This window comes from Oncorhynchus mykiss, chromosome 1 (assembly GCF_057628025.1).
Source record: "Oncorhynchus mykiss isolate SJ-2025 chromosome 1, ASM5762802v1, whole genome shotgun sequence".
Classification (NCBI taxonomy): domain Eukaryota; kingdom Metazoa; phylum Chordata; class Actinopteri; order Salmoniformes; family Salmonidae; genus Oncorhynchus; species Oncorhynchus mykiss.
The window spans coordinates 13202583-13271741 of NC_143022.1; the positions used below are offsets into that span (position 1 = coordinate 13202583).

A 69159-nucleotide genomic window follows, 5' to 3' on the forward strand; every position below is an offset into this window, starting at 1 on the left:
ATTTGGACAGTTGAACAGAAATGCAATGGTTCATTGGATCAGTCTAAAACTTTACACATACACTGCTGCCACCTAGTGGCCCAAAACCTAAATTGCGTCTGGAATAATACATTATGGCTTTTCTCTTGCAATTCAAAGAAGATGGTACAAAAAAAATACAAAAAACGCATGTTTTTGTCTTTGTATTATCTTTTACCAGATCTAATGTGTTATATTCTCCTACATTCATTTTACATTTCCACAAACGTAAAAGTGTTTCCTTTCAAATGGTATCAAGAATATGCATATCCTTGCTTCAGGTCCTGAGGTACAGGCAGTTAGATTTGGGTATGTAATTTTAGTCGAAAATGGAAAAACAGGGGCGGATCCTTATTAAGATGTATTTCCAAGGCAGCGTGTTTGTCCTTCCATTGAACACAGCCACAGAGGAATTGTTTTTATTCAGGCCATGTATTATTCTTTTTAAATAAAGAATATACAATTATTCCTGGTGTTTCCCCAGATGTTACCCATTTCAATACACTTTCAGTTCAGTTAGTATGTAGCCTATTTGCTTAGAGTTATAATAACATAGTTATAGTTTATTATCAAAATATCGGTGTCATATCTTATGACTGCGACTAGATTTTGATAACTTTTGTCCTCGTCAAAAACATAGCAACCTGTGTGGGTGTGTATGTAACATGCTGCTCCCCACGGGACATAATGACAACCACTGGAACTTGGTCAGTATTGACTATAGCAGCGGTATAATGACAGAATCGTTCCCTGACTTTATCTCTGACTCTTAGGCAGATGTTTCATCTGAAGAAACTGTAGTTGAACATTATCCTATCGCAGTTCCCCTTTAAGTGTTGGGAGGAAAGACATGACAGACATGATTTAACAGCACCATTGGCCAGCAGAGGTCATTCTGAGGTTATGAATCGCAACACATGCACTATTTTGCCATTCAATAGTATGCCATAAATAAGGTAGAATCACTGCCGTATTGCAGTAACACACAGAATAATCTGAAAATGGTGTCTATTTTATATGCCTCTTCTGACTCCTCAGCAATATTCAATTCTTAAAGAGCGCTGACATTTAAAACCACGACTCCTCTCTGATATAATCTGTCCCAGTTTCACCAAACCACAGTCTGGAGTGGGCTGGAACTTTCTACAGTATAATGGCTAAAACATTTCCAGTTCACCATTAATTGCTGAGATCTTTTTCCCCCCGATTTCCAGGACTGAATTATCAGCAATTTGCCTGTCACAAAAGATCCGTCCAGCAAAAAGGAGGGTGAGCGTATGTGGAAAGTTACACAGACTAACAACATCACAGAGGTAATAGAAAGTGACATGAATGATGATTTTTTTTACGAAAGTTCCTGAACAAAATCTGTTATGGGCTGAAAGTGTAGTTTCAAAAACAAATTTCTATTCAGATTCCCACATCATTTGCAAATAGTAACACCCCAAAATAGTACCGTTTTTTTATTCAACTAGACAAGTTTGTTATTTACAATGACGGCCTACCCCGGACAGCGCTGGGCCAATTGTGCGCCACCCTATGAGACTCACAATCACGGCCGGATGTGATAAAGCCTGGATACGAAACTGGGACTGTAGTGACGCCTCTTGCTCTGAGACGCAGTGCTTCAGACCGCTGCGCCACTCGGGAGCTCATTTTAAGTTATTCACGTTGAGTCACAACCCAATGATTTATTGATGGTTACAGAAAACCACACTTAACAGTCGTCTACTTTATAATCACAATGATAGCTTTGGTTTTGCTTGGACAATTAAAACTTCATAATAAAGTTTAGAAAACACTTGACGAGTATTAAGTGGTGTCCTGCTAACTATTGTAAAACAAGATGCTGTAGTCTACGTGGTAAAGAAGAGCTTACCTTGTACAGTACTTGGCAGAGGAGTGAACTGGGAAATTAGTTGGTGGGGACCGTCTGTTATCTTTTATCCTCTCTCGTCACTATGCCTCTTCTCGTCAGACTGTCTGATATGATTTAAATAGAGATTCCAGTCTCATCCAGAACCACACATCATCACATTGTTCTACTCTTCGTCATCAGGTCCATCATTCTCATCAATATTTCCTCCCTTGCTTGCAACGCCCTGTGCTCTCTCTCTCTCTCTGTCATACCCTCTCTCACACATTTTTGGGAAGTGTGGTGGAGGGGAAAGCCCCACCCTTTGTGTAAAAGGGCTGGGTTTGTATTTGTGTGAGTGTGGGCTTGGGATTATTTGCATGAATGTGTGTTCCTTGGAGCGTGTTTGTGTGTCTTGTTGTGTGTGTGTCTTGTGTCTTGTTTGTGTGGAATTGTTGCATGCAATATGAATGTATATACTGTATAATTCAGGACTGTTAAGAATGTAGGGAAGGGGGATGTGTGTGTGTATGGGACTTTATTGTTGTGTGTCTGCGCGAGCATAAGTTAGCATTTGTGTTAGACACTGACATTGAGCTTTCGATATGGGTTGGAGGGGCTGCCCAATTTACCGATGACCAAAAGCCTGATCATGTTCCCCACATAAGAGGGGCCGGCCCAGGGATTCTTCTCATGCATAGCTCAGAGTGTACAGAAATACTAGCCTAGAGATCAATCCAAACAGATAACCACTGTAACTGGAATGACTTCAGAACAAAAATGTTATAGTCCTTGAGTGGCCCAGCCAAAGCCCAGACTTGAATCCCACTGAAAATCTGTGGAAAGACTTGAAGTTTGCTGTTCACCAACACTCCCCATCTAACCTAACAGAGCTTGAGGAAATCTGTAAGGAAGAGTGGCATAAAAATCCAGATGTGCACGCTGATACAGACATACCCAAGACAAAGCAAAGCTTTACTCGCCGCCAAAGGTGTTTCCACAAAGTATTGACTCAGGGGTTTACTTTTTACTTATGTAAATGAGATGTTTCAGTATTTCATTCTCCATAAATTTGCAAAAATGTCTAAAAACATGCTTTCACTTTTTGTGTGTACTGTAGATGGTAAAAACAACAACATTCTGAAGGCACTGTAGAGAAAGGAGGGTTTATATTCACATATTATTCTCGTTAACATTTCGCTGACTGTTGCTGTAAAAGGGAAATCCATTTGTTTGACGACACAGACACAGAGCAAGGGCACGGATACCCCCACTTCCCCCTGAAACAAGATAGAAAGGGTGGAGTTAACATATATCTCAGAGGGTCCCAGCAGCCAAGACATTTAGCCTACTTTACGAGACCAGCATTGTCAAATTACAGATGTAAATGATTACAACTAAGGAACACTTAACTAACCCTTTGCAAATGCTTTGGGTGTTTTTTTCCGGTGCAGTTTAGGGTTGCAAAGGTACCGGTAATTTACTAAAGTTACCGGAATCTTAAGTAATTTAGGTAATTAACAGCTAATCTATGGCAATCTGTGGTAATTTTGGTGATGTATACTTCAATAATTTATCATATAAACTATAGAATAAATGTCTTATGTCTGTGTCCATATTGTCCACAAGTTTCTAGTGGATAAACCATGTGGTTCAAGAGAAAATAGCCTGATTAATTAAAAAAACAGCACCTCATCAACAATGGCATTATTTTCAATGAACTCTGCAACTCTTACCACTATTGTCTTTTTTACCAACTGCCACCAGTTTGGCCACAAAACATTTACAACAAAGACATAGAACCACGCATTTTCCCTGACAACCCAAAGTACTCGTTACATTTTGAATGCTTAGCAGAACAGGAACATTTTGACATTTACGCACTTATAAAGAGAATACACGGTCATCTCTACTGCCTATGGTCTGGCGGACTCATGAAACACAAATGCATCTTTTGAAAATAATATCTGAGTGTTGGAGTATGCCCCTGGCTATCCGTACAGTTTTAAAACAAGAAAATGGTGCTGTTTGCTTTGCTTAATATAAGGAATTTGAAGTGATTTATACATTTACTATTGATACTTAAGTATGTTTTAGCAATTACATTTACCCTTGATACTTAAGTATATTTAAGACCAAATACTTTTAGAATTTTACTCAAGTAGTATTTTACAGGGTGACTCTCACTTTTACTTGAGTAACTTTCTATTACGGTATCTATACTTCTACTCAAGTATGACAATTGGGTACTTTGTCCACCACTGGATACACCGAATGTATTTCAAAATAGAATTGAAGTACTCTGAAACACCCAAAGAGTGTTGTGAAAACACTTGGCGTTTCAGACCATGTAAAAGACAGCATCAAAACACTAAAATAATGTTCTGCCAGACTGTGTCTCTCATACAATCAAATCGTTTTTAATTGAAAATGGTTTATTAAATAAATATTGATTGATGATGATTTTCCCTCAATAATCTGATAAAACATTTTTTTAAAGACACTGAGAATTGAATACTTTTTATATATATATTTAACTTCCTTCCTCTTAGGCCAGAGGCACAATGTATGAATTTCTGGTTGGATCAGAATCGCTGTTAAAATCGTTGACCAGTACGGAGAATTAAGTAAAACCACAAGTCCAAATTTCCATCTCCATACAAGGCTAAAGGGACAATTTTGGCTAGCTTGCCACTGAAGGACAACAACACAACGACATGCAACAATTCAAGTTGTTTTTGTCAATGATTTATTACTCTCAATGTGATGTGATTGGAGTGAAGCCAAATCCAAACATGTTTTTTTTTTGGTGTGCCAGGTCCATTCACAGTTGAGCTCACTTATTTTAGCTCAACGCTGATTGATTATTATTTTATACTTTTTTTAATCAAGGGAGGCCAAATGCTAGCTGGCTACCCTTGCATTCAATGCTAAGGGGGCGGCAACAATGCTATATTATTTTTGACCAGAAATCAGCAGATACAGTGGGGAGAACAAGTATTTGATACACTGCCGATTTTGCAGGTTTTCCTACTTACAAAGCATGTAGAGGTCTGTAATTTTTATCATAGGTACACTTCAACTGTGAGAGACGGAATCTAAAACAAAAATCCAGAACATCACATTGTATGGTTTTTAAGTCATTCATTAGCATTTTATTGCATGAGTATTTGATACATCAGAAAATCTGAACTTAATATTTGGTACAGAAACCTTTGTTTTCAATTACAGAGATCATACGTTTACTGTAGTTCTTGAACAGGTTTGCACACACTGCAGCAGGGATTTTGGCCCACTCCTCCATACAGACCGTCTCCAGATCCTTCACGTTTCGGGGCTGTTGCTGGGCAATACGGACTTTCAGCTCCCTCCAAAGATTTTCTATTGGGTTCAGGTCTGGAGACTGGCTAGGCCACTCCAGGACCTTGAGATGCTTCCTACGGAGCCACTCCTTAGTTGCCCTGGCTGTGTGTTTCGGGTCGTTGTCATGCTGGAAGACCCAGCCACGACCCATCTTCAATGCTCTTACTGAGGAAAGGAGGTTGTTGGCCAAGATCTCGCGATGCATGGCCCCATCCATCCTCCCCTCAATACAGTGCAGTCGTCCTGTCCCCATTGCAGAAAAGCATCCCCAAAGAATGATGTTTCCACCACCATGCTTCACGGTTGGGATGGTATTCTTGGGGTTGTACTCATCCTTCTTCTTCCTCCAAACACGGCGAGTGGAGTTTAGACCAAAAAGCTCTATTTTTGTCTCATCAGACCACATGACCTTCTCCCATTCTTCCTCTGCATCATCCAGATGGTCATTGGCAAACTTCAGACGGGCCTAGGCATGCGCTGGCTTGAGAAGGGGGACCTTGCGTGCGCTGCAGGATTTTAATCCATGACGACGTAGTGTGTTACTAAGGGTTTTCTTTGAGACTGTGGTCCCAGCTCTCTTCAGGTCATTGACCAGGTCCTGCCGTGTAGTTCTGGGCTGATCCCTCACCTTCCTCATGATCATTGATGCCCCACGAGGTGAGATCTTGCAGACGCAGATCATTTATTGAAAAAAAACAACATGTTGCTCGGGTCAATATTGTCATAGTTGGGCTCAAGCTCACCACCTCTGTATGACATCATTACAGTCTGTGTCATAATTCCTTCCTCCCCAAAATGATCTACACTGTGGATTGCGACAATCTCTTCTCCATCCTCCAACACCAGCATGCCCAACCGTCTGTAACTCCCTGACATTCGCCGAATCACCACCCACCCTTCACCCACTGATGTATCGGCCCCCAATTTCCCCACAATATTTCCTCCAACACTCCTGCTTAGCTCCGTTAATGACGTTCCTCGCTACTGCACATAGCTTTTTATTGTCAACCTCTGAACTCTCTATTGAATATAGTCTCAGGTTTCTGTATGATAAATTTCTAGCACAAAACTCAGCACCACCGTCCTTGTTCCACCAGGGCACACTGATCCATGCCTTAGAAGGTATTTTCTGTGGGATAGTAAGCGCAGAAACTTGATTTATCATTGAACACATGGATTCATTCCATTCTTCAACGGAGCCATCGCTATTAACCTTTTCACTCCTTCTGCACATTTCTCAGCAAATTCCTCCCATTGAGCTTTTCCAAAGTCCTGGCATCTAGGTTTTTCATTCACTTCCACCAACAGTTTTCTGCCAAATAAGCTCAGAATCGGGAAATGGTTGCTCCCAATTGTACCGGTTCATTACATCCGAATCGCCTCTTCTTGCTGGATCCCCCGATGCCAGCGTCAGATCAATGCAGGACATATTTGCCTTTCCAATCTGAAATCTTGTTCGCCATCTATCGTTTATTCAAACTAATCCATAGTTATCAAAGAATTTTCAATAACTTCCCCGTTCTGATCCATCTTTGTACTACCCCTCAGCAGCGGGTTGTGAGCATTAAAATCCCCTACCCACATCACCGGAGCCTTGACCGCAGCCATGATCTCATCAAGCGCCCCAATCTCGAGCACAAGGCATGTTTTGTAAAAGTGAATTACTGTAATTTAACCCTGGACAATCCACACTCCAACCACTATATATTCCAACTCAGTTCTCAACATTAGTCTTCCATACTGTACCCCTAATTTCAGAAATATTGCATACCCACCCCCCACTACCCAATCAGCCCGTATGGCTACATACCCAGGCAAAACAAAATCTAAACACGGTTTCAACCACATTTCCTGCACACAGACTATCTCAAGCTTATCCTTAAATATATCCACAAACCTCTTACATTTTGCCCATTACAGATTCAACGTCTTGCATTCCACTGCAGCATATCATCTGGTTCCGACACATCCCCAACGCCGCAGTCCTCCTGAGACCCACCTCTCCTCACTGCCTCTACTGTAAGTAGGAGTGAAAACTCACTGCTGATTGATGCTTGATCCCTAAGAATGTCTCTGCTTGCTTAATCACTGCATCTTTCAGGCCAGATGACGTCTTCACCTGTTTTGCTACCCACAACACTTCCACCATAAGCCCAACAACGTATTTTTCTTCATTACGTACAAGTTCACTGGTATTACTGGTGCTGGCGGAGGGGCCATCCTTGGAACCTGCACTACCAGCGGCACTCTCACCCCAATTTGTCCAGCAGCGCCGCCCAATACTCGTTTCGCTGCCTCTGCCTACGATTCTCCCTCCTCCACTCGAATCTTCAGTACCTGCTCAGCTCGAATATGGTGCTCACAGCCTCGAAAATGCTGCCACGTGGTTTCCCCACAATTACAGTACACCGTCTCTCTTCCTGCACTCTCTGAGTACTCATGATCACTTCCACATTCCCCAGATCTTCTTGTCTGCCAGCACACCGCCGCCACATGCCCATGTCTTTGGCACTTATAGTACCGCAGTGGAGGCCACACATGTGAGTAGTCCGTGAAGTTCAGGAGTCCCAGGTTCACTCTCTGTGGCAAGGTTTCCTCACCGACTGTAACTAACACAGCCGTGCTCTCGCTTCTCTTTCCATTTTGAGTCCCCTTGAACCGGAATGTGTCTACGATTCGAGCCCCTTCCAGAATGTTCCTCAACTCATCCTCCGTTATTCCAGCGATACCCCATTAATGACTCCCTTGGTTTTTTGGTTCTGTCCTGGGACATAGCACTCCACTGCCTTTTCCCACAGTGTTTTCAGTTTCGAGGCTTTGGTCCATTGGACCGCAGATTTGCAAAAGATTAACAGGATTTTCGCATGGAGGATGTCTCCAACCTCCTAGTGCAAGGCGTCTGATACTTTAAGTGGGTTAATGCTACTGCGCATCTCTCTCTCCGTAAACTTCACAATAACCTTCAACTCCCCCCCACTTTGTTCAATTTTCATAACCTTTCCACTCAAGCCACCTGGGTCACTGTTACTGCCACTCTCCTTCTCCCTCTCTTTCCGTTTTAATAAACTCTTTCGATTAGCTACCTACCAACCAACCATCTCTCTTCCCATCTTTCCCCCCTCCTAGCATGATGTTGGTGTAACCGACCGACCACTTCTCGCAGGGATACAGCCCCTTACGATGACAGTATCATGCACTGCAAATCTAGTCGCACTAACAAATACTGCTACTATGTGCAAGCCCCAGCTAGCTCTCTCTGCCTCTCACCAAGGCCCATGGAAAACCACAGCAAATAAATTGATAACATAATGTTAGTTAGATTGAATGAATCAACGTGTATTAAGATTTTTAAAAATGCAATTGCGTTTAAAGTGTATGTGAAAGATCATGTATTGTGTGATGTGCTACAAAGTCAGCTTTATAATTCGGAAGTCCTCCTGTAGATAGCAAGCTAGCTAGCTAACTGCTAGCACTTGCTCTACCTAGTTAGCTAGCTATGCTTCAAAGGGGGCACAGTGGGGCTGCTGGTGCCTCATGTCTTGGCCCTACGGGTGAATGAATGGTTCTAGCTAGCTAATGGTAATACTGTCAAATTACTGTCAAACAAATCACTTTGTTTGGACTGTGTAGAGCAAGGCTCTCCAACCCTGTTTCCGGAGTGCTACATGTTGAAATGACTTAGTGAATTCGCTACCTGACTAACTATCCATTTTTTTTATAATACAGCTGTAATTGTTACTGTAGCCTGCACATCTTCATTTTTATATAATACAGCTGTCATTGTTACTGTAGCCTGCACATCTTCATTTTTTATAATACAGCTGTCATTGGTACTGTAGCCTGCACATCTTCATTTTTATATAATACAGCTGTCATTGTTACTGTAGCCTGCACATCTTCATTTTTATATAATACAGCTGTCATTGTTACTGTAGCCTGCACATCTTCATTTTTTATAATACAGCTGTCATTGTTACTGTAGCCTGCACATCTTCATTTTTTATAATACAGCTGTCATTGTTACTGTAGCCTGCACATCTTCATTTTTATATAATACAGCTGTCATTGTTACTGTAGCCTGCACATCTTCATTTTTATATAATACAGCTGTCATTGTTACTGTAGCCTGCACATCTTCATTTTTATATAATACAGCTGTCATTGTTACTGTAGCCTGCACATCTTCATTTTTTATAATACAGCTGTCATTGTTACTGTAGCCTGCACATCTTCATTTTTTATAATACAGCTGTCATTGTTACTGTAGCCTGCACATCTTCATTTTTATATAATACAGCTGTCATTTTTTACTGTAGCCTGCACATCTTCATTTTTTATAATACAGCTGTCATTGTTACTGTAGCCTGCACATCTTCATTTTTTATAATACAGCTGTCATTGTTACTGTAGCCTGCACATCTTCATTTTTATATAATACAGCTGTCATTGTTACTGTAGCCTGCACATCTTCATTTTTATATAATACAGCTGTCATTGTTACTGTAGCCTGCACATCTTCATTTTTATATAATACAGCTGTCATTGTTACTGTAGCCTGCACATCTTCATTTTTTATAATACAGCTGTCATTGTTACTGTAGCCTGCACATCTTCATTTTTTATAATACAGCTGTCATTGTTACTGTAGCCTGCACATCTTCATTTTTTCTTACCGCTGTCACAAATCCTGTTTTGCCCCAGAGCAGATTTTCTGGTTGTCATTTGACTATGATTCTTGAAGATCCTGAATGGTTTTGTGATACTGTCAACTCTGTGGTATTAAGCACATAACTATTTTATAACAAATGAATGTAACTTTTCTTAAGATGCCTATGCACGCTCTAGAATGACATATGACGTGGTTATGATGCCCATCATTCCATTGAATGTAATAATGCGACACAGAGTTTGGTAAATTATATAACGCCCTGTTATAACATCTGGTCGGTAGACCCTTACAGTATGCAGCATGTAATAACATTTGGCATAAGTTGTCATGCAGACTGTGTAATAACAGCTGTTATTAGCAGTTGACATTAGAACATATGACAAGAGGATGAATAGTCATCTATAACACCCATTATAACTAGTGTTATAACATCTTATGAGTTACTATTTCAAACTATGATGGCTTATGAAACATGTTATAATTAAGCAATAAGGCCTGATTAGGTGTGGTATATGGCGTTGCGTCGTGCCCAAGAACAGCCCTTAGCCGTGGTATATTGGCAATATACCACAAATCCCTGAGGTGCTTTATTGCTATTATAAACTGGTTACCAATGTAATTAGAGCAGTAGAAATAAATGTTGTCATACCCGTGGTTTAGGGTCTGATAACCATGGCTTTCAGCCAATCAGCATAGCTGTTATAATGGAAAGGACACTTACAGTAAAATGTTTCAGACTAACTTATCTTTTCTCATGTCCTTTGTTTGAGCATAATACTGTACATTTGACCTTTTGGAATGACCGATTAGGAGTACGTAAACACACCATATAGAACAAGGAATATACAGTAAGAGCAGGGACTTCCAATTACAGGAGCTATTTCTGCAGTAGACAAGATTCAAAACATCATCATGGTATTTAGGAGCTTTAGTGCGAGGAAACAGCATCAAAACAGAAGGGATCCAATTCTGCACTACACAGGACTCGATACACCATAACAGCGTTTTTCAACCTTTTCCGTGTTAGCGCTCCCAATCTCTGGCAAGGTTTTGCACAACTCTTGATTATGTGGTGTTACAACACTCCATGTCATGTTTCAGAACACCTCAGGATGAATGTTTCAGGACACATTAAATCTGTCCCTACACCCTCAACCATGTGTTTCAATACTCCAGAAAAGTTCATGTTTGGTCTCCTTTAAGGTGATGGCAGCTCAGTTGCCATTAGTTTTGAAGTGTTACAAAGCACTTCCTTTTAACAGTGTGCTCAGTTGATTTCTTTGGAATTCTCTTCCATGAATTGAAACGTTTGGATTAGCCAGTTTACAATGACTTCCTATTTACTGAAAATATTCTGACGATTCAAACTCTAACCCTATAACGGCTGTTTTTATAGCATAGTTCTCATGACTTACGGTTATGGGTAAAAATAGTGTTGCTATTTCCTGTACATACTCTAACTCTTTTTCAATCAGATCCCGTGTTTGACGTGAGCTATTGAGTGTGCGTCAGTGATGTGAATAGTGTGATCTCTGCCCACTATTATGTGAGCTAAACGTACTGGAAACGCTTAATCACCAGTCGCCATAGTGATGAACTTGGTGCTTTTCAGCAATTCATTCTCTTTTGTTCTCTGTTTGTTTTATTTTGTCAGGGAATTTATTTGCCTGGCTTCCCAAACTACTTGCTCCGGCCAAACTCTATGCCATGCCCACGGACGATCGTGTCTGCTCCGCAATGAGTCTGTATCTGAGTACCTAACCAACAATTTCTAGAAAGGAAAAACATTCTAGCCATTCTGATTGGTCCCAGAAACCGATGGGTTGGACTAGAGCCAGAACACACTTGGGTAAAGTGTTAAATACAAAGTATTTAAAATTTGTGCCCTTTCAGTTTTGATAACCCTTTCAGGGACTTAAATCCTAGTACTATGAACTTCTGTTCAAAGTACTCATAGTTCTTAAATCTGCAAACACAATTGTAATGGGATAAAGCAATTGTGTTGAAGAATATGCAATTTTGTACATGGTGATAAATGAATCCCTTATGCAATGTTTCATATTGATGCTGTTTTCATAACTGAAGAATAATATACCATCAGTATAACTTTCTGTCCTTTTCAGTTAGACCAACACCTCAAACCACTCATAGGGAATGCTATGTCCCCATCATTGTGGTTTTGTTTGTTATGGTGGTTTCTCAAATTACTGGCTCTATTTTTGGAAGGAACTTTGGAAGGAACATTTCCAAACGATAATTTGTTACTACAATATGAATGAAATTGAGTAGACATTGTTAATGTTGTAAATTACTATTGTAGCTGGAAACGGCAGATTTTCTATGGAATATCTACATAGGCATACAGAGACCCATTATCAGCAACCATCACTCCTGTGTTCCAATGGCACGTTGTGTTAGCTAATCCAAGTTTATAATTTTAAAAGAATAATTGATCATTAGAAAACCCTTTTGCAATCATGTTAGCACAGCTGAAACGGTTGTTCTGATTAAAGAAGCAATAAAACTGGCCTTAAGACTAGTTGAGCATCAGCATTTGTGGGTTCAATTACAGGCTCAAAATGGCCATAAACAAAGACCTTTCTTCTGAAACTCGTCAGTCTATTCTTGTTCTGAGAAATTAAGGCTATTCCATGCGAGAAATTGCCAAGAAACGGAAGATCTCCTACAACACTGTGTACTACTCCCTACACAGAATGGCACAAACTGTCTCTAACCAGAATAAAAAGAGGAGTGGGAGGCCCCGGTGCACACCTGAGCAAGAGGACATGTACATTAGAGTGTCTCGATTGATATACAGACGCCTCACAAGTCCTCAACTGGCACCTTCATTAAAAAGTACCTACAAAACACCAGTCAACATCAACAGTGAAGAGGCGACTCAGGGATGCTGACCTTCTAGGCAGAGTTCCAAAGAAAAAGCCACATCTCAGACTGGCCAATAAAACAAAAAGAGTAAGATGGGAAAAAGAACACAGACAATGGACAGAGGAACTCTGCCTAGAAGGCCAGCAGTGGGAGAGGCAGGAATACGATTGTCTTATGACAATAAAACAGTATGACCTCTATCAACTGGAACATTTCTGTCTACCTAATAAGCCATGATCACTTTCTTCCCCACTGTTTAGACGTAGCCTATCTTTGTATCGCTGAAAGCATGCATATGGTCACCGTAGCCTAATGGTTAGCTTTGGGCCAGTAACCGAAAGGTATGCTGCATCGAATCCCCGAGCTGACATGGTAAAAATCTGTCGTTGCCCCTGAGCAAGGCAGTTAATTCACTGTTCCCCGGGTGCTGAAGACGTGGATGTCAGTTAAGGGAGACCCGCGGCACCTCTATGATTCAGAGGGGTTGGGATAAATGTGGGAGACACAATTCAGTTGAAATCATTCAGTTGAACAGCTGACTAAGTTTCCCTATATGGCCATGATTTTAAGTATTTCTTTTGACTTTATCCTGTGATAAAGAATTGCAAATTTCTAGGATTAATAAAAGGTTGCTTAGCTTATACTGTAGCAGGCAATTTTTCCAACTGCTTGGGGGAAACATGGTTCACTCAACATAAGTGAGACATATTTAGCTAAGTCTGTGTAGTCATCAATACTGCTGACATCAGTTACTTTCACAATAATGAAAAAAAAGAGTTTGTCTTAATCTGTAAGGCTCTGGGACCCTCAAGATAACCATTATTTGTGTCTGTAGTTCAAAGGTCATACCACTGGCAGGAGCTGAGATCTTGTCTGAACCATTTCCCCACTTTTAATGATTCAAGTGAAAACGCAGTATGAAAACAAGCGACAGATAATATACGCCTTTGCTAAGGAAGAGGCTACACTTTATTGTGGTGTTTTTGCTTTTTCTATGATATTACGGAGCGTTTCGTGTTTGTGAGCATTTGTATTTATCACGGATCCCCATTAGCTGCTACAAAGGCAAAATTAAGGCAGTTATACCATTTTTAAAACATTACCATACATTCATTACAGAATTCACAAAACACTAAGTGGTGTGCCCTCAGGCCCATACTCCACTACCACATATCTACAACACAAAATCCATGTGTACGTACGTGTGTGTATAATGCGTATGTTATCATGTGTGTTTGCATGTGACTGTGCCTATGTTTGTGTTGCTTCACAGACTCCGCTGTTCCAGAAGGTGTATTTTTCTCTTTTTTTTTAAATCGGATTTTACTGCTTGCATCAGTTACCTGATGTGGAATATAGTTCCATGTAGTCAAGGCTCTATTGTGTACTGTTCTGGACTTAGGGACTGTGAAGAGACCTCTGGTGGCATGTCTTGTGGGGTATGCATGGGTGTCTGAGCTGAGTGATAGTAGTTTAAACAGTGCTTTCAATATGTCACCACCTCTCACAAATACAAGTAGTGATGAAGTCAATCTCTCCTCTAATTTGAGCCAGGAGAGATTGACATGCATATTATTAGTGTTTGCTCTCTGTGTACATCCAAGGGCCAACCATACTTCCCTGTTCTGAGCCAATTGCAATTTCCTGAAGTGTCTCTTTGTGACACCTGATCACATAACTGAACCATAGTCCAGGTGCGACAGAACTAGGGCCTGTAGGACCTGCCCTGGTGGAAAGTGCTGTTAAGAAGGTAGAGTAATGCACAGACTGTTTTGACCATGACAGTTTACAATCCAGGGTTACTCCAAGCAGTTTAGTCACATCAACTTGCTCAATTTCCAAATTATTTATTACAAGATTTAGTTTAGGTTTAGGGTTTAGTGAATGAACAAATGTACCTCTTCCACACTCACTTTACCGAATTCAAAATTACAATTCTTGTCTTTCATAATTTGGTCAGATATACTTAGATGTGTTGTGTCAGCGTTTGTTGCTATCATGTCATGCCTAAAAAATCTGTAAAAGTAGTTGGCAATATCAGTCTGTTTTGTAGTGAATGAGCCATCTGATTCAATGAATGAAGGAGCCTTTTTTAATTTCATTGAAGGTGCTCCAAAGCTTTTTACTATCATTCTTTATGTCATTTATCTTTGTTTCATAGTGTAGTTACTTCTTATTTGTATTCAGTTTAGTCACATGATCTCTCAATTTACAGTATGTTTGCCAATCAGTTGTGCAGTCAGACGTATTGCCATTTCTTTTGCCTCTTCCCTCTCAACCATACACTTTTTCAATTCCTCATCAGTCCACGGGGATTTAACAGATTTTACAGTCATTTTCTTAATAGGTGCATGCTTATTAGTAACTGGGATAAGCAATTTCTTAAATGTGTCAAGTACAACGTCTGTTTGCTCCTCAGTACACACCACGGACCAAAAAATATTCTTTGCATCAACAACATAGGAATCATTACAAAACGTATTGTATGACCTCTTATACACTATATTAGGCCCAGCCTTTTGGATCTTTGGTTTTCCTAGATATGGCTACTGTATTGAGATCACTACATTCAATGGATGTGGATACTGCCTTCAAGCCCATTTCTGCAGTTGCTGCAGACAGTTCCTCCCCAGGTTGAGGAAGACGTCGGAAGCTAGGTGAGCAATGGCATTGTTGCTGACCTCCAGCTCGGTCAGGCTCTGCCAAACCTCAAGCAGTACGGGTCAAAGGACTCCAGACTGTTGGCGTCCAGATGGAGCTGCTCCAGGCTGACCAGGGTGTTGAACGCCCGGGGAGGGAGGTTGACTTTGAAGGACAGCATGACGGAATTAGCTGCGGAGCCACGTGGAAGTGATCGTTCGATTGCACCGATCACTTCCCTGAGTGTTAGCTACCGGTGATTTAAGTTAGTTGAAATTTGGCTGTTTAAAGAAAACCAAACAATTGATTTGTTTCTCCTGGCCAATAGACTACTTTTAATACTGAACTTTCTCTTTAATTGTCTCCATTCACAATTTCAGAAGACTAGTCTAATTCCCCGTAACATTGTATTGGGTTTTCTCTTTTTTTTCCACTGAAACCCCCCTTTCTTATTTTGGGTCTGCTTGCGTGCATTTGTGTGAGGCTGCAAGCTTAGCCGTTTTTTTGTTGTTGTTTTGACTAGGCCATCAGTGATGAATAGTTCAGCCCTCCTGTTGTCAGCTCTTTTTTTGAGTCAGTGTTGCTTCAAGGCCACAAGTCACCAGTTTCTCTCTGATGATCCATTGTTATTTTCTGACAGTGTAGCTGATGGCACAGACTGACTGGTTTCCCAGAGGCCTCCACCCACTACGGTCTATCTCTGTGTATGATTCAGATAGAGTCCTATCAGTGAAGCTGACCCGACTTTTGACTCATCTCCCATCAGTCTCTCTTCCTGAAATACCAATTACATACGTAGCCAAGACAAAGGTTAGCATGATAATATATTATTTATTCAATGTAGGAAACAGTAACACATTCAAAAAGCAATACTTTATAATATTTGACTATGGAAAATAAAATGAATTGCACCACTGCCCCCATTTACCACTAGGGGAAGACAAAGTCAACATTTTGAGAAGAGGGCGGTTCCTCTGGGTGTGGAAACTTTATGGACCAAGGCCTTTGCCAGCAGATCGTTGGTTAAGACAACAGCACTCTCCGTCTTAGAGAAATGCTAGTACGCCTTAGTCATGCTAGTATGCCCGAGTCCTGACGACTTCAGCAGTACAATATGCGATGAGTGCATTAGTTATGTTACAACATTTCAACAGTTGGTGATGGTAATGGGGAGTTGTGTTTATGTCTGTGAGCGTATTGAGTCTTAAGGCTTTGGAGGGTTAGGGCGATGCAGCAGGACTCAGAAGAGTTTCTCTCCCTTAGACTGTCATACACAGTACTTCCAGAAACAATCTGTGGACACAGAGAAAAACACTGTTTCCGTCTCTCTTGCACTATTAGATGGAGGAATATAATTTTGTTTTAAAACTAAGTCCACTCCAGTAAATTAAATATGTTGTGACTTGAAAATGATTGCTATCCCCAACAATCATCAATAAGAAAAGTGCACTCACCCCTTTTCCTCGGTATGGACTTGTCCTCTGCTAATACATTGGATGAGAGCTCCCTCTCCAGCTCCAAGCCCTCCGTCAAAGCCTCTAGCTGTAAGTAGAGAACACTGGTTACAGGCGGTCAAAGGAACACTGTGTTTGTTTCTATGGAAAGTGCCTTTTGCTGATGAATCCTACAAAGATGACATCCAGAGATAATTCTCCAGAGAACGTACAAAGTACCTCAGTCAAAGATAACTATGTTCATCTATTCGTCTCATAAACCCTGCCTAAAAAGTATTTTATCTGCTAAGGAAAATAAATACTGGTATGACTGCACATCTAATATTTTACTGTACGTAACAAAAACGCATTAATGACTTACCTCCTCCAACTCTGCTAGTTTGTTGTCCAAATGTAAACCTGCAGAGAAGAAAATCGGATAACATCATGACAGAAGGCAAACCCAAGAAACACTTGGTCAATCCATGTGTAGTATTATACAACATCAACATTGAGACTGTTAGTGGTATTTGTGTGCTGCTATACTGTAAATGCCTTACCTAAAGCGTAATTTCTTTCAACAGGTTCTAAGCTTTTATGTAGTAGAAATGCTAGAATCTTGTTCTGGCCATCTGTGCCTTCCCTTGGCTGATAAACATGGTTTCCTGAATATGTGGGAAATGACAATACATCTGTGATTACTACAAAGAACTTGAAAATGAATCTAGAATTACACAATATTCACTTAAAACTCCACAAATGTAGCATTCAGAGTATTGTTAGAAGAACAATTGAAATGGCAAGCAATTGGCCGCATAATACCAGTAACATATTCATCCTCTTTGCATATAATTCTGAACTATTGAATAATGTTCTGCATGACAATGTATTTTCTGAGCTCGTCAATAATCAAATTATTCATATATGCACGATGAATGGCTTGTCAAATGTAAGAACTATTGAAACTACCTGTTGCACATCTTGTGTGCAATTTGCCCTAATTATTCACCAGGAGATCTTTCTCATGGCTACATTTTGACAAAAAGTATAAAGAACTAACAGTGCATGCAAGCGCCAGTGATGGAAAGGAGCCCATGGTTGCATCCTCCAACATCATCAGGTAGTCAATGCCTCAAATAAGCCAGCTAGTACGTGCAGCAAGCTAGAACATTCACCAAGCCAGCAGACTCACCAGGGTTGAAGATGCTTCTGCCCTCCACACTGACTACCCCTTGTAGGAGCAGGAAGGCTACCAGTCCCAGCCAGTACTTCACAGAGACTGTCTTGTCCATGACAATGAAGCAACTGTCCCAAAGAAGTGTTCAAGTATCAGCTGGTTCTCAACCTGCCCAAAGGATCTACTGCCTTTGGTCCATCCCAACCATACTTTTATCCTGTCTGACATGGAAGGAGGAGACGGGGGCTCAGCCCCCGGTGCTCTCAATCAATAGGTAGCCACCTTCGATTTCGTCAATGGACCACTGTCCTTTGCAAGAGGGATGTTGTAGTGGCTGACCAGCCTGGTCTCATAGACTAGACGTAAGATAGTAAATGTAAATCAGGGACACTCAAATTAATATATGTTATGTTTGGTATGGTTACATAAGACAGATGGTTACTTAAGGCAAAAAAGAAAGTATGATGGTTGGTCGGGGTGGATGGGTTGGTGTATAACGCGGCTGTCTATCAACCCAAAGGTTGTTCAAATATCATCACGGACAACTTCAGCATTTTAGCAACTTTTCAACTACTTACTACTTTTTAGCTACTTTGTAACTACTTAGCATATTAGCTAACCCTTCCCCTAACCCTAACCCTTTTAGCTAACCTTTCCCTAACCTTAACCCTTTTAGCTAACCCTAACCCTACCTTAACCCCTAGCCTAGCTAACATTAGCCAGCTAGCTAACGTTAGCCACCTAGCCACCTAGATAGAATTAATAACATATTATATGTTTAGCAAATTTGTAACAAAGTGTACATTTTGGAAATTTGTAACATAGTGTACGTTTCGCAAATTCATATTATATTGAACGTTTTGCTAATTCGTAACCTATAATCAGAATTGTCATTTGTAACATATCATACGAAATGGGTGATGGACATCCACAAATTAATACATACCATAAGAAACCTAACATATCATAATAAATGGAGCGTCTCTTCTGTACATACAGAATAATACGAAATACTATGAGACCAGTTTGGGCTGACAGATCTGGGGCCAGAGGCCCTTCATCAACGTGACAGATACAAAGCCAGCAGAGTGAGGAAGTTGTCAACCACCTATTATTTACGGGAGAGGACAGTCAGATGTTCTTGGCACTTTCAGTCCTTTACTTTTATATGAATGAGTTCCTTAAGAATGTAGAGGGAGAATTTTGGACAGGGGTAAGAGTCTGAGAAGTGAATTGATTCTGTCCCTATAAAGTGCACCATGCCCGGAGATGAGCTCTTCAGTCTTGGCTCCAGGTCTGAGCATCGGCAACAATGTGGAGCTGATTGAACATCCATCACCGAGGTCAAACCACGTGACCCTGGCCTGTCTGTTGCATCCGGAAATCATGACTCAATGCCTGCGTCAGTGAAATGGCTGCTGTATTTATGTACGGTAGTTTTAGTTAAATTAAGTGTCTGGCTTGTTTGCCTCATAAAGCTCCTTGGCTGCTATTTCATTGACGCCTTGTGTCTCCCGCTGAGGAGGTTATTGATGGCTAGTCATGTCTCTCATCCAGAAACCCATCACATATCCATCTACTTATGATACGGATTTTGGGAACTTGAGGACTTAGAGAACATGATTGAGTGAGTCACAGTGAATGAACCTTGTTACATCAAGGAGATATTGCATCTTGTGAAGTAGTTCAGTAATTTTTATTGAAAATGTAATCAATTTCTTGATGGATCTCCAAGCATGACTCACATTGCAGAGGATAACATTCCTAGACACTGTGTGTTCCTCTGTACGATGTTCTTCTGGAATCATTGAAATCAAATCAAATTCTATTTGTCAAATGCGCCGAATACAACTGGTGTAGTAGACCTTACCATGAAATGCTTACTTACAATCCCTTAACCAACAATACAGTTTTAAGAAAAATAAGAGTTATTTTATATTTACTAAATAAACTAAAGTAAAAAAATAAACAACACAATAAAATAACAATAACGAAGCTATGTATACAGGGGGTACCGGTATAGAGTCAACGTGTGGGGGTACAGGTTAGTCAGGGTAATTGAGGTAATAGGTACATGTAGGTAGGGGTAAAGCAACTATGCATAGATAATAAACAGCCGCATAATTAAAAAAAAAAGATTTTGGTCAATGCAAACAGTCTGGGTAGCCATTTGATTAGCTGTTCAGGAGTCTTATGGCTTGGGAGTAGAAGCTCATGGACCTAGACTTGGCGCTCTGCTTTCAGTGCAGTAGCAGAGAGAACAGTCTATGACTAGGGTGGCTGGAGTCTTTGGTCATTTTTAGGGCCTTCCTCTGACACTACCTGGTATAAAGGTCCTGGATGGTAGGAAGCTTGGCCCCAGTGATGTACTGAGCCGCACGCACTACCCTCTGTAGTGCCTTGTGGTCGGATGCTGGGCAGTTGCCATATCAGGTGGCGATGCAACCAGTCAGTATGCTCTCGATAGTGCAGCTGTAGAACTTTTTGAGGACCTGAGGACTCATGACAAGTATCTTTTCAGTCTCCTGAGGGGGAATAGGTATTGTCGTGCCCTCTTCACAACTGTCTTAGTGTGTTTGGAACATGATAGTTTGTTGGTGATGTGGACACCAAAAAACATGACGATCTCAACCAGCTCCACTACCACTCCGTCGATGAGAATGGGGGCGTGATCAACCCTCCTATTTCTGTAGTCCACGATCATCTTCTTTGTCCTAATCACGTTGAGGGAGAGATAGTTGTCTTGGCACCACACTGCCAGGTGTCTAACCTCTTCCCTATAAGCTGTCTCATTGTTGTCGGTGATCAGGCCTACCACAGTTGTGTCGTCGGCAAACTTAATGATGGTGTTGAAGTCGTGCTTCACCACGGAATAGTGGGTGAACAGGGAGTACAGGAGGGGACTAAGCACGCACCTCTGAGGGGTTCCCGTGTTGAGGAGCAGCATGGCAGATGTGTTGTTGCCTACCCTTACCATCTGGGGGCGTCCCGTGAAGAAGCCCAGGATCCAGTTGCAGAGGGAGGTGTTTAGTCCCAGGGTTCTTAGCTTAATGATGAGCTTTAAGGGTACTATGGTGTTGAATGCTGAGCTATAGTCAATTAACAGCCTTCTCACGTAGGTGTTCCTTTTATCCAGATGGGAAAGGGTTGTCTGCAGAGCAATAGAGATTGCATCATCTGTGGATCTGTTGGGGCAGTATGCGAATTGGAGTAAGTCTAGGATTTCTGGGATGATGGTGTTGATGTGAACCATGACCAGCCTTTCAAAGCACTTCATGGCTTCAGATGTGAGTGCTATGGGTCAGTAGTGATTTAGGTAGGTTACTTTGGTGTTCTTGGGCACAGGGACTATGTTGGTCTGCTTGAAACATTCAACAGATTACGTTCTATAATGGCGTCAAAGCAGATATTTCTGGCCTGACAGATTGTTCTTATGTTCTGAGAGTCAAATCTTATCTTCTGAGAGTCAGATCTTATGTTCTGAGAGTCAAATCTTATGTTCTGAGAGTCAAATCTTATGTTCTGAGAGTCAAATATTATGTTCTGAGAGTCAAATCTTATGTTCTGAGAGTCAAATCTTATGTGCTGAGAGTCAAATCTTATGTTCTGAGAGTCAAATCTTATGTTCTGAGAGTCAAATATTATGTTCTGAGAGTCAAATCTTATGTTCTGAGAGTCAAATCTTATGTGCTGAGAGTCAAATCTTATGTTCTGAGAGTCAAATCTTATGTTCTGAGAGTCAAATCTTATGTGCTGAGAGTCAAATCTTATGTTCTGAGAGTCAAATCTTATGTTCTGAGAGTCAAATCTTATGTTCTGAGAGTCAAATACACGTACTTGGAGTGTTATCTCTATTGTGAACGTCTATTTAGATTTATACAATGGGTGGGTCTAATCCTGGATGCTGATTGGTAAAAAACATATTCCAGCCGGTGTCTATTTAGAATTACATGGCTTATCTTTTCCTTTTATTTGGATGATTAGTCATTTAAAAATGCCATTTCATCACTTTCTTAAGAGAACAGAGAGATCAAGACTATCAAGCAGTGTTTCCAATCCGTCAGTCTGGTTCATACCATGAACTCCAGTAGCTCTGCATCTCCATGTATTGATTTGTAAGGTAGCTGTGAGTGTGCAGCAGGATCAGTAACATGATTCATCTAAGTTGGCTGTGAGTGTGCAGCAGGATCAGTAACATGATTCATCTAAGTTGGCTGTGAGTGTGCAGCAGGATCAAAAACATGATTAATCTAAGGTGGCTGTGAGTGTGCAGCAGGATCAGTAACATGATTAATCTAAGGTGGCTGTGAGTGTGCAGCAGGATCAATAACATGATTAATCTAAGATGGCTGTGAGTGTGCAGGAGGAGCAGTAACATGATTAATCTAAGATGGCTGTGTGTGTGCAGGAGGATGTATTAATCTAAGCTGGCTGTGTGTGTGCAGGAGGATGTATTAATCTAAGCTGGCTGTGAGTGTGCAGGAGGATGTATTAATCTAAGATGGCTGTGTGTGTGCAGGAGGATGTATTAATCTAAGATGGCTGTGTGTGTGCAGGAGGATGTATTAATCTAAGCTGGCTGTGTGTGTGTGCAGGACGAGGAGGAGAAGCAGTAACTAATTTGATAAATCAATATGTAAAGAGGTCAGGACCATTCAGTAGTGAAGACCCACTGACATCTGCAAAAAAATGTTTACATACACCTGTATGCAGAGGATACTGTTATGTATACTATTGCTCCCACGGTTGACCAAGCTCTTTCGGGGTCTTTATTGCTTTGCAGAAAGCCTTTGTTGAACTGAGATTTGTACTTAATGCAGGAAAAACCAAGTATATATATGTCATTTTCCAAAACACTTTAAATGTATCTGATGATTTTGGCACATGTACATTGGATGGTGCCCACATTGATCGTGTCCCTGCTTATAAATATCTGGGCATCTGGATTGATGGAAAGCTATCTTTCAAAAACCATATTTATGAGCTAGTTAAGAACTTAAGAATTTAAAATGTGCCTCCTTTACAGGAATAGGTCATACCTTTCATTAAATAGCAGAATACAAGCTATTCAGTCAACATTCATTCCGGTTATAGATTATGGATATATCGTCTATAAGAATGCAGCTGTTACTGTATTGAATGCAGCTGTTACTGTATTGAATGCAACTGTTACTGTATTGAATGCAACTGTTACTGTATTGAATGCAGCTGTTACTGTATTGAATGCAGCTCTTACTGTATTGAATGCAGCTGTTACTGTATTGAATGCAGCTGTTACTGTATTGAATGCAGCTGTTACTGTATTGAATGCAGCTGTTACTGTATTGAATGCAGCTGTTACTGTATTGAATGCAGCTGTTACTGTATTGAATGCAGCTGTTACTGCATTGAATGCAGCTGTTACTGCATTGAATGCAGCTGTTACTGCATTGAAGCCATTGGAAACAGTTTATCATAGCGCACTATGCTTTATTACGGGCGACAGGTTCAGTGCACATCACTACATTCTGTATCAGAAAGTAGGCTGACCCTCTTTAAAGTCTCATAGATTGATGCATTGTGGTGTTATTGTTTAGAAAGCCTTGCACAAACTTTCACCGTACTTTACTTCATAGTTAACCTGCAGATGTACGAGTTACCAGACCCGGTCTCAGGGATGGCTAACTCTGGAGATCTGTTCCATCTCCAATGATTTAGGTAAATCTGCTTTTAGTTTTTTTGCACCTTACTTGTGGAATAATCTCAAACTCTGAAATTTGATGATTTGGTGCAATGCAGTCAGACGTACGCCAAACAAAAATTGGATTCACATTTAAAAAATATAAATTCTTCACATTTTCAAACAGTCCATTTTTACTTTCCAACGGGGCTATACATTTGGGAGAGGTTTTTTTCTCTTCTGAGTAGCCTCGTTTCACTGCCATAAATAAAATTAAACCATCTAGTGTTCAGCGAAATAACAACACAATGTCAAATACAGGTAGCCTCGTCAAATAATTAACATCCAATCACATTAACCGTTACTCTCTCGCGGGAATTCCACGGTCCGTATGTAGAAACGTAGCTGCTGCTCATTCCGTTTGCTCGAAAATTGATAAATGGTTCAAAAAAGTAAGTCACGCGTCCATAGAGACATATACCTGCTACTACCAGCAGTACTACACCTGCACCTGTCGAAGACACAACTTGTTCTGCTTCCACGAGCACATCCAATGCTAGCATCAGTAATTCTACATTTGTTGTTAGCCCAGCTAGCTGACAGTTGTGAATCTGATGCAGTCGAAGAGCTACTGCCCCCTTAACCAGGAAAGCACCGAACAACAGACAGGGACGTTGGACCATCAAAGAGGCGCAAATGTGATGAGAATTACATTAATTCGGGGTTCACTTATATTGGGAGTAATGCCTTTCCTCAGTCACAGTGGATTATATGTGCAAAAATACAATCTCACAACTCGATGAAACCTTCAATCTTGCGCAGACACGTAGAAACAAAAAAAATGCCAATTTTAAAAATAAGCCACTGGAGTTTTTTTGAGCGAGAATTAAGATGACTTTCGAGTAGTAAGACATGTATAAAAGCAACAGATACCGTCAATAAAACGGGGCTAGAAGCGTCTTATATGGGGTTATGGTCAGTATATATGATTACTGGTAGGGCACTGGAACCAATATATACCTCAAAGTGTTGCAGAGCTAACAACAAAGCAAGAGCTTCTTGTTCAATAGTTGCATAATTTGTCTGACATTGGTTGAATTTACGAGAAAAATAACAAACGGGATGATCCACTCCACTCTTGTCCTGCTGCAGTAGAACAGCACCAGCACCTCTGGCGCTAGCATCTACATCTTAAACGGTTGTTCAAAATCCGGAGCAGCAACTACAGGGTTATTACATAATAGTGCTTTAGCAGATTCAAAAGCTACCTGATAATCAGGGGACCACTCAAACAATAATGCCGGACTGAGCAAATCGGTCAATGGAGCAACTACTGAAGAGAAGTTCTTACAGAAACTACGGTAGTAGCCAACCATCCCTTAAAAGCGGCGTAGCTCTCGGCTGGTGGTAGGTGCGGGGAATGTAGTTATAGCCAAGACCTTGGCATCAACAGGGCGCACCTGTCCATGGCCCACCTCTTTACCGAGATAGGTAAAAGTAGCCTTCCCAAACTCGCACTTTGCCAAGTTCAGGGTTAGAGAAGCAGCTGCCAACCGTTCACATACTACCCTTAGAGAGTCGACATGAGTTGACCACTCAGACGAATAAATCACTAGATCATCAAGGTATGCACTACAATTAGGAACGCCAGCTAATAGAGAGTTAACCAGTCGTTGGAAAGTGGCTGGTGCATTCCACATCCCAAAAGCCATGACTGAGTACTGTAGGAAGTTGTCTGGGGTTACAAAAGGCAGAAATTTCAGAAGCACGCGAGGTTAACGGAACCTGCCAGTAACATTTTAAGAGGTCCAACTTAGTTACATAAGTAGCAGCACCAACAGTGCCAATACAGTCGTCTAGTCTGGGTAACGGGAACGAATATGGCATTGTGACAGAATTTACCTTTCGATAATCCGTACATAACCTGGATGTACCATCAGGTTTAGGAACCAGAATGCAAGGAGAACTCCAAGGGCTTGAACTTGGCGTAGTCCCCTGATTGTCAGGTAGCTTTTGAATCTGCTAAAGCACTCTTATGTAATAACCCTGTACTTGCTGCTCCGGATTTTGAACAATTGTTTAAACCTGAGGTAGATGCTAGTGCCCGAGGTGCTGTTCTACTGCAGCAGGACAAGAGTGGAGTGGAGTGACAAATGTCAGACAAACTATGCAACTATTGAACAAGAGGCTCTTGCTTTGTTGTTAGCTCTGCAATACTTTGAGGTATATATTGGTTCCAGTACCCTACCTGTGATCGTGTATACTGATCAGAATCCCTTAGTGTTTCTCCACCGGATGTACAACCAGAACCAGCGCCTTATGCGTTGGGCGCTTATTGTTCAGAATTATAATTTGGAGATCCGCCACAAAAAGGGTTCTGAAAATGTGTTGGCAGATGCTTTGTCTCGTGTTTAGAAAAATTATTTTTGTATGTTTTGGAAGTACTGTAGTCTCAATCCCCCTAGGGTTGCTCTTTTAAGGGTGGGAGTGTTACGGATATTGATATCCTGTGAGTGTATCCTGTGTCTGTATTTATTTTCTCTCCTTCTCCCCTCACAGGTGGCAATCATCATTCCCCAATCAGTCGCTAATCAGAAGACCTGCTACTTTGCTCTTGCCCTATCACATCCTTGCCCTTGGTTTAAAAACCAAATCAGTTGTTTTCTCTGGAGCTTGATCTCTCTATCTCTCTCTCTCTCTCTCTCTCTCTCTCTCTCTCTCTCTATCTCTCTCTCTCTCTCTCTCTCTCTCTCTCTCTCTGTGTATTTTTGGTTAGTTAGTTAGCTGTATTGAAGTAGGCTAGTCTAGCTTAGGGGTGTTTTTGGATATTTGTTTCTTTCCTTGGTTCCATCTCAGCCCCTTTTCCTGCCCCCATTTAACGTGTGTTAAAAAATAAACCCTGAGTGTTTGACAGTAATTTAGTTGTCTGTGGTTTTCGTTCTCACTGTTACCTTTTCACTGTTATAATTTGAGTTATGTTGCGGGTCTCGATACCATCCCCCTGCCAGGCCAAAGGGATTCGTAACAGTGAGCTACCCAGTGGCTAGGACAGGCAAGCCCCATACTATTGTGGAGGACTTCATTCTTTCTGCTGCCGCGGATATGGCTGAGACAATGCTGGGGGAAAAGGCCAAAAAAACTATACAGACAAAGACTTCATCAAACAACACTGTTTTACGGCACATCAGTGACATGGCAGGAGATGTTTTGAAACAGTTACTGCTTTGGATACAAGACATTCAATTATATGCATTACATCTGGATGAGTCAACAGGTGTGGCAAGCCTGGCACAGCTCCTGGAATATGTCCGTTATGTTTATGGGTGGTCAATTAAGGAAGACATCCTCTTTGGCAAACCACTGGAAACCAGGACAACAGGAGAGGATATTTTTAAAGTACTGGACAGCTTTGTGACATCATATGGACTTTGGTGATCAAGATGTGTTGGATCTGTATTGCTGGCGCAAAAGCCATGAGAGGGAGACATAGTGGCGTGGTAACGAGCCTGCAAGCAGTTGCTTCCGATGCCACTTGGGTACACTGCAGCATCCACCGAGAGGCTCTTGCTGCCAAGGGAATGCCTGACAGCTTGAAAGACGTTTTGGACACTACAGTGAAAATGGTTAACTTTCTTAAAACAAGACCCCTGAACTCTCGTGTATTTTCTGCACTATGCAATGATATGGGCTGCGACTATGTAACGCTTTTACAACATACAAAAGTTATCAAGGGGGCAAATTATTGGCATTTAAATAAAAAAAAAATTACATTGAGAGACGAGCTTAAAGCTTTCTTTACTAACCATAATTTTCACTTGTCTGACCGCTTGCATGATGATGAGTTTCTCACAAAACTGGCCTGTCTGGGTGATGTTTTTTCTCACCTGCATGATCTGAATCTAGGATTACAGGGACTCTCCACAACTATATTCAATGTGCGGGACAAAATTGAGGCTATGATTAAGAAGTTGGAGCTCTTCTCTGTCTGCATTAACAAGGGCAACACACAGGTCTTTCCATCATTGTATGATTTTTTGTGTGCAAATGAACTCTAGCTTACGGACAATGTCAAATGTGATATAGCTAAGCACCTGAGTGAGTTGGGTGCGCAATTACGCAGGTACTTTCACGAAACGGATGACACAAACAACTGGATTTGTTATCCCTTTCATGTCCTGCCTCCAGTCCACTTACCAATATCTGAGCAAGAGAGCCTCATCGAAATTGTAACTAGGGGTTCTGTGAAAATTGAATTTAATCAGAAGTCACTGCCAGATTTCTGGATTGGGCTGCGCTCAGAGTATCCTGCCTTGGTAAAGCGCACTGTTAAGACACTGATGCCCTTTGCAACCACGTACCTATGTGAGAGTAGATTCTCAGCCCTCACTAGCATGAAAACTAAATACAGGCACAGACTGTGTGTGGAAAAAGACTGAGACTCTGTCCAAAACAACCCAACATTTCAGAGTAATGTGCACCCTTTCCATTAACCTGTGGTAAGTTAGTCACAATTTTTGATGAACACATTTTTTCATTCAACTAAGTAAGTCACTTACAAACAAATTCTTATTTACAATGACAGCCTAGGAACAGTGTGTTAACTGCCTTGTTCAGGGGCAAAATGACATATTTTTTTTTTACCTTGTCAGCTCAGGGACTCGATCCAGCAACCTTTCAATTACTGACCCAACGCTCTAACCACTAGGCTACCTTCCACCCCTATGAATTAAGGTTTTATATGTAAGATGGCTAAATAAGAGCAAAATGATTTATTATTATTATTTGTACCCTGGTCCTATAAGAGCTCTTTGTCACTTCCCTCGAGCCAGGTTGTAACGACAACTCACACTCATTATTATGTTTAATAAATATATTGTATAGTGTGTGTGTGGCAGGCTTACAATGATGACAAAAAACAACATTTGAGAGTGCGCTGACCCTGGTACGTAGCTGGAGGTTGAATGTTTAAAGGGGTACAGGACTATGAAAAGGTTTGGGAACCATTGATTTGGGCAATTCAGACGGCTGATTGAGGACCTTTTTACTTTAAATGTGTTTGTTTTCTATGATTGTGTTTTGCGTCTCCGTTTTGCTTTTCATAGTGTATTGATATGTATATTCTTTGTATTTAAAGAGCTCTTCTGTAAAAGAGACCTTGGTCTCAGCATGACTCTCTGTCAAAATAAAGGTTCATTAAATTAAATTAAAACAAGGAACACTCAAAGACCAAAGAGAACCATAATGCAATACCATAGCATAAAGCTATCTGGTAATAGCACCATTGATTGAACTTCCAATAAACTAAAACAATTGGCATCATCTGTCACAATCATTCTCACACACTAACTTGTGAGAATGCTTTGATAATTGTTATTCTTGTGTAATATGGTCCTGCATTTAACAGGGGAAGCAACTGTGACATCCATGCAGAAAGGAATTTTGTGACATGTGCTATCAGAAAACGGGCTTATGTGTCTGTGTTTTCCCCAGTGAAGATTTAAATCAAACAATTATTTTTGAAAACTGATTGAAATACAATTTGCTGGACTGGAGATGGTTCTCAAAATTGTCAATAACTATCTCATTCTTTACTAATGATTTATTGTTTGGTAAAAAAAACAACAAGTGATTACAACTATGTCGTGTGCAAATAAGGACACTGTTTTATGTTGATATTACACCTTCATTTTCTCTTTTGTTTTTACATAGATAAATAGCCTAATCTCCTCTATCCTCTTTAATTCGTCACATATTCAAAAGTGAATGATATGACCCGCCCTGCATCCCGTAGCTGGTCTTGAAGCAAACCAGCAGGCTAGCTAATGAAATCCACAGCTGCAAAGGAGAAGGAAGAAGAAGAGGGAGGGTCTGTGAGAGAGAGACCCACACGAATCGGACTGGCAAAGGGAGGTTTAGAGGTGGTTAGGTAGCTACTTGATACTAATCAAAGGGACACCCGTACTAGTATTGGAATCATCAATTGGGTTTATGACAAAAAACAATAAATCAGATTCCGGTACTGTACCCTTCGGGAAATCGTGGAAGCGTAATTCAACGTGAACGGCGTTGACACCTCGCTGACATCATGGCTGAATTTAGCATCGATCAGAACAAACTGCCTGGAGTAAAAGAAGGTAACGTTTGCTAGCTAGCTACTTAGCAGCACGATAGATAAACTGTAGCTAGAGCTAGCCTCGATGGTTTACACCTGTCTGACAGGTGTCAAGTACCTGCATCATATATGCTTAATCTATGTTTCTTTTGTCAAATAGCTAAACTGGCAAACTAATGTTAGCTAACGTTACACTGGGTCACTGTTAAGTATCTGGCTTTCATGTTTTTGCTAGATATCTAACGTTAACTGGGGACAAATACATTCACACGTGATTCTAGAATTTGTTATGATTGTGCGAGTTTTTAACTGTCTGGCAGCTAACGTGTAAGATAGCTATCTCTGTTCTGCAGAGGTGGCAATGGATTTTCGACTTTTACTGCAAACTGTCTGCTTTTCCCCTGGCTAGCTAGTTTTTGTGTTCAATGGCATTCAGGTGGTTTGCATGTAAAGTGGTTGAGCCAGATGCTGTCACTCAATCTCTCCAGGATACGGTCTGGACATCTAAAGATGCTGTGGGCAACATCAGAGCATGGTTTTGTAACGTTTCTCATCACCTGTTCTGAGCACACACTCCGTGTTCCCCTGACAGATGAATGCACAGATTGGTGGACCATGCTATATTGTCCCACCTAGCTACGTGTTGAAAAAAAATATGCCATGTTAGTGTGCAAAACATTCCCAAACGAATTTCCTTTACTCACAAAGTTTCCTCAAAATGGCCTAGAACAAAATGTTATTCAGAATTTGAAGAGTGGTGAGAATTGGTGAGCCCTAACTCTTGTCCTAAACAATAGCTCATAACAGCTGTTGGGATATGAGTGGACACTACAGACAGACCATAACACACTTAAAACAATCCCCTTGTTTGGATATCTTCTGCAAATATCACGTTCTTGTGTATGCTTTCAATCTGCTCGGATTGGGGATGTGGCGCAGACTGTCTCTTCCTGAGATTGGGAAACAGCTGCTCTGGTCCAACTCCATGGAGTTTTTGACATGGTGGTCTGGAGGAGCGCATGATGGGAGAACGTGCCTTTCCACTGCTGCGCGGCTGTCTCCAGAGAACCATCCAAGTGATACATATGGTTGTTTGAGATGGTTCCACCCCCACCCCCTGTTTATTAATTTATTCCTGCTTACAAATGACAAAATGATTTATATTCACTGGGAAAATAATAATTTATTGCCAGCCTCAGTTAACGTTTGGATTTAACAGTGTGGGTTATTTATTCCAGGCCTGATCTAGGCCTGTTCCTAGAAGTGCAACCTCAGCACGTTTCAAGGTAGACAGACTTTTGCTTTGCTCTTTGTCCGTGATCCACGCATGGCACTGTAGAGGGCCATGCATTGAAACATTGAGGCACATTTTAATGGAGATATAACAATGTTCAGTAGGTTAGGTCAGTGCTAGATTGAATCTCCTGGGGGGGGGGTTTCAATTAAGAGATTAAGCATAAGGTTTAAACGTGGTCAGTGTTAATCAACGTTTATGTGAGCCTGTCTGGGGTGGGGGTTTTATGGAAATGGGACCTAATTCATCCTCTCTCACTATGACACATCCATCTATCTACCCCCTCCCTGTTCTGCCCATTCTCTATCTATTAACCCCAGTGGAGCTGCAGCTCATCCCTCCCCTGCCCAGCAGTGACATGTGTCAGGGGAGTTTGATTCACTATGGGGCTGTCTATTAATCATAGAGGCTCTGGGTTGTCTTCACATGGCACTACAGCAGCTGAGAAATACTGCTGCACAGTTTGTGGACTGCTGCTTTTGTCATTAATTATGTATGATATGGATGAGGTCATCTCTGAGAACAGATTGTGGCTTGCCTTGCTGTGTGAGGTTGAACTGTGGCAGGCTCGCTAGCAGAGAGAGAGAGAGAGAGGGAGGAGAACTAGTCAAAATAAGGCCTAAATGGTCAGTGGAATAACCAAGTGGACATAGGCCCATCTAGGCTATGTCCCTGAGATATGTAGGGCTATTTGAATATTATTAGAAAGAAACATCTGCCATGGTAGTCAAATTAGTCTAGACGTTAGCCACACACTGCCAGTAACAGAGAGATACATGGTTAATTACAAATTTATAGTCACAGTTTATTTGTATCCTCCTCAAAGATGTTCACCACAGTTTGGTGCCAGTAAATGGAATGTCACTTAATAGCATTTCCAGAATGATTCCATTCCAGTTAAACAGAAGAGGCTTAAGTACAGTTTACTCAGCCTTTAAAACAGAAACCATTTTGAATGTTCATCAGCAAATATTGCCTGTGTTGCTCACCTTGAGAATGTTCTAGATGAAAACAGCCCCTACGGCAGCAGGGCTCTATCCAAGTTTATATGCTTTATTGGACTGATGGAGTTAAATGCAAAAAGACATGAGCATGTCCTTTCGAATAATCATTTTCTTGTTGGGTGTCAACTGATGGAGATGGGTTGTGGTGCGTACAGGTTTATGTGAAACACACTAGAACTTTGTTTTGGTGTCTCTTTCTTTCGGTTTTGTACACCATCTTCTAAACCGATGAAAATACAATACTTTTGGTTATTGAAAATATATTTCACAGCGGTTTAGGTGGTTCAATGATTCTCTAGACTATTGCTTTTTTAATCACAAACTGAAATTAGGCAAACCTATATTAGAATTTTAACAACCAGGAAATGGCGGAGCGAATTTAGCATTTTTCACCTTTAAGAGTCCATGTTATCGAAGAAACCGAGTCAACCGCACGAATGCCCTGCCCTCCCGTCTTCAGTCAGCTTTGATTTATTTTTACGGTTATGGAGGTTATTATATTTTCACGAGTGTCTTCATCCATAACCATCACTTATACGGTAATTGTCCCAAACCTAGATTAGGGTTTTCCTATGTAATCTGGTTGATCCCCCTTAAATTATGAAGATTATGCTAATAGTGCTGGTTATCATATGAATATCGCATCAGCACTACTGTTAACGCTAGTTTGCATGTTGACTGGCGGTTCAAATCTCCTTCAAGTGATGCCCAGGGGGAAACCTACAACGCTCGTTGCCAGAGACGTCCATCATCTCTGACAGACTTTCAGATTCCTTCCATGAGTTCCATTCTTCTGTCTGTAATTTCTGCTCCTGTGATTGTTCTTGTTCTCTTGGTCTGATTCGTCTTAAGCTATGGCACTTTGCCTCTTCACAACTGCTTTGCCTCCGTCTGGCAGTCTGAATGCTTTTTGACAGTGTTGTGCTGCCTGTTTGGAAGCTGCTGCCTCCATCCTCTTCCCCATAAACTAATCAAAAGGTTTGCATGTCCTCAGCGAAAGTTAATGTGGTTTCAGAAGTGGCTCAACATATCCCAGAGACAGCAAATAAAGAGCTTTACTATTCTGACTGAGTGACATCTAAGAAGGCTCATTATAACGAACACTTTGCCATGCTGTCGTGCCTTGGAAGCTAGGACTTCATTTTTTATAAGACTTAATAACGAATTACTGACAGTTTGTTTTTCTACATACATTTTTTTTTTTTTAAGTAGATTTACCACGGCATGCCTAGGCTTGGTTTAGGTAGGCTGATATGGCCTAGCCTAATTCGAAATGAGCAAATCTATTGATTTGTTGGAGAAAAAAAACAAACTTGCTTCTACCAACAGAACAAAATCATCAGTCTTTATTTAGCCCAGGGTCGCTTGCTCAACCCCACTTTCAGTTAATGCTTTTCTCTTTATTTAAATATAGACTCTTCTTTTAGGGCCCCTACTTCAGACATGGGCAAGTTCAGCTTCTCCTTTTGTCTTCTAGATCTCTGAACGGGCATCAAACAGAGAATGGCTTGTTAGTGCAGCAATCGTCCTTTTGACCATAAAAGCAGGTCATGGGCTTCCCCTCTGTGGGCCTGATGTTCTGTCTGATTGTTACAACGGCCTTGACATTTCTCCAGTTGATGCTGTAGTTCAGCCCCAATAGCTGCCACAGGTGCAAAGTGTAAGATTGGCCGTCAAGGTTAAATTGGGGGCGCTTGTGTTATTAGGGTCACAAAACCCTTGTTTAGTCTTTGGTGCTCTGTTTCTAGTTAATTTCCTGCCCTTGATCAGGGCGTATCTGTTGTTATCAGTGCTGCAGTAGAACATCATGTGTCGGTGGTGGACACAATGTCTCGTAACATGGAACAATGGTTATCAAGCTGAGTTCTTACAGTACCAACAAAAAAACAGCTTCTCAAAAGGCCTTTTGGTCTGTGTTTCCATTAGAACTTCAGCCATATCGCCCCAACACAGACAACTTTAACACAGACAAAATGTCGCAACGACACAGACAACTTCCCAAGTGTGGAGTAGTATTGCCTATTTTCATTACAAACTTTCATTTTGAAGTAACTTCCTGTCACTCTGTCTACAGTTGTTCGGGATTTTGCTGTTCTGGAGGACCACTGCCTGGCCCATAACCTCCAGGAACAGGAAAGTAAGTATACTACCACACCTGAGATGACCTGGAATCAGCTTTACTCTCCCATCCCTAATGGTTTCAGGTCGTCTTGGCTGTTCCCAAAGCAGAGCCCTCTGGATGCAGACAGTCCGCTTTGTGCACAGTAAACCTCCTCCATCGAAGTCTCCTTTACGTCTCATTATAGTACTAACTATTTTAGGCGAGCACATTGAGATTTCTTTGCAGCATGTGACTATTTCATGTCAACTATTCCAAATAGCACCCTTTTTTTGCTTTCTTTATGGGATTTTTTTTTATTATTATTTTTTTACCTTTATTTAACCAGTTAAGAACTAATTCTTATTTTCAATGACGGCCTAGGAACAGTGGGTTAGCTGCCTGTTCAGGGGCAGAACGACAGATTTGTACCTTGTCAGCTCAGGGGTTTGAACTTGCAACCTTCCGGTTACTAGTCCAACGCTCTAACCAATAGGCTACCCTGCCGCCCCAGAATACAAACTATCAAAATGTTCCATGCTTTTGGAATTAGAAAAGTCTGTAAAGAAAACACAAATGGTCCCGTGATGCCCCTGAAAATCTCATGTCTGACCCTAAACCTCAGCGTCAGTTGTAGCAGGCAGTAAGCAGCTGCAAAACACAGCTGCTAGTCTGCAGCCACAACAATGGCACACTGGTTCTGTGGTGGCTGTTAGCGGGCTGGGCTGGGCGTTTGCTCACTGTGTCTGGATCACATTATTAATGCCCGTCTGCAGTAGTACTACAAACCAGTCCAGTCTGGTCTCTCTCTGTCAGACGGGTCTAGTCTGGGTGGACGTTAGGCCAGCACAATCAGCTTAGCAGGGATTGGAGATGTCATCAGGGAAACGTTAGAGATTCTATGATTTTCCTTGAGAAACCTGTGTGTATGTTTGTGATGTGTGTATCCCTGCATGCATTATTGATTGCGTGTTTGAGTTACGGATCTATAGCCTAAAAATCATATTGATTTTGGTGAAAATTACAATGAATATTGTGCATCGCCCGTATCAACAAAAATATAGTGGTAAATGTTTTCGAGCATTGTTGTAAAATACACTGCATTTTAAACAGTCAGCAATAATCATCTAATGAGTTCAGGGCTTGTGAAGTTCTAGCTAGGCTACATTTAAGCCTTCCACAACCATAAGACCCACTAATAATTAAATTGTTTGGTCAAAATAGTTTAACCTGCTTTATTTTTTGCAATAATCCATGATCTGGTTTTCAAGTCTGTCTATGAAAATGCCCTTTTTACAAACGTAACTAGAACCATGCATAATTAAGCAATAAGGCACGAGGGGGTGTGGTATATGGCCAATATACGACGGCTAAGTGCTGTTCTTATGCACGATTCAATGTGGAGTACCTGGACACAGTCCTTAGCCGTGGTATATTGACCATATATCACAAACCCCCGAGGTGCCTTATTGCTGTTATAAAAACTGGTTACCAATGTAATTCGAGCAGTAAAAATAAATGTTTTGTCATACCCGTGGTATGGTCTGATATACCACGGCTGTCAGCCAATCAGCATTCAGGGCTGGAACCACCCAGTTTATAATCACTAATAATGACTAACTTCTTGTAGCAGGCGTTAGGCTATAGAACAGTAACACGGATCTCATCAACAGTCTCTCAAGCCCACGTGCTGGTGATTAGCCAGCTAATCTTCATATTTCATGTTTAGCCAACTTGGATCTATTTGCTAGCCAACAAAGTTGAACTGTTTTTTAAATTGATTTATTTTACCTTTATTTAACCAGGTAGGCAAGTTGAGAACAAGTTCTCATTTACAATTGCGACCTGGCCAAGATAAAGCAAAGCAGTTCGACACATACAACGACACAGAGTTACACATGGAGTAAAACAAACATACAGTCAATAATACAGTATAAACAAGTCTATATACAATGTGAGCAAATGAGGTGAGATAAGGGAGGTAAAGACAAAAAAAGGCCATGGTGGCAAAGTAAATACAAAATAGCAAGTAAAACACTGGAATGGTAGATTTGCAGTGGAAGAATGTGCAAAGTAGAAATAAAAATAATGGGGTGCAAAGGAGCAAAATAAATAAATACAGTAGGGAAAGAAGTAGTTGTTTGGGCTAAATTATAGGTGGGCTATGTACAGGTGCAGTAATCTGTGAGCTGCTCTGACAGCTGGTGCTTAAAGCTAGTGAGGGAGATAAGTGTTTCCAGTTTCAGAGATTTTTGTAGTTCGTTCCAGTCATTGGCAGCAGAGAACTGGAAGGAGAGGCGACCAAAGAAAGAATTGGTTTTGGGGGTGACTAGAGAGATATACCTGCTGGAGCGTGTGCTACAGGTGGGAGATGCTGTGGTGACCAGCGAGCTGAGATAAGGGGGGACTTTACCTAGCAGGGTCTTGTAGATGATGTGTTTAATTGTTATGAACACACCCTTCTGTTTGTCTCCAACAGTTTGAAAAGCATGTTAGCCTGTCCACTTTGTTCAGATGTTGAAATCAAGTGGCCTACCTTATTTTTCAGAATGAGAACAAGTTGCCAATTCCATATATATTGTATATAATTGTGTTATGCTTATTGCACATTTCTAAAACACAGACTAGACAGCTAGTATAAGTGTCTTTGGTTCAGGTGCTAGTGGTACCCTCATGTCACTCACTGAGCGTTAATGGGTCAGAATCAATGTAAATTGACACTTGTTTTAGAGGTGTCTGCTCTCTGTGAAATTTGAGTAGTTGGGACATAAGGGTATCGTTAGAAAAGATATCTCTTATTACAGTACAATAATGTCTGTGTTTTGGTGTCCATATGAACGATTCTGTTGGACCAAACCTCAAATGCAAATAGCAAGTTGAAACCGCTTGTCAGGTAGTGAGATGTGATCGCTCAACCTAGTTGGCGTGAGAGGCAGGGGGAAAGGGCTTGGTTGTGTGTAAACCATAGAGGAACAGGTATAAAGCGAGAGTGAAGTTAAAAATCTTTCCAAAATAAGCCCAATGTGTTTCTATGGCCCTAAGCTTGTCGCCTGCCTTTGGGACAACGACTCCCATTTGTTAGAGCGGTGACGTGCATCGCGTCATTATACACAGATCTCAGGGGGAAATGGGAAGGTGCAGACAAAAGAGCGAAGGAGACGACCAAACATACAACATGAGAAAAAGCGGAACTAAACTCTCAAAAAAATGGAAAACAACAAATCGTTGATTCAGGCATTCGGAATATCTCGCAAAAACATTTAGAATTCATCAAATTCATTCGATATGTCGCCCAGCTTAGTTTGAGTATTTTTAGATGAATGTCATCTTTTTCATATCAGTTTCTTTGTGTCCGTCTGTGTGTGTTGTTTTGAAGCCCCTCTTCACTGTTTCACTCAAAGCCTAGCCTTCTATAACGGACATGTCATCTCACTGTAATTGGCTCCCTCCTAGTATTCCTTAGCTGTTGAGGTCAAAAGGTCACAACTCAGAATAGATGAAAGCCCATGCCTCTGAGGTCAGACACAACAGAGTCTTTCTCTTACTTGTGCAAATAACATCTCCCCATCTTGGGGATAATGTTTAAGGTCTAACAAGTCAGCTATACTACGCGTTGCCATCGGCATTGTAAATCATCTTGGGGATAATGTTTAAGGTCTAACAAGTCAGCTATACTACGCGTTGTCATCGGCATTGTGCCAGTTGCCGTTCTACCTGCTACACTGGAAACCAACCGAAATCAGTATTTTTATTTTCAAATCAATTAGAATTTTTTGGGAACTTTTACCATCTAACTACATAACATAATGGTAAACATTTATTTGAATGGAAAATCTCTTTTGATAAACTGGTTAAGTCAAGATGTAGCCTAGACCTATTTACAATATAGGTGAATGCATATTCAATAGGAGGGTGTGCATGCATTGAGTTATTTATACAAAACAAAAATATAAATGCAACTATTTCAACTATTTTACTGAGTTACAGTGTATATAAGGAAATCAGTGAATTGATATAAGTTTATTAGGGCCTACTCTATGGATTTCACATGACTGGGCAGGGGCATAGTCATGGGTGGGCTTTGAAAGGGCATAGCCACACCCACTTGGGAGCCAGGCCGAGTCAATCAGAATTATTTTTTTCTCCACAAAAGGGCTTTATTACAGACGGAAATACTCCTCAGTTTCATCAGCTGTCCGGGTGGCTGGTCTCAGACGATCCCGCAGGTGAAGAAGCCGGATGTGGCGGTCCTGAGCTGGCTTAGTTACACGTGGTGTGCGGTTGTGAGGCTGGATGTACGTACTGCCAAATTCTCTAAAATGACTTTGGAAGCCGCTTATAGTAGAGAAATTAACATTAAATTTTCCGGCAACAGCTCTGGTGGAGATTCCTTCAGTCAGCATGTCAATTGCACGCTCCCTCAACTTGATACATCTGTGGCATTGTGTTGTGTGACAAAACTGCACATTTTAGTGGCTGTTTATTGCCCCCAACACAAGGTGCACCTGTGTAATGATCATGCTGTTTAAATCAGCTTCTTGATATGCCACACCTGTCAGGTGGATGGATTATCTTGGCAAAGGAGAAATGCCTCAATGATTTCACGTATTGTCCAGCATCACTGTCTCATGCACTCTGTTGCACTCACATTGTCCAATGCTGTCTGGCCCTTTTAGTATGCCAGCCGCAAAGAACTGGAAGAATTAGTCCGTTCAGAAACTTCTGAGGCTACGCCAAGGTTGAGTAAACACGAAACCTTTATCTTGACTTCCTAGAAATACGGCCAAAAGTAATTTGTTTGCCCCCAGAGAAAAGAATAGCATTAAACATAACAAAATGTATTGTTTTCTGACGTATGTTTGCCCCCAATTTTGTGTGGCACCGAAAACCCACTGCACAACCGATCAGCGTCGTCCTATAATCGATATGTCAGCCTATTGGTTTCCTTCATATAGCTGTGATTCACTGCCCCCCCCCCCCCCCCCCGTTGTCGTCTCGCAATCTCAGAGTAGGAACGTATGGAGCCTCTAGTAAATTGTGGCGTAATTTGATACTTTTCACTTGGAACCTACCAGTGGATAAATAACCAGTCCAGTGGAGCTGAATGAGTAGCAAGGGGTTGAGTGATGTTCCTCCACCTATTTTGAGCTGGTAGTGCGTCAGCAACGAGGATTTACAACCTTCCCTGTCCAGCTCTTTGGTCTGTCTCTCATCCAATGGGGCCAGCCTTGGAATGGCAACTCCTGGGCTAGTTTGTCATGTCCTGACTCATTGAGCTTGGCTCTAACTTCAGGGCCAAAGCGTCCGTGTTTATGTCCCTCGTCTCCTCCACAGTGTATACTACTAAACATGCTACTTGTCCTGTCAAAATGGATATCCAAATGTATGTTAGAAATCAACACCCTCTCGGATCCAGTACTTGCATCCGAGACCTGCGGTTTAAAAGGCACCAAAACAAATTAAACTGGAGGGTTGTGAATGATGTTGTCCATTTTTGTTCCTCAGCATTGTGGGTTGGCCGGATGACCTGTGAGAGAGTGAAGAAGAGGGTGTGTACTGATTCTGAGTGCTGTGTTTGTTGCTGTGTTTGTCTCCGCAGTCGAGAGCCACTTGGCTTCCAACGTGCACAAGAGCCGTCTGGTGCAGCAGGACGTAGCGTTGGCCAAGCAGCTGCAGGAAGAGGAGGACCGGAGGGCCAAGGCCAAGGCCCACAGACAGCACAGAGACATGTGAGTGAGATCATATTAACCACATCATTCCACCACACAATATTCCCAGTGCGCGCACACACATTCAGTGTGCTCTAGAGATAGCGAAGGGTACGTCATGGAGACTCACAATCTAACTCTTTAACCTTAAAGATGGAGACCGCATAACTAGTGTGTTAGATTGTGAGTTTCCCTGACCTACCCTCTAGAGCCTAGGGTAGTACACTAAGTCATACTGTATTTTACTATATACCGGTATTGCTGCATGGCCCTGTTTGGGTTTTTACTTTACCTTCGATAATGGTATTTGTTAAAGCGTAACGTACATTTTTATAATTCAATCTGCTACTTAAGTCCACTCACTCACTCTCACACACACACATATTCCACACAGACCTAGCCCCACCACTCGAGGGCATTTGTTGTATAATAACACAAGCAGTTTGTGTTTTCTTACATCTGCAAACAGCTAGTTTGTCTTTTCTTAGCAAGTTGCCACTAAATCGTGTTAGCCGCTAATGCTAGTTAGCTGGCTAGCTAATAAATGTAGTCAGAACAAATGTAGCTAGCTACACAGCCTGATACCAATGATGGTGTAGGCCTAAATCAGCATGTTGTTTGTGCATCAGGAAACACTGATCAACACTGGTTCATACCCAGGCACAATCGAGTGCATTCGGCAAGTATTCAGACCCCTTGACTTTTTCCAAATTTCGTTACGTTACAACCTTATTTTAAAATGTATTAAATAAAAATATTTCCCTCACCAATCTACACACAATACAACATAATGACAAAGCAAACACAGATTTTAAGTCATTTTTGCAAATGTATTAAAAATACAGCTGAAATATCACATTTACATAAGTATTCAGACCCTTTTACTCAGTACTTTGTTGAACAACCTTTGGCAGCGATTACAACCTCACGTCTTCTAGAGTATGACACTTTACTTTTCTGCAGATCCTATTAAACTCTGTCAGGTTGGATGGGGAGCGTTGCTGCACAGCTATTTTTCAGGTCTCTCCAGAGATATTCGATCAGGTTCAAGTCAGGGCTCTGGCTGGGCCACTCAAGGACATTCAGAGACTTGGCCCGAAGCCACGCCTGCGTTGTCTTGGCTGTGTGCTTAGGTTCGTTGTCCTGTTGGAAGGTGAACCTTCACCCCAGTCTAAGGTCCTGAGTGCTCTGGAGCAGGTTTTCATCAAGTATCTCTCTGTTCTTTACGTTTATCTTTCTCTCAATCCTAACAAGTCTCCTAGTCCCTGCTGCTGAAAAACAACCCCACAACATGATGCTGCCACCACCATGCTTCACTGTAGTGATGATATTGGCCAGGTGATGAGCAGAGCCTGGTTTCCTCCATACTTGACACTTGGCTTTCAGTCTTGTTTTCATCAGACCAGAGAATCTTGTTTCTCAGAGTCCTTAAGGTGCCTTTTGGTGAACTTCAAGCGGGCTGTCATGTGCTTTTTACTGAGGAGTGGCTTCCTTCTGGCCACTTGGCCATAAAGGCCTGATGGTTGTCCTTCTGAAATGTTCTCCCATCTCCAGAGGGACTCTAGAGCTCTTTCAGTGACCATCGGGTTCTTGGTCACCTCCCTGACCAAGGTCCTTCTCCCCTGATTACTCAGTTTGGCTGTGTGGCCAGCTCTAGGAAGAGTCCTTATATAGACAGGTGTGTGCCTTTCCAAACCATGTCCAATCATTTGAATTTACCTCGGGTGGACTCCAATCATGTTGAAGAAACATCTCAAGGATGATCAATGGAAACAGGATGCACCTGAGCTTAATTTCGAGTCTCATAGCAAAGGGTCTTAATACTTATGTAAATAAGGTTTTTCTGTTTTATTTTTCATACGTGTGCAATATTTCAAAAAAACTTTTCACTTTGTCTTTATGGGATACTGTGTGCAAACTGATGAGGAACCTATGTAATTTAATCCATTTTAGAATAGGGCTGTAACATAACAAAATGTGGAAACTGTGAAGGGGTCTGAATACTTTTGTACAAAAGGAAAATGCTATTGCAACCTCTTTGCAATAAGGAATTGAGACCAAAAGCTCAAGAGAAGTTAAGTGTTTATTACCAAGGATACAGTCAGCTGAGAGTGCATCTATTTTGAAAGCTCACAACACATTTTATACTCTTCCCTTATAGGAGTCACCTCCCCAGCTATACATTTTATGGCCCCAATGAGTTTCCCTCTTTTCCCCTGTGAAATGTCCATGGTCCTCTCTCTCTGAAATGTCCATGGTCCTCTCTCTCTGAAATGTCCATGGTCCTCTCTCTCTGAAATGTCCATGGTCCTCTCTCTCTGAAATGTCCATGGTCCTCTCTCTCTGAAATGTCCATGGTCCTCTCTCTCTGAAATGTCCATGGTCCTCTCGCTCTGAAATGTCCTTGGTCCTCTCTCTGAAATGTCCTTGGTCCTCTCTCTCTGAAATGTCCATGGTCCTCTCTCTGTGAAATGTCCATGGTCCTCTCTCTGTGAAATGTCCATGGTCCTCTCTCTGTGAAATGTCCATGGTCCTCTCTCTGTGAAATGTCCATGGTCCTCTCTCTGTGGAATGTCCATGGTCCTCTCTCTGTGGAATGTCCATGGTCCTCTCTCTGTGGAATGTCCATGGTCCTCTCTCTGTGGAATGTCCATGCTCCTCTCTCTGTGGAATGTCCATGCTCCGCTCTCTGTGGAATGTCCATGGTCCTCTCTCTGTGGAATGTCCATGGTCCTCTCTCTGTGGAATGTCCATGGTCCTCTCTCTGTGGAATGTCCATGGTCCTCTCTCTGTGGAATGTCCATGGTCCTCTCTCTGTGGAATGTCCATGGTCCTCTCTCTGTGGAATGTCCATGGTCCTCTCTCTGTGGAATGTCCATGCTCCTCTCTCTGTGGAATGTCCATGCTCCTCTCTCTGTGGAATGTCCATGCTCCTCTCTCTGTGGAATGTCCATGCTCCTCTCTCTGTGGAATGTCCATGGTCCTCTCTCTGTGGAATGTCCATGGTCCTCTCTCTGTGGAATGTCCATGGTCCTCTCTCTGTGAAATGTCCATGGTCCTCTCTCTGTGGAATGTCCATGGTCCTCTCTCTGTGGAATGTCCATGGTCCTCTCTCTGTGAAATGTCCATGGTCCTCTCTCTGTGAAATGTCCATGGTCCTCTCTCTGTGAAATGTCCATGGTCCTCTCTCTGTGAAATGTCCATGGTCCTCTCTCTGTGAAATGTCCATGGTCCTCTCTCTGTGAAATGTCCATGGTCCTCTCTCTGTGAAATGTCCATGGTCCTCTCTCTGTGAAATGTCCATGGTCCTCTCTCTGTGAAATGTCCATGGTCCTCTCTCTGTGAAATGTCCATGGTCCTCTCTCTGTGAAATGTCCATGGTCCTCTCTCTGTGAAATGTCCATGGTCCTCTCTCTGTGAAATGTCCATGGTCCTCTCTCTGTGAAATGTCCATGGTCCTCTCTCTGTGAAATGTCCATGGTCCTCTCTCTGTGAAATGTCCATGGTCCTCTCTCTGTGAAATGTCCATGGTCCTCTGTCTGTGAAATGTCCATGGTCCTCTGTCTGTGAAATGTCCATGGTCCTCTGTCTGTGAAATGTCCATGGTCCTCTGTCTGTGAAATGTCCATGGTCCTCTCTCTGTGAAATGTCCATGGTCATCTCTCTGTGAAATGTCCATGGTCCTCTCTCTGTGAAATGTCCATGGTCCTCTGTCTGTGAAATGTCCTTGGTCCTCTGTCTGTGAAATGTCCTTGGTCCTCTCTTTGTTTAGCCAGATGTCAGAATCCCAACCCGTCCATCTTCTGTTCTGGTCCTGACCCTGCTCTCTGATCCCAGGCCATTTCCTCTTCTATGAGTTGGTCAACCTGTCTAAATGAGTTTCATGGCCTAAACTTCATTAATACTCACAATCATTCACTAAACAGGATACAAACTAACTACAGTTTAACATTTTAATAGAATCCATCATCACTCCAAATGCACTGTAACTCTTCCTTGGCATTTTCATTTTTTTGTCATGTCAAACACTGTATTCACAGTGTCCACTAATATACTCTAACTATAGAATTACAGTGCCTTGCGAAAGTATTCGGCCCCCTTGAACTTTGCGACCTTTTGACACATTTCAGGCTTCAAACATAAAGATATAAAACTGTATTTTTTTGTGAAGAATCAACAACAAGTGGGACACAATCATGAAGTGGAACAACATTTATTGGATATTTCAAACTTTTTTAACAAATCAAAAACTGAAAAATTGGGCGTGCAAAATTATTCAGCCCCTTTACTTTCAGTGCAGCAAACTCTCTCCAGAAGTTCAGTGAGGATCTCTGAATGATCCAATGTTGACCTAAATGACTAATGATGATAAATACAATCCACCTGTGTGTAATCAAGTCTCCGTATAAATGCACCTGCACTGTGATAGTCTCAGAGGTCCGTCAAAAGCGCAGAGAGCATCATGAAGAACAAGGAACACACCAGGCAGGTCCGAGATACTGTTGTGAAGAAGTTTAAAGCCGGATTTGGATACAAAAAGATTTCCCAAGCTTTAAACATCCCAAGGAGCACTGTGCAAGCGATAATATTGAAATGGAAGGAGTATCAGACCACTGCAAATCTACCAAGACCTGGCCGTCCCTCTAAACTTTCAGCTCATACAAGGAGAAGACTGATCAGAGATGCAGCCAAGAGGCCCATGATCACTCTGGATGAACTGCAGAGATCTACAGCTGAGGTGGGAGACTCTGTCCATAGGACAACAATCAGTCGTATATTGCACAAATCTGGCCTTTATGGAAGAGTGGCAAGAAGAAAGCCATTTCTTAAAGATATCCATAAAAAGTTTAAAGTTTGCCACAAGCCAACTGGGAGACACACCAAACATGTGGAAGAAGGTGCTCTGGTCAGATGAAACCAAAACTTTTTGGCAACAATGCAAAATGTTATGTTTGGCGTAAAAGCAACACAGCTCATCACCCTGAACAAACCATCCCCACTGTCAAACATGGTGGTGGCAGCATCATGGTTTGGGCCTGCTTTTCTTCAGCAGGGACAGGGAAGATGGTTAAAATTGATGGGAAGATGGATGGAATGGTTCAAAAATAAACATATCCAGGTGTTAGAATGGCCAAGTCAAAGTCCAGACCTGAATCCAATCGAGAATCTGTGGAAAGAACTGAAAACTGCTGTTCACAAATGCTCTCCATCCAACCTCACTGTGCTCGAGCTGTTTTGCAAGGAGGAATGGGAAAAAATGTCAGTCTCTCGATGTGCAAAACTGATAGAGACATACCCCAAGCGACTTACAACTGTAATCGCAGCAAAAGGTGGCGCTACAAAGTATTAACTTAAGGGGGCTGAATAATTTTGCACGCCCAATTTTTCAGTTTTTGATTTGTTAAAAAAGTTTGAAATATCCAATAAATGTCGTTCCACTTCATGATTGTGTCCCACTTGTTGTTGATTCTTCACAAAAAAATACAGTTTTATATCTTTGTTTGAAGCCTGAAATGTGGCAAAAGGTCGCAAAGTTCAAGGGGGCCGAATACTTTCGCAAGGCACTGTATTATTATCATTATATTTCCATGATTCCAACAGTTCACCCAAGTGTTTTGATCTAAATCTCAATTGCCACATTTGGTAAAAAAATAAGCCCTACATTGTTTGCCACGTAGTGCTGCACTATATTGGCAATGATCTCAAATGAGTGCAGGAAATGCAGAAATTGATTAAAAATGCTGACATTTTTGGGGGGGTTGAAGTTTTATACTGCTCAATTCAACTATCAGAATGGAGAGAGACCTGTTGAAATCACTTAGAATGTATGTGTTGACACGCTGAGGTAATGCACTACTTATGAAGCAGATTTAGAAATGACATCGGCGCACTCTTATGCTTATCCCCCCCCAACACCACAGCCACATTTTATACACTCCACACTATTCTGGAAACAGAGCTTTGGGTGTCAGATGTGGAGGAAAAGGCTCCAGTCTTTCCTTCCCCCGTGTGTTATTAGTCCGATATGCTGACACTCGAGTCACCCGCCCTCACGCTCGCTAGCAGCAGAGCAGCACCCCCAAGAGAAAGCCAGATGCTCCGCCGCCCATACAGCCTGGGCTAATGCCGATTTGGCATGCTAGAAGCTTCTGCTGCCATCCTCTCCACCCTCTGCCCAATACCCATCTGTACCTCGCTCTCTCTACCGATATTCCCTGGCACCCTCAGATGCCCATCACTTTTAGAATACACTAGGACCTGTATTCCTAAACCATGATTTAAAATACACTAGATCCCTCAAATTCAAATCTGGACCTCGGAGCCAGCAGCACTGTTTTTTTCCCCCCATTCTTCCCCTCTAACCAGGTACCCATTTTTATGGTTGTAAATTCATTATCAAGTGGAACAGCAGTGCTCCATACCTGGCAGGGTAAGTTTGAAATAGCCCTATCCTAGATCAACACTCCTCTGAGATAAACAACCTATTAGAACTGTATTACACTGGCTAAATCTGGACTGAAACAGGGATGGACTGTCTGAACTCGTCCAATAGGAAATGCACAATTTTATTTATTTTTTTCTTCCCTTTGCAAAAAGTTTTGCTACGGTGTACCATAATGAATACGCCCCTGCAACATACATTCTCTAACATGGACATTCAGACATCTTCTAGCATCGCCTTCACAGTGGTGTCTCTTGTCTCATCACATTATTCAAGGACTGGCTGCAGATGGAATCATTATCCGTTCTGAAATGTGTCAAGACATGAGAACACCTACCTGGGCCAGAGACAGAGATGCTATCAGTCTAAGCACTTGATTAGTATTAGAATCCTTGTGTTCAGTAGCCTTGTGAAATCCTTGTGTTCAGTAGCCTTGTAGCTATGAAACAGGGTTTGTATCAGCATACTGTGTATATACTACCCATGCATGCCTGATGTGTTTGTGTAGATGTTAGAGGGCGGCAGGTAGCCTAGCGGTTAGAGCGTTGTGCCAGGAACTGAAAGGTAGCTGTTTCGAATCCCGAGCCAACATGGAGGAGAAAATGTATTTATTTATTTATTTATTTATTTATTATGGAAGGAGAAGCAGGAACACAGTCTTGTCTCATACATTGGATTGAACATTGTTCTCATAAGCCACATTCTGAGATAAGTGACTTGATTTTTGAGCTGATTTGAGTTAACCAGAACCTTGGGCAGGGTACAAGTTTTGGGGCATTTGTGTATCTACTTCTGATGGTGTTTTCTCATCTTGTTTGTCTCCTCCACACACACACACACACACACACACACACACACACCTACCTAGTGAGCGCAGTGACAATGAGATCGCCCAGGAGATTCAGGAGGAACTGGTCCGACAGGCCAAGCAGCAGCGGATACAGGAGGAGAAGGATGCGGTAAGTGACACTACACCCCTCCCCCTTCTCCCGCCTCAACCAGTCAACATGGGCATACCTCCTCCTCCCTCCAATCACAAACTGTAGTATCGATGGGTCACCATGGGCGGATCACCCGATTGGCTTGTTGAAAACCACTGCTGGTGTTACAGCCTGTACTTGTTTATTCTACTTTAGTGTTAGAAAGAATGTCTAGCCCGATGGTGACCTCATGTCTGGTGACATCAAAGACTATACTGATCAAAAATATAAACACAACATGTAAAGTGTTTGGTCTCATGTTTCAAGAGCTGAAAAAAAAGATCCCAGAAAATGTCCATATGCCCAAAAACCTTTTTTTCTCAAATGTCTTCACATTCCTGTTGGTGAGCATTTATCTTTTGCCAAGATAATCCATCCACCTGACAGGTGTGTCATATCAAGAAGCTGATTAAACAGCATGATCATTACACAGGTGCACCTTGTGCTGGGGACAATAATAGGTCACTCTAAAATGTGCCGTTTTGTCACACAACACAATGCCACAAATGTTTTGAGGGAGTGTGCAATTGGCATGTTGACTGCAGGAATGTCCACCAGAGCTGTTGCCAGAGAATTGAGGCAGTGCTGGGTGCAGAGGAGTATTTCTGTCTAATAAAGCCCTATAGACTCCCAGGCCCACCCATGGCTGTGTCCTTGCACAGTCATGTGAAATCCATAGATTAGTGCCTAATTCATATATTTAAATGTACTGATTGCCTTTCATGAACTGTAACTCAGTAAAATCTTTGAAATTGTTATATTGCGTTTTATTTTTGTACAGTATATGTGACATTTAAAATAGTTACTCTTTGGCGGGACCTGACCAAATTTGCATAGAAATTTGAGTTATAGATCTGTTATTCTCATTGAAAGCAAGTCTAAGAAGTGGTAGATCTGTTCTAAGTGCGCTATTTATATGCTTCCTGTTAAATTGAGTTTACTTCTTTTACTTTGGGTTTTGTACACCAGCTGAAATTATAATATTTTTGGTTATTGAAAAGATTGTTTAGATGGTACATTCTCTACACGATACATTGTTTTGTCACATAAACAGAAATTAGGGCAACTATTTATTAGAATTTTAGCAACCAGGAAATGGTGAAGCGATTTTCTGAATATTGCACCTTTTAAATCTGTGCTTGATAGTCTACCTGGTTCAATGGAACCAATATAATAATCCCAACACTTTAAACCCTCCATATTTGGCACTAGCCCAAATGCTCAATGTATTTATAAAATGTCAAATTTGTATTTTAATCCAGGTCTCATTGGAACTGGCAGGCCTATTCTGCTGATTCCTTATACTTAACGTCTCAATCTAGGGTAAAAATAAGAAGTGATGTGTCAGCAGTTTGGAGGGGTTTGTTTATTTGTGTGTGTTTGTCTCAATGCGTGTTTCCAGGCCATCGCTCGTAAACTGCAGGAGAAAGAGAGGAAGGAGGAGAGGAAGCGACAGAAGCAGCTGGAGGCCAACTTTGAGGAGGAGTACTACGAGGATAATGGTACTGGCGCGCTCCCTGTCTGTGGATATAGGATTATATTCCTGTTGAAGTGAGGGATTAGGATTATATTCCTGTTTAAGTGAGGGATTAGGATTATATTCCTATTGGAGTTAGGATTATATTCCTATTGGTTTGAGGGATTAGGATTATATTCCTGTTGAAGTGAGGGATTAGGATTATATTCCTGTTGAAGTGAGGGATTAGGATTATATTCCTATTGGTTTGAGGGATATAGGATTATATTCCTGTTGGCGTGAGGGATTAGGATTAGATTATTCTGTTGTCGGGGAGAAGGCTATGGGATTATATATTATTCTGTTGTCGGAGGGAAGGCTATGGGATTAAATATTATTCTGTTGTCGGAGGGGAGGCTATGGGATTAAATATTATTCTGTTGTCGGAGGGAAGGCTATGGGATTAAATATTATTCTGTTGTCGGAGGGAAGGCTATGGGATTAAATATTATTCTGTTGTCGGAGGGAAGGCTATGGGATTAAATATTATTCTGTTGTCGGAGGGAAGGCTATGGGATTAAATATTATTCTGTTGTCGGAGGGAAGGCTATGGGATTAAATATTATTCTGTTGTCGAAGGGAAGGCTATGGGATTAAATATTATTCTGTTGTCGGAGGGAAGGCTATGGGATTAAATATTATTCTGTTGTCGGAGGGAAGGCTATGGGATTAAATATTATTCTGTTGTCGGAGGGAAGGCTATGGGATTAAATATTATTCTGTTGTCGGAGGGAAGGCTATGGGATTAAATATTATTCTGTTGTCGGAGGGAAGGCTATGGGATTAAATATTATTCTGTTGTCGGAGGGAAGGCTATGGGATTAAATATTATTCTGTTGTCGGAGGGAAGGCTATGGGATTAAATATTATTCTGTTGTCGGAGGGAAGGCTATGGGATTAAATATTATTCTGTTGTCGGAGGGAAGGCTATGGGATTAAATATTATTCTGTTGTCGGAGGGAAGGCTATGGGATTAAATATTATTCTGTTGTCGGAGGGAAGGCTATGGGATTAAATATTATTCTGTTGTCGGAGGGAAGGCTATGGGATTATATATTATTCTGTTGTCGGAGGGAAGGCTATGGGATTAAATATTATTCTGTTGTCGGAGGGAAGGCTATGGGATTAAATATTATTCTGTTGTCGGAGGGAAGGCTATGGGATTAAATATTATTCTGTTGTCGGAGGGAAGGCTATGGGATTAAATATTATTCTGTTGTCGGAGGGAAGGCTATGGGATTAAATATTATTCTGTTGTCGGAGGGAAGGCTATGGGATTATATATTATTCTGTTGTCGGAGGGAAGGCTATGGGATTAAATATTATTCTGTTGTCGGAGGGAAGGCTATGGGATTAAATATTATTCTGTTGTCGGAGGGAAGGCTATGGGATTAAATATTATTCTGTTGTCGGAGGGAAGGCTATGGGATTAAATATTATTCTGTTGTCGGAGGGAAGGCTATGGGATTATATATTATTCTGTTGTCGGAGGGAAGGCTATGGGATTAAATATTATTCTGTTGTCGGAGGGAAGGCTATGGGATTAAATATTATTCTGTTGTCGGAGGGAAGGCTATGGGATTAAATATTATTCTGTTGTCGGAGGGAAGGCTATGGGATTATATATTATTCTGTTGTCGGAGGGAAGGGTATGTGCCACTCTGGGTATGTGTAAGGGTGGGTGGGTTATCAAAATCAAATGTAGGGGTGTGTGTGTGGATGGAGTAGTGTGTTAGAATAGAGTTGATTTAGGATGAGGATTTAAGAGGGCAGTTTTAAGCAAATAGCTGACCTTGAGGTAGAGCGTGTGTGCGTAGGTACTGAGGAGTCATTTGTCATCTTGCTCCCTCCTCTCTGCCCATTTTACACGCACACTGCAGTTCTGCTCGTTCGTGAGCTGAGGCGGTGCTTTGCAGGGCTGCGAGAGCAGCTTTGACTCAACTGTAGCAATAAGGCTCCATTTTAAACTGATGAATTCATAGAAGCTTGCCTGATGTCAGAACTTCAAGGAGCCTTTTGGCAGTTAATGTTTCTTCCGTTGTGGGTTCCAGTCTCCCCATCCCCCTGCCTTAAAACAGTAAGACATTTTATCTCAATGTCTCATTGGAAAGATTTTTTTTTAAACAAGTTAATGCAGAACCAGCTCTGGTGTCCACTAGTACATTCTAGTACCTTGATTCAACCCCAAATTCACAGCGAAACTATTTGAATACTTTACCAGATTTGTAAAATGAGTTGTGGGATTGAGTAGAAAGACTTCACTTTACAATAGATTTGAGTGAAAATGTCTGAATTCAATGTGGTGTTTTGGAAACGGACTAGGCCTATATGATCAGGACTGTCAGATGACTTTTTTTTCACATGACCAAAGTATCCCTTTTATAGAGTCAGGTGAACTCGTGGGTACCATTTTTATAGAGTCAGGTGAACTCGTGGGTACCATTTTTATAGAGTCAGGTGAACTCGTGGATACCATTTTTATAGAGTCAGGTGAACTCGTGGATACCATTTTTATAGAGTCAGGTGAACTCGTGGGTACCATTTTTATAGAGTCAGGTGAACTCGTGGGTACCATTTTTATAGAGTCAGGTGAACTCGTGGATACCATTTTTATAGAGTCAGGTGAACTCGTGGATACCATTTTTATAGAGTCAGGTGAACTCGTGGATACCATTTTTATAGAGTCAGGTGAACTCGTGGATACCATTTTTATAGAGTCAGGTGAACTCGTGGATACCATTTTTATAGAGTCAGGTGAACTCGTGGATACCATTTTTATAGAGTCAGGTGAACTCGTGGATACCATTTTTATAGAGTCAGGTGAACTCGTGGATACCATTTTTATAGAGTCAGGTGAACTCGTGGATACCATTTTTATAGAGTCAGGTGAACTCGTGGATACCATTTTTATAGAGTCAGGTGAACTCGTGGATACCATTTTAATGTCTCCTTGTCCAGTATGAAGGAAGTTAGAGGTAGTTTTGCTAGCCAGTGCTAAGTAGCGTTATCCATAGACTTCAGTCATTGCGATATCTGCTAGCATGCAGGCTGTGGTTACGGTATGTAGGTTAGTATGAGCAGGGCTGAAGGGACGGTCACTGCTGTCGGGAATGTTCTGGTTTCCCCTCTGTCTCTGAGCGTTGGAATGAAGGGACAGTCCCTGCTGTCAGGAATGTTCTGGTTTCCCCTCTGTCTCTGAGCGTTGGAATGAAGGGACAGTCACTGCTGTCAGGAATGTTCTGCCGTCATGTCTTTCCACACAAATCTCTTCTTTCCCAGGGAGTATCCTCTTCCTGTAGATGCACAACCAATCCAGGGCCATAGCCACAAAGTCTCTCAGAGTAGGAGGGCTGATCTTGGATCAGCACAATGAATAAGATTATATGGACACTGGGGACCTGATCCTAGATCAGGACTCCTACTCTGAGAGGCTTCATGAATATGACTAAAGCCGTATGTAGTACTACCTCGCCCTGCTCTCTCATGTATTACTGTCTAGCTGGGCTGGCTTTAGAACCCAGGGCTCCCTCTGTATTACACAAGCAAACATTCTGCCGTGCTGCCGTGGCTGTGCTTGAGCTGGGACGATACAGCCAACATCTCTTCCACACCGAACCCTTTTCATGGACACTTTGCTCATATTATCGTTCATTACAATAAAAAGTTTGAAATGAAATAAGTCTTCTAATCTGGGTGATTGTTGATGGGACATTTTTAGAATTTACAGCATTTTTAAAGTAGTAGTATTAAGAGTAATAAAAAAATAACTGTGGTGCACTTTGTTATAATCGTATCGTCCAATTGATCGTTATTGTGATAATTCAGTCAATTTGTCGCAATGGGGATTTTAAAAATATATATGTTATATCGCCCAGCTCTATTGTGTACGTGCTCCTCCACACACACACACACTCTGCCACGTCTTATCTCGGGCGAGTTGTTTCCTCAGGCCCGTGTGATTGGCCACCCTTCTCAGGAAGTGACTGGCGCTGCCTGGCTGCCATGTTTGTCTTCTCACTCAGAGAGAAACAGAGGTTGGTTTAGTGTTCAGCTTCTGCAGATAAACCACTGTGGGGGAGAGCGAGGTGTGAAGAGGTGGTGAGACAGAGGAAGGAAAGACGTTTATCTGCGTTTTTGTTATTGAGAGAGAAAAGCAGACCAGAGCATCATTTCCATCCTTAACTGCTCAGTCAGCTTATAAAACTGACAGTTGACTGATGGAAAAGTAGTTGGCGATCTGCCATAATTCAGAAAACAGCCCATTGTTGAGGGTTACGGAGCATTTTAAATGATTATGTAATTAAGGACTAGGTGATTTCGACCTGGCCTTTTATTTCAACATTTACAGTTGTCTCTGTTGATCAGAGTAACCAGCTGCTACTGGGTGGCTGACATTCCATTGGGCTGACGGCAGACACACACCTGTGTCCTTCACACATTGTTTGTTTTCACTCAAATGCAGGCCTGTGATTTGTCAGTGCATGTTAGGAAGGTTAACTGTAGTTTTTAAAGTTCATTTACATTTGAGTCATTTAGCATACACAATTATCCTGAACGACTTACCGTTAGTATGTTCTTCTTAAGACAACCACATATCACAGGCATAGAAAGTACATTTTCTTCTCAAACTGTCAGTAGCTGGTCTGATTTTTATTATGTTTTATATATACAGTTGAAGTCGGAAGTTTACATACACCTTAGCCAAATACATTTAATCAAATCAAATGTATTTATATAGCCCTTCGTACATCAGCTGATATCTCAAAGTGCTGTACAGAAACCCAGCCTAAAACCCCAAACAGCAAGCAATGCAGGTGTAGAAGCACGGTGGCTAGGAAAAACTCCCTAGAAAGGCAGGAACCTAGGAAGAAACCTAGAGAGGTACCAGGCTATGTGGGGTGGCCAGTCCTCTTCTGGCTGTGCCGGGTGGAGATTATAACAGAACATGGCGAAGATGTTCAAATGTTCATAAATGACCAGCATGGTCGAATAATAATAAGGCAGAACAGTTGAAACTGGAGCAGCAGCACGGTCAGGTGGACTGGGGACAGCAAGGAGTCATCATGTCAGGTAGTCCTGGGGCATGGTCCTAGGGCTCAGGTCAGTTGAAACTGGAGCAGCAGCACGGCCAGGTGGACTGGGGACAGCAAGGAGTCATCATGTCAGGTAGTCCTGGGGCATGGTCCTAGGGCTCAGGTCCTCCGATAGAGAGAAAGAAAGAGAGAAGGAGAGAATTAGAGAACGCACACTTAGATTCACACAGGACACCGAATAGGACAGGAGAAGTACTCCAGATATAATAAACTGACCCCAGCCCCCCGACACAAACTACTGCAGCATAAATACTGGAGGCTGAGACAGGAGGGGTCAGAAGACACTGGCCCCATCCGAGGACACCCCCAGACAGGGCCAAACAGAAAGGATATAACCCCACCCACTTTGCCAAAGCACAGCCCCCACACCACTAGAGGGATATCTTCAACCACCAACTTACCATCCTGAGACAAGGCTGAGTATAGCCCACAAAGATCTCCGCCATGGCACAACCCAAGGAGGGGCGCCAATCCAGACAGGATGACCACATCAGTGAATCAACCCACTCAGGTGACGCACCCCTTCCAGGGACGGCATGAGAGAGCCCCAGTAAGCCAGTGACTCAGCCCCTGTAATAGGGTTAGAGGCAGAGAATCCCAGTGAAAAGAGGGGAACCGGCCAGGCAGAGACAGCAAGGGCGGTTCGTTGCTCCAGAGCCTTTCCGTTCACCTTCCCACTCCTGGGCCAGACTACACTCAATCATATGACCCACTGAAGAGATGAGTCTTCAGTAGAGACTTAAAGGTTGAGACCGAGTTTGCGTCTCTGACATGGGTAGGCAGACCGTTCCATAAAAATGGAGCTCTATAGGAGAAAGCCCTGCCTCCAGCTGTTTGCTTAGAAATTCTAGGGACAATTAGGAGGCCTGCGTCTTGTGACCGTAGCGTACGTGTAGGTATGTACGGCAGGACCAAATCAGAGAGATAGGTAGGAGCAAGCCCATGTAATGCTTTGTAGGTTAGCAGTAAAACCTTGAAATCAGCCCTTGCTTTGACAGGAAGCCCGTGTAGAGAGGCTAGCACTGGAGTAATATGATAAAATTTTGTTCTATAGGGTTGAGGTCAGGGCTTTGTGATGGCCACTCCAATACCTTGACTTTGTTGTCCAGTAGCCATTTTGCCACAACTTTGTAAGTATGCTTGGGGTCAATGTCCATTTGGAAGACCCATTTGCGACCAAGCCTTAACTTCCTGACTGATGTCTTGAGATGTTGCTTCAATATATCCACAAAATTTTCCCACCTCATGATGCCATCTATTTTGTGAAGTGCACCAGGCCCTCCTGCAGCAAAGCACCCCCACAACATGATGCTGCCACCGCCATGCTTCACGGTTGGGATGGTGTTCTTCGGCTTGCAAGCTTCCCCCTTTTTGCTCCAAACATAACGATGGCCAAACAGTTCTACTTTTGTTTCATCAAACCAGAGGACATTTCTCCAAAAAGTACGATCTGTTGTCCCCATGTGGAGTTGCAAACTGTAGTCTGGCTTTTTTTATGGCGGTTTTGGTGGTCGAAAAACTAGTTTTAATGACTCCAAGTGTTGGAGTCATTAGGAATTGTGAAAAACTGGGTTCAAATGTGTTTGGCTAAGATGCATGTAAACTTCTGACTTCAACTGTATAACTAACCAGCCCAGCTTCACTGACATCTCTGTTATTGTCTTGTTCCATCCATCCATGTCTTCCTTCCATCTCTTCATAGCCATCCTCCCTCCCCTCAACCCAGCCAGCCGAGCTTCTCTGGACCTGGATGACAAACCCAGGTGGCCTGGTTCTAACTCTCTCTCTTCGGAGAGAGATGCTGTGGAGACTAGAACCAACTCTCTTTCCAAATACCCTGAGCACCATTTAGAGGGTAGGGAGGGGAGAAGGGGCAGGCATGGAGATGCACACCCTGAGCACCACCGCTCCAGTAGCAGGGGCAAACATGGAGACAGGTACCCCGACTACCACCACCCCACTGAGGGTAGAAGCAGAGGGAAGGGGGAACAGAGGAGCAGAGACCACCAGGGGTCCCAGTCAACCTTCTTTGCAGACAACCATGAGCCCAGGAGACAGCGAGAGGAGGAGGGGGATAGGGTGGTCAGGAAGAAGGAGAGGCCCGCCCGGCCGCCCCCACCATCCCATATCCCTGTGAAGAGAGATGAGGCTTCGGATAGAGTGAGACACCGGGAGTGGGAGAGAGACGGGGAACGAGACAGACAGAGAGAACCCAGGAGAGGTGAGGAAATTGAGAGAGACGCACCAAGACAGGAAAGACACGGGGAGCGACTGAGAGACCAAGAGCATAGCCGAGACAAAGACAGACACCGAGAGAGAACCAGGAGCAGGGAGCGAGGTCTGGATGAAGTTCAGGACGAGCCCATCCCCAGTAGCCGCAGCAGGGCCTGGGACAGTGGTGGGGAGGATGCCCCTAGCCCTGGGGATGATGAAGAGGGGAAAGGGGGGGCCAGGGCCCGCCTGACGCTCCTCTCTGGCCCCAGTGAGCTGTGTGAGGAGGCGGCAAGGAGGAGCCCCAGGATGGGGATAGAGCGAGGGGAGAGGGGACACAGGGACCCTGGGGAGGGCCCCATCACGGGCAAGGAATGCTCCCATACTCACCCCGCTCCCAGGGAGCCAGGTACGGCCTAGCGCCGGTCCTGTGGCCGACCATTTGTGGGTGTGGTGTGTGTGTGTGGGTTCTTGATTGGCCCATGGCTGGGAGCTGCTGGTGGTGGTTTTGTCTCTCTAACTAAATAATCATTCATCTACAATCATTTTCCTTTTTGTCATCATCATCATCTTGGTTTAGCAGCTTTCAGTCATTAGGGTGGAATTCCACAGTCAGTTACAATACAAGGCCCTGCTGCCAAAGGCCTCTGAAACAGTTGAATCAGGTGTGTGTGACAGAGCGCCCAGGTAGAAATATACTGCGTAGAACAGACATGATTCTAGTATTGATCAACTTCTATACATGACATTTCTTTCTGTGATGTTTTTACCGTTGCACTCCAATTCTATTCCTCAAGGGCTTCTGTCGGCATGCACTTTCATCCCTGTCTAGTCTACTCACCACAACTGATCAAGTACTGGCATGGATTTCCCATCAATTTGTCCACACTTACCTACTCTGACCATGAATCAGACATTGATTAAAATAGCAGTGATTTAAACCAGTAGACACTGCAGCCCTAGAAGAATCAGAGTTGGAGATTCTGTGGTTGTCTCATCCACTCTAGTCTGGTGTTTCCTGGTTCTGGGGTCCCACAAAGCTGCACGTCTTAGTTTTTTTTTAATTCCTGATTCAAGTTAAAGGCTTGACGATTAGTTGAATCAGATGTGTAGTACTTGGGCAAAAAGAAAGAAGTACACTCTTGGGTCACCAGGGACAGCATTGGGAAACACTGTTCCAGACTAAAAACAGCTGTATTTACTCTGTATGTGGCGCCCCCTGCAGGTCGTATCGTGCAAGGAGGACCAGGGGGTTGTGGAGCAGGGAATTACGGGCTGGGCGAGGCCACCCAGGGCATCACTAAGCTGGACCTGCGGGAGCAGGAGCTGCTGGACATGGAGGTGGCCCGGAAACTACAGGAGGAAGAGGTGAAGGTGAGAGAACTGGTCAGTGACAGAACTTACCTCTTATAACACAGTTATTAGGACAATATAACACCCTTGGACAACATGGTAGCTAAAACTCTGTCCCATCGTTTAGTTAACATACATAACATTCAGTAGACCTCAGCTTTTTATTGTGCAGCTTCAGATGTCTGTGAGAAATGCTCTGTCTCGACAGTCACTTCCTATGTTATGTCATGATAGAGCCCAGGGAACAGAATGTTCTATGCTGAGGGAAAATATGACTCAATTGGTTCTTAATTATTTTTCGGTTCCAGGCAAGCAAGATGGACAAGCGTGTGGCCCAAGTGGCTCAGGATGAGGTGAGTGGACAGCCGGCTGCTTCTCTGTATGGAACAGTCGTCACTGACTGACTCGCTTTCTCACGCTCTCTTTCATTTTCTCTCACTCTCTTGCCCTGTCTCTCAAGTCTCAACTTTTGACACATCCACGAAGCAAGGTACTGAGTGTAAAAGTTGTTTACCTTTGTTAAATAAATGATGTCCCTTGGTCCATTCATTCCTTTTGGTCAGTGTTAACCTGGGTAATCAAATCTCACCACATCATGGTTATATCCGTGTGTGGCGGGAGCCACATGAAGCAACACTATGTGCCTGAAAGGGACAATCTCAGATTGGAGGAACAACATACCGTTACCCCGCCTCTTGTTTTAGTAAACAGCTGGAGAAATGGAGCCACTCTCAAATTCATTGGGAAAAAGTGTCTGTGTTTGTACTGTAACTGTATAGTGGTATTGGTGTTGTCAGGAGACGGCCACGTTGTATTGGTGTTGCCAGGAGACGGCCACGTTGCATTGGTGTTGGCCAGGAGACGGCCACGTTGTATTGGTGTTGCCAGGAGACGGCCACGTTGTATTGGTGTTGCCAGGAGACGGCCACGTTGCATTGGTGTTGCCAGGAGACGGCCACGTTGTATTGGTGTTGGCCAGGAGACGGCCACGTTGTATTGGTGTTGCCAGGAGACGGCCACGTTGTATTGGTGTTGCCAGGAGACGGCCACGTTGTATTAGTGTTGCCAGGAGACGGCCACGTTGTATTGGTGTTGCCAGGAGACGGCCACGTTGTATTGGTGTTGGCCAGGAGACGGCCACGTTGCATTGGTGTTGCCAGGAGACGACCACGTTGTATTGGTGTTGCCAGGAGACGACCACGTTGTATTGGTGTTGCCAGGAGACGGCCACGTTGCATTGGTGTTGGCCAGGAGACGGCCACGTTGTATTGGTGTTGCCAGGAGACGGCCACGTTGTATTGGTGTTGCCAGGAGACGGCCACGTTGTATTGGTGTTGCCAGGAGACGGCCACGTTGTATTGGTGTTGCCAGGAGACGACCACGTTGTATTGGTGTTGCCAGGAGACGACCACGTTGTATTGGTGTTGTCAGGAGACGACCACGTTGTATTGGTGTTGGCCAGGAGACGGCCACGTTGCATTGGTGTTGCCAGGAGACGACCACGTTGTATTGGTGTTGCCAGGAGACGACCACGTTGTATTGGTGTTGTCAGGAGACGACCACGTTGTATTGGTGTTGCCAGGAGATGACCACGTTGTATTGGTGTTGCCAGGAGATAGCCCGGCTGCTTATGGAGCGGGAGAAGATGGAGTACAAGAAGTCCAGAGAGAAGGAGAAGCAGGGGATGAGGCCCGAAGAGAGGAGGAGGCCAGAGGGAGGAGACTACAAGGTAACTCTCTCTCTCCTTATTTTTCTGGATGAGATGACTTTATGATTTCAGAACTACATGTACAGTATTCTGATCATCAAGATATGTTTCATACTGTAATGGCAGGCCCTCCAATGAATGAATTAGTTGATATGATCTGCGTTTTTTTTTACATAGGTTTACTGTAGTAAGAGCAGCACAGTTTACATTTTAGTCATTCAGCAAACGCTCTCATCCAAAGCAACCTACTGTTAGTGCAGGTTTATTGGCACAGTTTAAGGGGCATTCTTTTATCAACTTGTTGATAAGACCAGACTGAAGATGATGTCTGTCTGTGTGTGTTCCAGCCAAGCTCAGAGGAGGTAGTGCATCCCAGACTACGAGAGGAGGAATACCAGAAGCCCAGGAACCACCAAAAGCCTGCCAGGTGCTGGCCTCACTCTGTCATTAGCCTGCCAGGTGCTGGCCTCACTCTGTCATTAGCCTGCCAGGTGCTGGCCTCACTCTGTCATTAGCCTGCCAGGTGCTGGCCTCACTCTGTCATTAGCCTGCCATGAATAAACAACATGAATACACCCCGTGTTGCAACAATATTATGACCTTAAAATAATATTTTCTCTCTCTCTCTGCCCTCTCACAGGCCTTCTCAACCTCCTCCCCATGACTATGAGAATGTGGAGTCCAGCTACTCAGGGAGCCACTATTCTTCCGGGTCTCCAGCGCGACCTGAGGCGTCTTACAAAGGTAAATTCGGGTTTAACTCGGGCCTCAACCTAAAACCCAAAGAATTTAGATTTAACACTTCTCATACAGCTAACGTTCTATCCAGCATACCACATCGTTGGCATACACCAAATGTATTTCTTAGAGAGCTCCAACCATTCTAGCCAGTGGTTATATTATTAGGTATTAAAGATCAAGCTAATGCGTTCTCTCTCTCCTCCCTATATGTTCTAGGTGTCTATTACAGACAGTGACCGAGGCTTCCTAAACCATCCATCTGACTTTTTATTGTTTGTTTTTTTCATTGCTGTATTTTTAAAACTCCCATCACTTTCTATTGGCCAAGAGCCTTGGAACAATGTACCTAGTCGTTGGCAGTGGGTTGAGGGAGGGTGTTGGTCAAGAGCCTTGGAACAATGTGCCTAGTCGTTGGCAGTGGGTTGAGGGAGGGTGTTGGTCAAGAGTCTTTAAACTATGTACCTAGTCGTTGGCAGTGGGTTGAGGGAGGGTGATGGTCAAGAGCCTTGGAACAATGTACCTAGTCGTTGGCAGTGGGTTGAGGGAGGGTGTTGGTCAAGAGCCTTGGAACAATGTACCTAGTCGTTGGCAGTGGGTTGAGGGAGGGTGATGGTCAAGAGTCTTTAAACTATGTACCTAGTCGTTGGCAGTGGGTTGAGGGAGGGTGTTGGTCAAGAGTCTTGGAACAATGTACCTAGTCGTTGGCAGTGTGTTGAGGGAGGGTGTTGGTCAAGAGTCTTTAAACTATGTACCTAGTCGTTGGCAGTGGGTTGAGGGAGGGTGTTGGTCAAGAGCCTTGGAACAATGTACCTAGTCGTTGGCAGTGGGTTGAGGGAGGGTGTTGGTCAAGAGCCTTGGAACAATGTGCCTAGTCGTTGGCAGTGGGTTGAGGGAGGGTGTTGGTCAAGAGCCTTGGAACAATGTACCTAGTCGTTGGCAGTGGGTTGAGGGAGGGTGATGGTCAAGAGTCTTGGAACAATGTACCTAGTCGTTGGCAGTGGGTTGAGGGAGGGTGTTGGTCAAGAGCCTTGGAACAATGTGCCTAGTCGTTGGCAGTGGGTTGAGGGAGGGTGTTGGTCAAGAGCCTTGGAACAATGTACCTAGTCGTTGGCAGTGGGTTCGGGGAGGGTGTTGGTCAAGAGGGGCAGCTGAGAGCTGAAACTCGCACCATGTCATTTGTTTTCTATTTTAATTGGCGTGACAACAAAGACAACCGAAAGGAGACGCCTAGTGACATTCTATCTCCTGCTGGCTCTTAACGGTGGATGATGGTGACATTCTAACTCCTGCTGGCTCTTAACTGTGGATGATGGTGACATTCTAACTCCTGCTGGCTCTTAACTGTGGATGATGGTGACATTCTAACTCCTGCTGGCTCTTAACTGTGGATGATGGTGACATTCCATCTCCTGCTGGCTCTTAACTGTGGATGATGGTGACATTCTATCTCCTGCTGGCTCTTAACTATGGATGATGATGTGGAAGATGAAGATTTAAAAAAAGAGTGAAGTGTTCCTGTTTTGCTGTATTAGTCGTTTGCCGGTGTTTCTGTCCCTCCGTGGATCATGCTCGTCATGGTTGATCAGGCCTTTGCTGGATATATAACTGTGCAATCTCTCTCTGTATCTATGGCTGTCTATGGGATGTGCCTGTCTTTGGAGCCAAAATGGTGGCCGCGTGGTTCTGTGCACTCCCAGGTTCCAGTTCTCCTGTCCTTGTATCGTGCTGCACATCAGGGCTGAACAACAACATGACCGACCCAGTCCAAAACTCTATTATATCAGGAGAATGAATATTTGTATTAACATCTTCCAGTCCGGAAGCGAATGGTGATCGTATGTGGACTTGTTGCTCTCTGCAAGCGCTCTACCTGTGTTCCCATGTCTTTCTAAGGGGCTGGTGTATATAGCTGCTGAGAATACGGACTTGGAGGTGAAGTGTTATAGGACACACTGCTATCATTGTGTTTTTACGTGCATACTTACTGAATGTGTTCTGTTCTCTTTGTGAAACTCTGACACACTCTTCGTTAGTCAACTAGAACACAAGCCACCGCAAACCACAATGAGTTGTTTTGTGGATTAACAAAACTGCTATTTTAAATATTAGCCCTAATATATTTGATTGGATGTGCCATCAGTATTTGATTTTGTCTTATCTGCTTACAAACTGGCATTGGCAAATGCTTTCAGCGCTAATCGAAGTGGACCAGTAGGAATTGAATGCATGTACATTTCAGATCTGTGCCAAACATAACATTGTGCTTGTTTTGTCAGAGCTGTATTCACTAGGAACGGGACAAAACGGGGAGGGACCTGAATTTGTCCAATAGAAACTTGTTTTTTTTGCAAAACATTTTCCATTGCGGTATGTTTTGCTACAGTGTACAAAAATGAATACTCCCCAGGATGTGTTTTTCCTAACCGACAGTGTCCATTGATTGAATGGTTGACTCGTTGGTCGCCTGTTAAAGTGCAAGTCACGTCTGAATTACTGTTTCTGCATTTTATTTACTTTTATATCATTTTATTTAATCTTATTTGGCATCACTCTTAAAGGGCATTTCTTGTTTCCTGTACATTCCATTCCTCATGAAATGCCTTCACTCGCCCTGTCTCACACACACACCACTCTCTAAGAGGGTTATCACTTCCTGTGCGTGTAACATGAGTAAACATTCCCAGGGTTAACAAAGTGGAGGGAAGTATCAGTCATCCACTGAATCAACAGAGCAAGTGAGAACATGATGTAATTCCACTCAATGGGACCTTTAGACTCAGACAGATGGGTGATCGGGGTCAACTTCTCCCTCCAGCTGGGTGATGGGGGTCAACTTCTCCCTCCAGCTGGGTGATGGGGGTCAACTTCTCCCGCCAGCTGGGTGATGGGGGTCAACTTCTCCCGCCAGCTGGGTGATGGGGGTCAACTTCTCCCGCCAGCTGGGTGATGGGGGTCAACTTCTCCCACCAGCTGGGTGATGGGGGTCAACTTCTCCCTCCAGCTGGGTGATGGGGGGTCAACTTCTCCCTCCAGCTGGGTGATGGGGGGTCAACTTCTCCCTCCAGCTGGGTGATGGGGGGTCAACTTCTCCCTCCAGCTGGGTGATGGGGGGTCAACTTCTCACTCCAGCTGGGTGATGGGGGGTCAACTTCTCCCTCCAGCTGGGTGATGGGGGTCAACTTCTCCCTCCAGCTGGGTGATGGGGTGTCAACTTCTCCCTCCAGCTGGGTGATGGGGGGTCAACTTCTCCCTCCAGCTGGGTGATGGGGGTCAACTGCTCCATGGCCAGTTTTGTCTTTGTTGTTTTCCTTATTGAATGAGGGTGGTAATAGTGGCGATAGATTAAACACTTTTTGATTACCAGACTTCATACTTTAATAGGATCCATGCTATATCAAAGGGATTACAGGAGACTAGGGACTGTTAGAGAGAGAATACATCCCAAAATTGCACCATATTCCCTTATATATATATAGTGCACTACTTTTGACCAGGGCCAATCGTGCTTTGGTTAAAAGTAGGGATTAGGGTGCCATTTGGGACGGAGACATACTGTACTGCCAATGGTCATGGTACCACCATGTTCATATAATGTATTATAGCCTAATTATTGTGTATTACATATAAAGAGTAATCCCACACAGTTTCCAGTTTGATCTAATGACATGTTATGATTCCGTCGTATTTACATTTTTCCATTGAGTGATGTTCATCCTGGTCTATGATGGTGTTTTTGTTGTTGATATGCTTTGTCCAAGTTGGTAGCGTCTGCCTCGAGACTTTTTCTTTTTTTGAGACTTCTGTGCGTATCAAAGACATTCTAGATGTGTGAAATGTTCTGACTTGTTGGATGGATGGGATTTGTGCCATAGGGATGTTTTTTGTTTTTTCAGGGACTTTTAGATAACGGGGAATCTCAGCTCCTTCTAGGGTAATGACGGTGAGGAGTATTGGTGTAGAACCGCCCAGAACTGAGATCTGTCTTTTTGTGGGATAATAGCACCATCTTGTGGACATATTGAATATCAAATTAAAACATGTACATTATCTGATCACACAGTCAGTGCATATTGGTGATTGCTGTGTAATGATTGTCCTATATGCTTCGAGTGCAATCTGAACCAAAATCAAGTGTAATATTTTTGTTTTGCCATCCAGAGCCTGAATGCAATCTACAAATGAAATCATAAAAGTGACTGTTGACACTTACTGTGACTGTTTTGTATCATGAACTGAATAAACAGTTGACATTGACATATGCATGTGTTTATTTACAATTATTTTTCTAACTTCAGGTTCTGTATCACATTTCTATCAAGACTATTGGAGATCAAAGTATGATGCAAGGCACAAGTGAATGGTTTATGAAAGGCCCAACTAGCCTAAATGTGTTGAGGAGCATGTGGTGCCGTTGGCTGTCCTGGGAAATTCAGGCTCAGGAATTTGCTTACAGCATTTATTCTGCGCGTTCCAGGTTTAGTTGGCAGATATTATACAACCTGGCTGGAAAACCATATTGCAAGTTGTTCAACAGCCCTGTATCCCTTTCCATTGGCAATCAAAGCACAAGTATTAAATATGTCAGTGTATAGTCAACCATACTCTACATCCCAATGTGCTGCCATTACTCAAAACCTTTTGAGGAAACATCTTGCACGTAATATGTCGGCGTACAGCTACTTAGTTATGTTGTAGTCATTAAACAATAGTCACTGTGACACTGTAGGAGTTCTAGATTTGTCTTCACTCCTGTGGCCTTTAACCAAGTGAGTTGCTAGGCAAATATTATAATTATACTCTTTATGACCATACATTACATATCTCATAAGGCCTTATATGAGGTCTAGTTTCACCCTCCTACAGTTGTCTGAAACCTGAGGTTTACAGGCCACATCAGGCCTGCAAGTAGGGTAGCAAAATTCCAGTAATTTTCTCCAAATTACCAGATAAAGAAAATATATATATATTCTGGTTTGATAATATTTAAGGATCCCAGATCCCTTCACTTTTCCACATTTTGTTACATTAGTTTTATTCTAAAATTGATTTTTGTCCTCATCAATCTACATACAAAAAAATAATATGAACAGAACAGTTTTTTTTGTGCAAATTTATTAAAAATAACAAATAAATATCTTATTTACATACAGTACCAGTCAAAAGTTTGGACGCACCTACTCATTCAAGGGCTTTGTTATTTTTACTATATTATACATTGTAGAATATTAGTGAAGACATCACAACTATGAAATAACATGAAATCATGTAGAAACCAAAAATGTTTTAAACAAATCTAAATATGTTTTAGATTCTTCAAAGAATGATTTGAATTTGATGACTTGATGACAGCTTTGCACACTCTTGTCATTCTCAACTAGCTTCACCTGGAATGTTTTTCCAACAGTCTCGAAGGAGTTCCCACATATGCTGAGCGCTTGTCTGCTTTTCCTTCCCTCTGTGGTCCAACTCATCCCAAACCATCTCAATTTGGTAGAGTTTGGGTAATTGTGGAGGCCAAGTCATCTGATGCAGCACTCCATCACTCTCCTTCTTGGTCAAATAGCCCTTGCACAGCCTGGAGGTGTGGTGGGTCATTGTCCTGTTGAAAAACAAATGATAGTCCCACTAAGCGCAAACTAGATGGGATGGCGTATCGCTGGTTAAGTGTGCCTTGAATTCTAAATAAGTCACTGACAGTGTCACAAGCAAAGCACCCCCACTCCATCACCCCTCCTCCTCCATGCTTCACGGTGGGAACTACACATGCTGAGATCATCCGTTCACCTACTCTGTCTCTCACAAAGACACAGCTGATTTCCACCAGTCTAATGTCCATTACTCGTGTTTCTTGGCCCAAGTCTCTTCTTCTTATTGGTGTCCTTTAGTTGTGGTTCGCTTGCAATATTTCAACCATGAAGGCCTGATTTACACAGTCTCCTCTGAACAGTTGATGTTGAGATGTGTCTGTTACTTGAACTTTGTGAAGAATTTTTTGGGGCTGCAGTTTGAGGCTGGTAACTCTAATGAACTTATCCTCTGCAGCAGAGGTAACTCTGGGTCTTCCTTTCCTGTGGCGGTCCTCATGAGAGCCAGTTTCATCACAGTGCTTGATAGTTTTTGCAACTGCACTTGAAGAAATTTAAAAGTTCTTGAAATTTTCCGGATTGACTGACCTTCATGTCCTAAAGTAATGATGGACTGCCCTTTCCATTTCAGTAATGGATGCAAAAAAATGTAACTAAATGATTTGATGAATGTTGAAAAAATGTATGTTATTTATCTTTGTTTAGTATACGATTAATCAATCAAAAACACACATGCAAAAACAAAGATATTAAAAACAATTAGAACAAATCTACCTGCAGTAGAGCTTGTTGGATAAAAAGTGAATTTTATCATAACTTAAACAAATTGAGTTCATGTGACTTCTCATTTAGTTTTGAGTCAGCACCACATAAACATAAGTAATAATTACTTTTAATTGACTAAAAGACATCTAGTAAGTTGAACTGAGTTACAGTGCCTTGCGAAAGTATTCGGCCCCCTTGAACTTTGCGACCTTTTGCCACATTTCAGGCTTCAAACATAAAGATAGAAAACTGTATTTTTTGTGAAGAATCAACAACAAGTGGGACACAATCATGAAGTGGAACAACATTTATTGGATATTTCAAACTTTTTTAACAAATAAAAAACTGAAAAATTGGGCGTGCAAAATTATTCAGCCCCTTTACTTTCAGTGCAGCAAACTCTCTCCAGAAGTCCAGTGAGGATCTCTGAATGATCCAATGTTGACCTAAATGACTAATGATGATAAATACAATCCACCTGTGTGTAATCAAGTCTCCGTATAAATGCACCTGCACTGTGATAGTCTCAGAGGTCCGTTAAAAGCGCAGAGAGCATCATGAAGAACAAGGAACACACCAGGCAGGTCCGAGATACTGTTGTGAAGAAGTTTAAAGCCGGATTTGGATACAAAACGATTTCCCAAGCTTTAAACATCCCAAGGAGCACTGTGCAAGAGATAATATTGAAATGGAAGGAGTATCAGACCACTGCAAATCTACCAAGACCTGGCCGTCCCTCTAAACTTTCAGCTCATACAAGGAGAAGACTGATCAGAGATGCAGCCAAGAGGCCCATGATCACTCTGGATGAACTGCAGAGATCTACAGCTGAGGTGGGAGACTCTGTCAATAGGACAACAATCAGTCGTATATTGCACAAATCTGGCCTTGATGGAAGAGTGGCAAGAAGAAAGCCATTTCTTAAAGATATCCATAAAAAGTGTTGTTTAAAGTTTGCCACAAGCCACCTGGGAGACACACCAAACATGTGGAAGAAGGTGCTCTGGTCAGATGAAACCAAAATTGAACTTTTTGGCAACAATGCAAAACGTTATGTTTGGCGTAAAAGCAACACAGCTGAACACACCATCCCCACTGTCAAACATGGTGGTGGCAGCATCATGGTTTGGGCCTGCTTTTCTTCAGCAGGGACAGGGAAGATGGTTAAAATTGATGGGAAGATGGATGGAGCCAAATACAGGACCATTCTGGAAGAAAACCTGATGGAGTCTGCAAAAGACCTGAGACTGGGACGGAGATTTGTCTTCCAACAAGACAATGATCCAAAACATAAAGCAAAATCTACAATGGAAGGGTTCAAAATAAACATATCCAGGTGTTAGAATGGCCAAGTCAAAGTCCAGACCTGAATCCAATCGAGAATCTGTGGAAAGAACTGAAAACTGCTGTTCACAAATGCTCTCCATCCAACCTCACTGAGCTCGAGCTGTTTTGCAAGGAGGAATGGGAAAAAAATTCAGTCTCTCTATGTGAAAAACTGATAGAGACATACCCCAAGCGACTTACAGCTGTAATCGCAGCAAAAGGTGGCGCTACAAAGTATTAACTTAAGGGGGCTGAATAATTTTGCACGCCCAATTTTTCAGTTTTTGATTTGTTAAAAAAGTTTGAAATATCCAATAAATGTCGTTCCACTTCATGATTGTGTCCCACTTGTTGTTGATTCTTCACAAAAAAATACAGTTTTCTATCTTTATGTTTGAAGCCTGAAATGTGGCAAAAGGTCGCAAAGTTCAAGGGGGCCGAATACTTTCGCAAGGCACTGTAAAAAGCCTTATTGTTTACAGTGTTATAATGTTACACTGAGAACTTGTGTTGTGCTGCATTCCATCTTTAAGGTTCCTCTTGTCAGGGAAAAAGGTTGGTCTGGGTATTCCCACTTACCCGTAGAGAGAACATGTATACAGGAATAACATCATTCTGGTTTTACCTGTAGAGAGAGAACATGTATACAGGAATAACATCATTCTGGTGATGCCCTGGTTTTACCTGTAGAGAGAACATGTATACAGTAATAACATCATTCTGGTGATGCCCTGGTTTTACCTGTAGAGAGAACATGTATACAGGTATAACATCATTCTGGTGATGCCCTGGTTTTTACCTGCAGCACAAACATGTCTCCTGCAAAAGGAGAGAATAAAAAAAGATGAAAGTGAGTCATGCTGGGTTGCAGTCATCAGGGAAAGTACAATGTCCCATTTCGTCTAACTCTTCCCTGTGAATTGAAGTAGAAAGGAGGGTTTGGTGCTTCAGTAGAGCTGGTTTACCAACATACCTGACATTGTCATGGTTCGCTTGGATGTGGCAACACCACTGAAACTGCCCACAGTACACGACGTCATACAATGGTTCTATTCTCCTTAGAGACACATCACTGCCCCCTGCCTGTAACCATACGTATGAGTGTTACGGCCTGGTTTCCCGGACAGATTAAGCCTAGTCCTGGACTAAAAAGCACTTTCATTGGAGGATCTCCTTTGATCATGTTTGAAGTTTTTAAGGCTTTTTCTGTGACTAGAAACCTTCCCAATATCAGGCAAACTCTTCTCAGGTTATTAAAACATTGTTTCTCACGACTTAACCAGAGGCATTGACACCTGTTGACATACCTGCTACACACACTACCAGAAACAGTGACTGAAATTCCTCAGCGCATCTCAGGCAAGGTTTCTAGCTGCGTGGGCAACTTGTGACACTTGGAAAGGACCCTGTGAGAAGTAGGCTACTGTTGTACATTGTTACAGTCGTCGAGGAGATTTGTATCATTAATGCTTTGTTTTATCATTGTAGTTACAACTATTCCAATACAGCAATATGGTTAATTG

At 42.5% G+C, this 69159-nt stretch overlaps 3 protein-coding genes across 6 annotated transcripts in view; 1 reads left to right on the top strand and 2 right to left on the bottom strand.

Annotated features, from left to right (window-relative positions):
- The window catches only part of LOC110534151 (uncharacterized), an 8407-nt gene extending 6203 nt beyond the window's left edge, over positions 1 to 2204 (bottom strand). Inside the window, exon 1 of the mRNA XM_021618896.3 lies at positions 1898 to 2204. The gene's annotated coding sequence lies outside the window, so the exon portion shown is untranslated. The remainder of the gene's footprint in view (positions 1 to 1897) is intronic.
- A 14038-nt stretch (positions 2205 to 16242) lies between these two features.
- LOC110534233 (urotensin 2 domain containing) lies at positions 16243 to 18234 on the bottom strand. Its single transcript, XM_021619007.3, has 5 exons — positions 18057 to 18234; positions 17425 to 17529; positions 17247 to 17284; positions 16886 to 16973; positions 16243 to 16724 (listed from the first exon to the last, which is right to left on the bottom strand). The coding sequence occupies exons 1-5, from the start codon at positions 18154 to 18156 to the stop codon at positions 16699 to 16701; spliced, it is 357 nt and encodes a 118-aa protein (XP_021474682.1). The 5' UTR covers positions 18157 to 18234; the 3' UTR covers positions 16243 to 16698.
- Positions 18235 to 29489: 11255 nt separating this feature from the next.
- ccdc50a (coiled-coil domain containing 50a) lies at positions 29490 to 60435 on the top strand. 4 transcript variants are annotated; one of them, XM_090243093.1, is made up of 12 exons: positions 29515 to 29834; positions 34185 to 34247; positions 39808 to 39937; positions 47227 to 47317; positions 48741 to 48840; positions 55650 to 56567; positions 57384 to 57544; positions 57820 to 57864; positions 59124 to 59240; positions 59567 to 59646; positions 59860 to 59963; positions 60177 to 60331. In XM_090243093.1, exons 1-12 carry the CDS (start codon positions 29786 to 29788, stop codon positions 60194 to 60196), a joined length of 1878 nt encoding a protein of 625 aa, XP_090099219.1. In that variant the 5' UTR covers positions 29515 to 29785; the 3' UTR covers positions 60197 to 60331. The 4 variants fall into 4 exon arrangements, with proteins under 4 accessions (XP_090099343.1, XP_090099219.1, XP_090099266.1 ...); XM_090243140.1 differs by having other exon boundaries at positions 57384 to 57532; XM_090243217.1 differs by lacking the exon at positions 55650 to 56567 and having other exon boundaries at positions 29490 to 29834; positions 57384 to 57532; positions 60177 to 60435.
- Positions 60436 to 69159: the final 8724 nt, after the last annotated feature.

What these genes read in the sequence shown, in the direction of transcription:
- LOC110534233 (XM_021619007.3), bottom strand. Translation starts at nt 18,156, where the DNA reads ATGGACAAGACAGTCTCTGTGAAGTACTGGCTGGGACTGGTAGCCTTC. An exon ending in TGAAAGAAATTACGCTTTAG is followed by an intron (nt 17,285 to 17,424) that starts GTAAGGCATTTA and finishes TCTTCTCTGCAG; the next exon opens with GTTTACATTTGGACAACAAA. An exon ending in GTCCATACCGAGGAAAAGGG is followed by an intron (nt 16,725 to 16,885) that starts GTGAGTGCACTT and finishes CTGTGTCCACAG; the next exon opens with ATTGTTTCTGGAAGTACTGT.
- ccdc50a (XM_090243093.1), top strand. Translation starts at nt 29,786, where the DNA reads ATGGCTGAATTTAGCATCGATCAGAACAAACTGCCTGGAGTAAAAGAA. An exon ending in TACAGGAGGAGAAGGATGCG is followed by an intron (nt 47,318 to 48,740) that starts GTAAGTGACACT and finishes GCGTGTTTCCAG; the next exon opens with GCCATCGCTCGTAAACTGCA. An exon ending in AACCACCAAAAGCCTGCCAG is followed by an intron (nt 59,647 to 59,859) that starts GTGCTGGCCTCA and finishes GCCCTCTCACAG; the next exon opens with GCCTTCTCAACCTCCTCCCC.